At 43.1% G+C, this 60,948-nt stretch overlaps 1 protein-coding gene across 1 annotated transcript; it reads left to right on the forward strand.

Annotated features, from left to right (window-relative positions):
- The first annotated feature begins 14,157 nt into the window (after positions 1-14,157).
- On the forward strand, positions 14,158-58,367 carry PTGIS (prostaglandin I2 synthase). The gene is made up of 10 exons (XM_081917025.1): positions 14,158-14,875; positions 29,150-29,273; positions 33,369-33,547; positions 37,691-37,834; positions 39,596-39,750; positions 41,864-42,045; positions 45,615-45,783; positions 49,986-50,167; positions 54,015-54,166; positions 58,038-58,367. The coding sequence occupies exons 1-10, from the start codon at positions 14,790-14,792 to the stop codon at positions 58,183-58,185; spliced, it is 1,521 nt and encodes a 506-aa protein (XP_081773151.1). The 5' UTR covers positions 14,158-14,789; the 3' UTR covers positions 58,186-58,367.
- Positions 58,368-60,948: the final 2,581 nt, after the last annotated feature.

Here is a 60,948-nt window from a genome sequence, read left to right on the forward strand (position 1 = left end):
ATGCATATTTGGGACTATTGTTTTCTCATCCCCAGGAAGTGTTTATCTGTGCATATCTCCAGCTCTGCATATTCCTCCTCCCTCCTCCTTATGTTAATCCGGTGTAGCTCTGCATATTCCCCCCTCCCTCCTCCATATGTTAATCTGTGTAACCCAACCTCCCTTTAATATATTCATGATGTAATCTGTGTAACCAAACCTCTCTTTAATGTATTCATGACGTGTTTTGCACTGTATTCTGGGACATGGAGGGAGTTTCAAAAACTCATGTCACCCCTTTCTCACTGTTCAATCTCGCCTTGAACCTGTTGCGCAATAAACTTGGATCTTCTGCAGTTTGCTCCTGTCTCCGGCTGAGCTCATTTTCCTCCGCAGGGACCCACGGACTTAGTCCGATGAGCTGGGTGGCAGAGCAGCCTCGCACCCAGATTTTTGCCGTAACATTTTGGGAAATGGTTAAAAAAAAATCTGTACATTGGACAAAATTGCATTTCAAAATATGTGGCAAATATATATATTATATACAGTATATTAGTGGTGATAACAGTGTTTAAATGCCTTCTGCGAATATGCTACTATTTGGAATTCTTAGTAAGTTCTCAACTTACTAAGACCTCGAGGACAATATCCTGATATTTATAAATAAAACAAATATTTTTAAAAATCTTACTATCCCCCACCAAAACACTGACAAGATTAATCAATATTTTCCAAGGAATGTGCATGAAGCAACCCAAATTTGTATTTTTTGTGTGTATGCTGAATTTCCATTTCCATTCTTTTTCTCTGTTTTCTTTTGTTCTTGCGTGTTATTTTAAGTGTATGTTGATGTTTAAATAAATAGCAATACAATGTATATATGAGGAGCTAATTTACTGCAAAATTATGAAGAATTTTTATGAGGACTAAAAAAAAAAAAAAGCAAGCAGACTCAGAACTGTGGAGAACTGAACTTAAGACTAAAAAAAATAAGAAAGTGAGAGAAACTAAAACTGCCAGATTTCTCCATTCCTGCTTTCGAGGCCATTTGCAGGGCGGTGTGTGTGTGTGTGTGTTCCCAAAAGGAGAAGGATTAAGTTGTGCATTTTAATGGCAGAGTGCTTTCTGACTGAGGGCATTCTACAGCGTGATTCCTTCCCTATCCCTTGACAAAGGACTCACAAATTTATTAGAGGGTTTGAGGAATTGTATGGTGAATAGTTGTGTCCCCTTTAATAAACAATTTGAAGAGAGGGTGGGTTTTTTTGTAACTGGCTATAATGTTCATGAACAAAGCAACTACTGGGGCCCATTATCAATGCCTTTAAAAATGCCACTATCACTTAGTGCCAGATGGCCAAGCAGCTGCCATTTTATTTTCCCACAATGCCCCTGGTGCAGTCTCTCTCTGATGCCACCTCATGCTACCTAGAGGAGCACTCTCTACCATAACCTTGAGGTCCAACTTCCCCTGTCTGGGGTACAATAAATAGTTCTCCCCCTCCCATTTTACCTTAACAACAACACTGTAAAGTCAGTTAGGTTGGTAGACAGTGTTTGGTCTAAGTTTGTCTTGTGAGCTTCATGGATGAGTGGAGATTTTAAACCAAATCTCCTGAGCCTTCCTTGGGCAATGAAAGGCAGGGCTGGGGAACCTCAGGCCCCGGGGGGTGAGGAGAATAGGGCTCTCTGACCCTCAAGAGCCTCCCTCAAGAGATCACACACCCATCTTTTCAGGCCACCCACCCAACCAGTTTGGGACAGGCTGAACTGGCCACTTTCGGTGCTGTAATTTTTTTCCATCCAGTACAAAACTATCATTGGATCCAGAAGACTCTGCACTGTATGTCCATTTCAGATGTGAATTTGCACAATTCATGTAAAAGCTCCTGTGTTGTTAATAATAATAATAATAATAATAATAATAATAATAATAATAATAATAATAAATAAATTAATAAATAAATATAAATAAATATTTATATCCCTCCCTCCCCATAGCGGCTAACAACAGTAAAAATAACACAGTTTACACAAAATCACAATCAATTAATTGAAATACATTCTAAAATGTAACCAGAGGTACTTCAGTTCCCCTTTGTGTGTAGATCCTTCAGTGACTCGAGTATGAGACTGCAAGCTGGAAACATTCCATGAATTATCTTTAGCTGATTCAGTTCACTGGTTTCTAGCCTGTGACAGAATCCCCAGTATGGTTTATGTTTTTTGTTTTAAAAAAGGAAATTCCCTCCACACAGCTCAGTTCTGATACTCACAGCAGCAGCCACCTTTACACATCCTTATGCAAAATGTGGCCGGGAGAGGCTCATCCACTTCTGCTTAGCAGGATACTTGTAGAATCAGATTCATGGTCTTTATGGGGAAAGAACCACCACAAGACCAAAACACAGACAACCTTGTGTAGGCAAACATTTACTCTTGGGCTTTTTCCCGTCCAGTCACGGAGTGATACATTAACCCATCCAATGACTATAACTAGCAATTAGTGCCAAACATGATTTCTCAGGGATGGATTTCTCGGATGGTTTCTTTATTTATAACATTTTATGCAAATACATTTGTGCTCAGAGCTGTCCACAGAAAAAACTCTAACTACTATCAACCGCTGGGAAAGTAGAGGGCAGAAAATGAATAACTTCCAAGTGCCCTAATGAGGACTGAGCATGTTTGGGGATAGTAATTGCTGGCCTAAATCCATTGATTTCATTTTTTTAAATATTATTTTTATTGCTTTTCCAAATAATTACAAATCAGTCCAAATTATTTCAATTTAATACAATTTCTTTAAAACATCAGGTTTCCTGCTCCTGTTGCAAACACATGTCCATTACTTCCTGATGTAGCCACTTCATTCTTCTTTAATCTCCTCTTCATCCTTCTCTTGATGTTAGTCCATTCTAACAGCTGACCATTATAGTTTCCTTACATGCAGCGCCTCTGTTGCTTTTCATAAATATAAAATCCATTTCACATGTGCAGTCCTTCATAAATGTTGTTTTCAGACCCCAAAGGGTCTACTCTGATTATGACTTGGTTGAATGCCACCCATAATATTTATCTCAGGAATGTTCCTATGAAGGCTGGGGATCTGTGGCACTCCAGATGTTGTTGCACTCCCAATTGCATGAACCCTTTGCCAGTTGGTGATGATGGGAGATATAATCCAACAACGTTCGGAAGAGCCTAAGCTGTTTGAGAGTGGAATGAACTACCTTGGAAGGTTGAGGTTTTTAAACAGAGGTTGGAAGATCATCTGTCAAGGATTATGTAACTGTGGTTCCTTCACTGCAGGGAGTTGGATTGCCCTCGAGGTCCCTCCCAACTCTACAGTTCCCTGATTTTGTGAACGAATAAGGAGCTACAGGGTCTCTGGGTTACAGTATCATTTCCTCCCAGGAATGGTCAAAAGCAGAGGTCAGCAACCTTTTTCAGCCATGGGACAGTCCACCGTCCCTCAGACCATGTGGTGGGCTGGACTATATTTTGGAAAAATAATAATGCACAAATTCCTATCCCCCACAAATAACCCAGAGATGCATTTTAAATAAAAGGACACATTCTACTCATGTAAAAACATGTGATTCCCGGACCGTCCGTGGGCCAGACTGAGAAGGCGATGGGTCCGCATCCAGCCCCCAGGCCTTAGGTTGCCTACCCCTGGTCAAAAGTCTATAAAGGAATCTGGGTGAGCTACCAGAAATTTTAAAAAACAGGCATGTGCTCAGTAAGCTTGGAAACAAAGGATTTTCCTTAGACAACTTTTCCTCTACTAGATGAACTTTAAAATTGGTCTAGTAAAAAAGAAAAAGAAAAAGAAAAAAGAAGTGTTGACAAATATTTACACTTCTTGGTAATAAGGTCGTGGTGCTCCTTAAATCATGGGATATACACGGGGGTGTGCAGTGTGTGGCCGTTTACGATAGGCAGAACTGAAGAATTCAAACAAAAATGGAAATAACTTTGATAGGGGGTGGGAAGTCTCTATTAACATCTTAAGTATATTTATCTGTAGCGTACCAGAAACTAATCTCCCAAAGCTTCCATTCACTTCTGTACAGTTCTTGACGGCTCGGTGGTTTGCATCCCCATCTTCAGTGCAACCAGCACCTTATGAACAATGGTTGGGACCTTGCTCGTTTTCCATTTTTGGACTAACAAAACATGGGCCACAGTAGTAGCATGCATAAATAGTCTTTTTTGACACCTGAGAATTTCCCTCTGAATGATCCCCAACAAAAAAAGACTCTGGTTTTTTTGGAAAGGTACTTTTAAGCATTTCCCCCCCAATTCATTATATATCATTTCCCAATGCTCTTTTACAGTCCACCACATGTGATAAAATGTACCCTCAGCCTTGTTACAACTCCAGCACTTATCTGATTTAGACTTGCACATTTTATCAAGTCTTTTCAGAGTTAAATACCATCTATAAATCATTTTCAGGTAGATCTCCTTCAAAGAATAACATGCTGTGGTCTAACTCCTTCTTAAATATATGGAGCCATCAGAACAGAGGGCAGGAGGGGTCTTGAAGTTGCCCCGGGACAGCAAATTGAGCCCATCTGGGCACAGTCCTCTCCACTGTGGTGAGATGTATTGAACTTCTATTTAAATTATAGTGATAGTTTTATTCTATTAGGAGAAATCTCAATTTTTTAAAAAAAAATCTAACCATAAATTATAGTGGTTCTTTCTAAATTAGCAGCTAGACATATAAATTAATGTATGCAAATTTATGCAAATCTGTGCCCCCCCTTATTTGTCAGCTCAGCCCTTCCTTTTTGATGTCACCCCAGTGGCCATCTTAAGAAACGTATATTGCTGGCATTTCTGGTTGTTAAATTGGCCTTGAAAACCCACCAATTCTGAGTGGCTTTTAATTTAGACAGTTGGCTTTGGATTGTTCTTGCAAGCTGCTAAGGCTAATTTTATACAAGTGTGGTGCTGGCTTTTGAAAGCTCCTGGTTTAATTTGGGTTATATTTTATTATTATTATTAAGTTCAATCCTTTCCATGAAAGCCACATTGTCCTTTAAAAGAATGATGATAATGATGATGATAATAGTAATAATAATAAAACTAGAATGGTTTTCACGAATGGCTTCAGAGTTTTTAAGATCCGTTCATATCAACACTGTCTTCTTAACAGGTTTATAAAATGTACCCTGAAGAGTGTCGCATTAAGCGCACAAAAACATGGGCATTTTTCTTGAAGTCTGGGGTTCTTACGGGTCAGATTCAAAGGATGTTACAGAGGAATTCTAATAAGGGTCCGGGAAGATATAGAGTGGCAGATTCACCACCACAGCCAAAGCTCTGCTGGCCAGGATAGAAGTCTCCCTTCCTTCCCTTCCTTCCCACTTATGCCAACTCTAAGTTGAGGGGCCCAATGACCCCAAGCCTCTGGCAGCCCACTCTAGTATGCCCCATTTTGAGGTCATTTGGCTGACTACTTACAGCAGAAGGATCACTGGTGGTAGCTCAGGACAAAGCTCAGAGCTTCCATTCCAGCAGAGTCGCAGCACCACCTCTACCACCACAGTGGCAGTGTTCCTCTCGGCTAACAGAGAGATGACTGCTGTTTCATCGAGAGTCATTCTGCAACGTGTTCTTGATGCAGCAATACGGTGTCGCTGCCACTCCACTTTAGTCTCACAACAACACTGTGAGGTAGGTTAGGCTGAGCAATAGAGGATGACCAAAGTTCACCCAGTGAGTTTCATGGCTGAGTGGAGATTTGAACCCTAGTCCCCCAGGTTCTAATCAGAAACTCTAACCACTCAGGCCCCTCAAGCCCCTCTAAGCCTAGGGTTGGGCCAGGCAAAAGCTACGGTCAGGCAAAGGATCAAAGACACTGAGAGACAACAGGACTGCTCAAGGTGCCCCGACTACAAAATTGGCGAAATCGAGAGATATATATCTGCACCGGCAGCATATCTCTTCTTTCTCGTATCTAAAAATGCAAGAAGGGCCTTTACACTCGCCAGAAGCTCAGCTCTGCCCTCGCCGGTCCTGGAAGGAGCCTTTAAAAAAGTCCCATATGCTCAGAGACTTTGCGCTTCTTCATTGGGGGCAGATAGGAAGCCCAGAACACTTGTTCCTTAGATGTCCCTTTTATGAAGAGGCACGTAGTGAGACCACTGATCTCCTACTGATGAGGCTCGGTGACCCCCCGGAAAAGCAAAAATCTGACCTTTTCCTGTTAGGCAAAGATCAGAAGATGACCTGGATGGTTGCCAGATTCTGTGTACAGACCTGTAGGCGCAGACCAACTCAAACTAATTCGTTCAGAAAATCCCCAAACTTGGTTCCATGGGTGACTCTCGGTCAACTCCCTGCGGGAGTTTATTGTTGTACATTGTTTTTAAATTTATTGTTGTACATTGTTTTAATTGTTTGTTTTCCTTCTGTGACTATACCCCCAAGTGTGTTTTATAAGCTGGTCTCCAACTGTAATAAAAAATTATCTATCTATCTATCTATCTATCTATCTATCTATCTATCTATCTATCTATCATCTATCTATCTATCTCTATCTATCTATCTATCTATCTATCTATCTATCTATCTATCATCTATCTATCTATCTATCTATCTATCATCTATCTATCTATCTATCTATCTTCTATCTATCATCTATCTATATCTATCTATCTATCTATCTATCTATCTATCTATCTATCTATCTATCTATCTATCATCTATCATCTATCTATCTATCTATCTATCTATCTATCATCTATCTATCTATCTATCTATCTATCTATCATCTATCTATCTATCTATCTATCTAATCTATCTAACCACTATACCACACTGGCTGCACTACACACTACTCTAACTCCCCCTCCACCAGCCCCCAAGCCATCAATACTGGGAGGTTGGGATTGTGATCCTGGTCATACTTTAGCACCAATGAAATCCATGGGATTCTATTATCCATAGTTAATGTTTCCCACGTTATTCCACTGGAACTAAAGTGTCACTACTTTGGGATGCAGCGCTATGACTTTAAGAATTTATCTTGGGTATCTATGCCTGTCAGTTATAAAAGAGGCTTCTGGCTGGCCACTGTGAGCAGTTTCTGGGCTAGATGGGGTATTGGTCTGATCCCGTGGGCTTTTCTTGTCCTCTTAGGATGTTGCAATTGCTTTTAAATGAAGCTGGAGTTACAGGGCTGGGTCAATAACTGGACATTAAAATCAGAACCACAGTTATTTAATCTACCCTCCCTCCCCTCCACAAATAGGAACCTTATGAGAAAAATCAAGGGAAACTACTATTAAAGTGAAGCAATATATATTTCATCTGCTAAATTGTGCAGTAATTTAAAAACAAAGAAAGGAACCACAGCAGCCAGCATGCACTCTGGGAAGGAGTCCACAACAAAACACTGTTAATTTCAGCATCACTTTTTCCATTCAAAATGACTCAAACATTTTGATCCTCTGAACTGCATTTGCAACTAAGCCAAGAAACAAGTGAATGCGTGCGTAGTGCCTGCAGTTTGAAAAGGTGAAATGTACACAGACAGAGGAGTTTGCCATTTTGTGGTTGTTGTTATTTTCTCTCCAAAGGCAAAATCTCTCTCTAAAAATACTTCAGAATGAAAATTGGTGTCGTTGTCAGACGTTTTGAAAAAGTTCCCCAGTTGTGTTACATGGCAGCCATTTTGAAATGGTAGGAATTCTGGATAGCAATCAACAATTATTCTTGATGTGTTGATTATGCTTGTCCATGTTCCACCTGCCCCTTCTGCTAACTTATACTCTCTGTTTCCAGCACTCCCTCCATTATGGATGTCCACCCCTTTCATCCACTTGGAGAGAGCCAATTGGAAGGTGGATGGATGCAATCAGCTGTGGGATGCTATGGAGTGATAACTGCAGGATAACCAGCCCCATATAACCAACATGCTTAAGTCTAGTTAAGGTATGAAGAGGTTAAGATAATAGAGTAAGCTGTCCTGCCAGGCTTAGCTCACCTTGGGAGGAACTAGGCAGCCAGGCCTATTGTTCTCTCCCAATCTACCAGAGAAGCTCAGTGTGTAAAGAGGTCTGAGCTTGGAGCAACCAAAGGCACTGATAAGCCTTTATTGAGTTCCTATACCAATAATTTAGGAACTTTCACAACCGTAACCAAACCAAGTTTTACTTCCTGTGCAGCCTATTCTGAATGCTGTATGGAAAACTTTGAAACTCACAATGGCATATTTTAAAGGTCCAAGAACCTATATTTCAATGTTTTGCTTTGCTGCATATCTTGAGATTTTTAATCTCTGCTGGGTTTCTTTCGCCAAAGAGTGCTTGCCCCAAACCTGGATCTTGGCATCCAGGAATTCTCCTTTTATACCTATTTTTTTCCTTACCACCAACAGTTATAAGGCAAGTTCACTTGCAGAGCAGAATCACAGCTGGAATGCAGCTGGCAGATGTTGGTGGGTGGAAGCCGGTGGAGTTAGCATTCGGAAACCAGTGGATGCCACAAGGCTGAAGCAGGCTGATATTTGTGGGTGTAGGCTGGTTGAGATTCACCTCCAGAAGCCAGTTTACTGCATTTGCTTTTGGAGATGTTTCTGTGTCTGTCTAACCAAAAGCTACTGCAGGACCTGGAGATGGACTGCCGTGCTGAGGCCCACTTACAAGTGAGCTGAGCCTCACTTAATGGTCCCTAGGCTTCAGTATGAGAAACATTGATCTATGCTATATAGTTTTGTTCTGCTTTTATTTAGCTGTTTGCAAGTTTAATTTCCCCTCAGTATTTTTATATGGATTCAAATTGATTTCTTAAAATTTATATTTTATGTAAACCACTTAGAGATTTTTTTTTATATGAAGTAGCATGTACATTTATGAATGATAAAGCAAGTAATGCAGGAGTGGTGAAAAGCTGAACTGGCTAAAATTCTTTTAAAGAGACAACTGTAAAAAATAATAATTACAGGTATCCTCTGTTGTGCCTGCTTACCTGGAGGTAAGTCTTTATAAAAGTACTTTTGAGGGCAGAATCTGCTTTCAGTGCAGGGCTACTTCATGTTGTTTTGCAATTTCTGAGCAGTGAATGGGATTTTTAAAAAGACATTTTATTGCTGAGCTATCTGCACATGCCAAATTCCCCACATTGCACGTTAAAATTATTATCCTTTTTAGCTGCCAAAATATCGGGGATGCCAGTTGGCTGCATCTATTATTTGCAAATCTGCTATTCAAAGCAAAGCAAAATCCGAGAGCATGAATGTGCAAATGCACTATTTGTGTTACAAATGTCTCAGTGAGGCTGCTGCTTTATTTTTATAACACCCAGTAGCTAACTGTGTGAGGCAGAAATGAGATAGATGCAGTTACCTCATAATGCTATATCTTTAGTCTAGGAAAAGCCATAAGTTTCAAATTGCTGAATTTTGGGAAGACAAAACACAAGTTGCAAAGCAAAAATAAAAAAATAAAAAATAGAAATCAAAATGACAATAGATAATACCATATACAAGAAAATGATCTATTCTATACAATACAGTAACAAGGCAAAAGTTGGGGGATTCCTCCCCCCCCATTGTTGTTATCCTTAAGATACTTTTCCAGTTTGCACACCTAGATGACAGCATCAGAATGTTAAATACTAGTAAATCATTTTGATCTTATTGCTTTTAACTGTTTTAAGTCATCTTTAGCAATGCAAATCCATGAAGAGGGCAGAATATAATTTCTTTAAAAACACACACAAATAAATGAATCTGTACAGGAGAATGATTTCAGACCTTCAAGTTTCAAATAGTCCTTTTCATATCTACCACAGCAGGCCTGTCCATCAGAGGGGAATGGGGCTCTGCCCCAGTCTACCCTCAGCCAGCTCCTATCTGGCTGCCTTCTTACAACCAGTCCAGAGGGTGGTACTAGTTGTCGGCATCTTGCTCCTTCATAGAACTCAACAAGGAAGGGGATGGGGACAAAGCTAGAATGAGTTGGTTCCAACTGTCATTGGCTCTGGCTACCCCTACTGTTGGCCTCCCTGCCTTTTATCCTACTAGTTTCAGCGTGCAACAACAACCATGGCCATAGTCCAGTCCTCTACACTCCAGTTTCCTGCTGAACCAGGACGTCTCTTCTTGCTCACCTAAGTGGGAAAGATCAGAAAAGGCATTGAAGGGAAATAGAAAGAGAAATAAAACGTTGATGTTTTAAAAAGTAATAACTGAGAATAGAGAGGAAATTGATAAGATAGGGAAGCTGTTATAGGAGGAAGAAGTGAATGTAAAAAGAGGAGGAGAAATGAGAAACTGGGAGTTTGGAGGTGAGCATGGAAATGCAAGTGAAATGTAATAAATAGAAAGGAAGGAAAACGGAAGAAGAAATTGTAGGAGAAGAGTAAACAGTGTGAGAAATCAGCAGGTTGCAAGTGGGAATAGGGTGAAAATTAAGCATGAAAAGAAAAGGGGAGAAGAAACGGCAGGAAATGAGTGAAATTACTTTGAGAGAAACGTGGCATAGAGAGGAAATATAAAACCAAAAGCCTCTGCTTACAGTAGAGGTCAGGTGGCTAGCCCGCTTTTTAGCTCATGGGCAAAAAAAAATGGTCTCATCTGTTATGTACTGAAGTTCTCACCCTGGGCCAGCAGGGGGATACTGTAGATAGTTCAAGTCCACATATGCAAATAAGGGATCGAAAGTGACGTTCAGTGATTGGATAGTTACAGAAAGTTGTTACAATTACGTTGTTCTGGAGCTCTATATAAGCAGGCTGGCTGAACCCTTCAGTTCAGTTCTGTTCTGGCCTGTGAATAACCAAGAGCTGTTTGAAGAATCGCTGTGTCGTCTGATATGTTCATCCACAACTTAACATCATCCATCCTTGATCAACACTTGGGTCAACAGGAATGGGGTGGGAGGTGTAGCTAAGGAGAATGTTATTGCCCTCTCACTGCTCAAATGACCAATCTGATGCCATCCACATCACAGACAAGTTTAAAGCTCATTTTTAACCTTTCCATAAACTCCAGCAATGTTCTGCTTTACATTTCCACCTGCCCCTTTTGCCACTGTACAAAAATTGGTGGGTTCTGCCCAATGGTCCAGGGGTTAGCTACCGCTGACTTAAACTATCTGGATCAGGAATTTTTGCCTACATAGGGTGGCTGAGTATTAATACCGCGAGTAAAGAAAAATTGGGACCAGAAGAATATATACAAACTAATGTAATGCATATGTACAAAATGTACAAAAATGTTTTAATGGAATATGGCGCCTACTAAAAATAAACAATATCTCTCTTTTTATACAAATAAAAAAATTACCAAGTTGTATAATATAAATACAGATAAAATCAAGAAACTGAATACATGTGACTCATGAAATAACACAGAGCACACAAAAATGTGAATAAACTAAAAAATTAAAACAACGAACGCTAACAAAACTCTAGTGTTATTTATTACTTGCATCATAATACTGCTAGTGCCCATCCTAATTAGTTCAGGAAAAGTGAAACATTGGAACTCTCTGCTGAAGATCTGGAAAAGAAATTAGGAATTTTTTAGCCATTCTTAAAGATATTATTTAAGATAGTGATATTGAGAAAACACCAGTCATTGCCCACTAATTACGCCAATCTCAATCTCCATCCTCTGCCATTTTATTACTGGCTCTGCCCCTGCACTACTGTTTTGTGACTGGTGAGCTTCAGCCCTGACCCTCTCAAGTGCTACCTAAGGATGGAAAGTTTGAGAACCCTTGCAGTAAACAATACTGGACTAGGTGGATCATTAGACAGTTTCCTGCATTCCTGTACTTTTAGTTGAATTATCCTGTAATATCCATGTACTGCTAAGCCAGTCCTGAACATCTGGACATGCTTATGCTAGGAACAACTTGCAACCAGGGCATTGTCACAGTTTGCATTTGGCAAGAAGGGGGGGGCATTAACTCAAATGGAGACTGGGGTTTTTTTGGTGGTCAGGTATTTGTTTCTACAACACACACTGGTGGCATCGTATCAAAATATAGCAGTGATTGTAAAAATAAATAGAGAGAGGAATATATCAAGATACTGTATATAAAACCAGGAATTGGATAACAATGTAAAATCTGTGAAATGCATCTGAAATCACTTAAGTCAAGTGCAAAAATAAGGAATGGGTGAATGGTGAGCCAGCGCTAAACATCTGTTCTGCAGACTTTAAACAAACAAAAAATCTAAAAAATAATGGGGAGGGAGGATTAACTGAATAATGACTTTTTCTGTAATTCATCCGCTGTACTGCAAACAAGGCTGCAGTCTGATAACCTGCTTGCTTCTGAACAAATCTCACTGAAATTGTCAACATCTACAAGTGAAAGTCCATAGAATTAAGCAACACAATAATTTAATTTTTAAATAAATAAATAAATAGTCCAGTAGCACCTTAGAAACCAACTAAGTTTGTTCTGGGTATAAGCTTTCGTATCTGAAGAAGTGTGCATGCACACGAAAATTGTTACTGAACAATTTTAAATTTTTATTTATTTATTTCGACTGCTTCAGACCAACCCAGCTACCTACCTTAATTTTTTTTTGCTATAAGCTTGACTAATCTTCTTTTAAAGCAATCCAAATTGGTGGCCATCAAACTTGACTACCTCACTCAGGAGCAAACTTTGGTCATCTTTCTGTAATATGTCACCCTGTATGAGGCCAAAATTTGGCGCCCTTGAAATGGATCTTATCAGTTATATGGATCTTCTCAATTTTACACCTCTTGGCTCAGCTCCCTATGTGCGGGTACTGCCCATGCCATCCTAAATCCGCTGCTGGCTCACTCCTAACCCCTAACTAGATAAGCAAGATAAACTAGATAAGCAAGATAAAAAGCACAAGTCCCATTCCCAATACAGTGGTACCTCGGGTTACAGACACTTCAGGCTACAGACGCTTCAGGTTACAGACTCCACTAACCCAGAAATAGTACCTCGGGTTAAGAACTTTGCTTCAAGATGAGAACAGAAATCGTGCTCTGGTGGCGCAGCAGCAGCAGGAGGCCCCATTAGCTAAAATGGTGCTTCCGGTTAAGAACAGTTTCAGGTTCAGAACGGACCTCAAGAACGAATTAAGTACTTAACCCGAGGTACCACTGTACTGTTCCTTAATGGATCCCACCGTCTACATTCAGCAAACTGTCTGTTTCTATTCTCTGCTTCTTGTTTCTCAACCTAATCCCTATGAGAACTTACTCTATGCTCTTACTCTATGACTGCTCAGCCTTACTGGAGAAGAGACTTTGCTGAAGTACCTTATCCAAAGCTTTCTTAAGGGTATGTTCACAGTACTGCTTCAGAAAGCAGTGCAGTTGCCCCCCACCCCACCCCGCATTTCACAGCTCCCCCCCCCATTAAGGCAGTGGCGTAGCGTGGGTTGTGCCCCCTAACCCATGGATTTGCGCCCCCTAACCCTAACCTAAACATTAAGAAGATTCCACCTAAACATTAGGAAGAACTTCCTGACAGTAAGAGCTGTTCGACAGTGGAATTTGCTGCCAAGGAGTGTGGTGGAGTCTCCTTCTTTGGAGGTCTTTAAGCAGAGGCTTGACAACCATATGTCTGGAGTGCTCTAATGGTGTTTCCTGCTTGGCAGGAGGTTGGACTCGATGGCCCTTGTGGTCTCTTCCAACTCTATGATTCTATGATTCTAACCCCCAGATGTTGCGCCCGGTGCGGCCGCCCCCCCTGCACCCCCCACGCTACGCCACTGCATTAAGGGTTCACATCATTAGGGTCAAAATCGTTTCTGTTTCTGTACACACAAGGGAGCATTGGCAGGCTTTGATGTTTTTACCCTATACAAAGGTATTTTCACCCCTTGGCTAGAGATGACTTAGGATGAAACAAGAAGCTGGTTTGAGAAACAACTCAGCGAATTTTATAACGAAGGGGGGAGAGAGAGAGAGAGAGAGAGAGAGAGAGAGAGAGAGAGAGAGAGAGAGAGAGAGAGAGAGAGAGAGATGCATTTTGGATAACGTGGTCGTGTGGACAGGGATTGAAAACCCAGCGCTGGAAATGCAGTGAGCACAGTGCAAACGGGAGTGTGAACCCAGCCAAAGAGGACACTCCCAGAGACCTCTGAAGGCTTACTACGGTTACGCGTTTAATGGGAGGGGCAGGGAATAAGGCACCAAAGCTGCGTCCTGCGGTCCTGGCCCTGTTGTTTGTTTGTTTGTTTTGTTCTTGGGGGCCTGAGAGGGCTCCAGTGCGACCCATTCCCCAAGAGCGATCCAACCACTCCCTGGAAGAAATCGCAGCCTCGCACCCGTCCACTGGGCGAGGCTGGAGGTTGTTCGTGTGGCATCCACGCGCTCTGGGCGCGCAACGCACACTGGAACCGTTGGCTCTTCTCGCCAACGGTGGAGACGAAGTGAAGCCCGGGAACCGACGTTGCCTGTCCCACCTTGGATGGCGGCCGTGCCTTTCTCCCTTTTCTGGAGCTTCTGGAGGGAGGGCCGGGGTCGGCGAAGGCGGCTGCCACCAGCACCTGCCTTGGCGAGATCCAAAGGAAGAGGGAGCGCGGCCTCTTTTGGAGAGGCAGGCAGAGCTACCCTCCCAGGCTGTGGGACGGCTTGAAGGCGCTGCTGCTGCTGCCGCCTTCGAGGAGGGCTTTGCGGTCTGACGGCGAGCCAGGCTGCGGTTGGACGGGTGGGGGCAGGCAGAGAGGAGCCTCGGGGGCGGAGATCGAGGGACTCAAAAGCGCGTGCAGAGGCAGCGTGCGCGCAAGGCTGAGCCCAAGTCTCCATCGCGGCGCCGGCTTCTCCTGAGCTGCCCCGACGTGCCATGGCTTCGCTCCTCACCGCCGGCTTGCTGGGGCTTCTGCTAGTGCTGCTGCTGGTGCTGCTGGCTTCTCGCTTCGGCAGAGCGCGGTGAGTGAGCGGTTGGGGTTCGCGGCGGCTTCCACCTGTTCTGGAGGAGGCGAGGTTTGGGCTGAGGACGCAGGAGAGCGGCTTCGCTGGAGCTCGCCAGATCTGGATGTGGGACATTTCTCCTGGGAGATTTATCTGCGAGGTCGCCTTAGCCCCATGGATGCCCACTAAACTGCTTAAAACGGGCACTGTTACATGTGCCCCTTAATACTCCTTCAACATTTTTAAGAAGACGGTATTTTAGGGTGACAGCGTGGCGGTCTACACTTTGGAACTCCCGGCTTATTGACACCAGGCAGGCGCCTTCATTGTACTCTTTGGCACCTGTTAGAAACATGTTTGTTTCTGCAAGCCTATCCAGGCATGTAGAATGTTGGCACGTGTCTTAGCCTGGTTTTTAGCTTATTTTTATCTTAATTATTTTGGAATGCTTTAAATAGCTTTTTTTTAAAAAAAAAACCTGCTTTCACTTATAATTTCATTGCTTTATTCTTTTTGTGAACTCCTTTGAGAGTTGCGTGTTTTCTGTTTCATTTTTTGTTTTTGTATATAATATATGTTTGCAGTATTGGGTTCCATAATGGAACAATGTGGCATAATAAAATAAAGGGACATAAGGAAATACATAAAATGGGATTGGACCTGAGGCAGGATTGAAGAGGCAAATCAAAAAGTTGGTCTATTATTGAAGGGGGAGCATTTAATGTTGGTCATTCGTTTTGTATCTTATTTTTAAAAATAATTTTAGTGTGGTTTAATGCTTTCATTGAACACCATTAGGATAGCTCAGCCAGTAGTGCATGAAACTCTTAATAATGCCATTATCTGTGGGTGCAGGATGTTACTCCTGTGTTTGCATGTGTTTTAACAGATATATCTATCGTCTGAAGATAATGCTTAATTAATCTGATGAAGCTGCTCTGGTCTATGACAGTTTATGCCATAAACCAATCTGTCAGTCTTTACCATGTGGCAAGAGTCATCATGTGAGGATCAATAAACGTGCATGAAAAAGTAACAAATAATCTTGCGGTACCTTAAAGACTATGATGAGGTGGGCTGTAGCCCACAAAAGCTTGTTCCATAATACTGTACAGTTGTTAGTCACTCAGATGCCACAGTACAGTGGTACCTCGAGTTAGAGACACTTCAGGTTACAGACTCCGCTAACCCAGAAATAGTACCTCAGGTTAAGAACTTTGCTTCAGGATGAGAACAGAAATTGTGCTCCGGCGGTGCGGCAGCAGCGGAAGGCCCCATTAGCTAAAGTGGTACCTCGGGTTAAGAACAGTTTCAGGTTAAGAACGGACCTCCAGAACGAATTAAGTTCTTAACCAGAGGTACCACTGTACTCTGTTGCTTTTGCTGCAACAGACAAACAGGGCTGCCCCTCCAGCATATGTGTGCTAGATTTATTTGCTGGCATAGAACCACCTAGAGAACTCAGTTTTATGGGTAGTATACAAATATAGATTTGTGGATTTACATCGTGGACATGCTGTCCAAATGTCATTTCCAAGTTTTCTAGATAATATGTACATTTGAGCCGCATTGTCTTCCTGGCCTGCATTTAGCATGTTAATGCATGCATGGAAATCGGATAGAGGCTCAAAGTTATGTAGGGTTGTAGTCAACTAAGCTTTATGTGGGATAGACCCATTGAAATTCATGGACCTAAGTTAGCCATGCTCATAAATTCCATAGGTCTATGCTGCGTAGGACTAGCACTGAATAAAAAAATGCCCTGGAGTCCACTGTTATATATAGAGGGCATCCCTATCCCATCCAGTTCCATTTCACACCTTGAAGCCAGGGATGTGTCCAACCACCAGCATACCAGACAGAAAGACCCTCTGCAAACCATTCAAAATATAGTTGATAAATCTGCTGCATGCAAAGCATTATCAGGAGGGACAGAAACAATCTCTCTACTGCATGTTGTATATGATGATGTCCTGTATTGTGGATTTATATTAAGAAAGAACATGTAAAATAAATATTTGTTTACTCGGATAAGTGGAGGTTCTCTAGGGTCTTAGGAAAAAGGTTTTCCCGAGCTGTTTCTTGATGTACATTTCAGCAAGCCTGCCAAGGATTAAGCCTGGAATGTGCTTTCCCACTGATGTGTGGTCCCCCCAGAGTATTCTTACCTATCCACAATTCTAAGAGCATTTTGTTCTGGAATTATGTGTCGAGGGAGCTTCTGGCATTTCCTTTCCTGTTGCTTCCAAGGAAGCTCAGGGCAGGCAGATGCCAGAGAAGATTTAGATAGGGACATCTGTTTTCTTATGTTCCTCTGTAAAGTGCTATTTACATAGGTGGTACTATACAAATAAATAAAAATCATTTATTAAAACAACTCAAAATCTTAGGGCTCCTTTAAGACTCTTCTTTAGTTTTCTTGCAACAGGTTAACAACGTTAAACCCCTGGAAGAGTTTGCTATTACTATTTTCCTCCTCCACCACCGCCTTCTTTAAGAAAATAGCTTTCAGGGTAATGGGTAGCCTAATGCACTTACAGTGCAATCTCTGCATGTATACTCAGAAATAATTCCCACTGAGTTCAATGAGACTTACTTCTGGGAAAGCATGTTTAACACAGAGCACACCCATTGAAATCAATGGCTCTAAGATAGTCATATTTATTTATTTCAGTGGTTCTACTCTAAGCAGGACTAGCATTGGCCACAACCCATAAACCATAATCCTATTCATGTCTACTCTGCGGCAAGTCCAGCCTAGTTCAGTGGAGTTTACTTCCAGGTTAGCAGTGTAAGGCAGGTGTGCCCAAACTTCTTTCAAAGAGGGCCAGATTTGGTGAAGTGAACTTGCGTGAGGCCCGAGTGAAGTTGGGTTTTTTTAGGATTGAAGTAGTTGAGCTTTTTGGGGGATTTTACCCCAGGACATATACTGAGGATGGATTAAATCGAACAGCAGGCCAGATTAGGCTTCCAAAACGGACATGCCTAGTGTAAGGAATGGGACGTGGGTGGCCCTGCGGGTTAAACCACAGAGCCTAGGACTTGCCGATCAGAAGGTCGGTGGCTTGAATCCCTGTGACGGGGTGAGCTCCCGTTGCTCGGTCCCTGCTCCTGCCAATTTAGCAGTTCGAAAGCACGCCAAAGTGCAAGTAGATAAATAGGTACCGCTCCGGCGGGAAGGTAAACAGCGTTTCCATGCGCTGCTCTGGTTCGCCAGAAGTGGCTTAGTCATGCTAGCCACATAACCCGGAAGCTGTACGCCGGCTCCCTTGGCCAATAAAGCGAGAGGAGCGCCACAACCCCAGAGTCGGTCACAACTGGACCTAATGGTCAGGGGTCCCTTTACCTTTACCTTTAGTGTAAGGGTGCAATTCTATATTCAGTAAGTCCTGTTAAAGTTAATGAGACTTAATTCAGAGCGGACGTGGATATTGTTACTTCCCACCCAATTTTCAAGCAGCTACCTGCACTTACTGAGCTCTTGATTTCCTTGGAATCAAGTCAAGTTCTTTATTACGGTCATAGACCAGCATAAGCAAAACATCTAAATAAGTAGCATAACAGTATGAATCTAAGTGAATAATTATTAAATAAATAAGAGCAAGAACCAAACATATACATAGAATACTTAATTAGGCATAGATAATGGGTGAGTAAAAATTTATAAGAAGAATTAAAAGATCGGTTAACACAGCAATATGGGGTGGGCTTCAGAAGTCCAAGTTTACCAAGTTTACCAAGTTTTGTTGCGGCAAAAGCCAGCGACACCAAACATCACAAGGTCAAACAAAAGGGAGATCCACAAGAACATCAAGAAGAAGAAGAAAAAAGATTACACAAGGGAACTTCGCTATGTGCCATTCAACAGCAGAAATCTACGCTTCCTGATTGCTAAAGCGCAAAATTTGGCCACCGCATATGATATTGAGCCCGAGGAATCCTCCAGAAGGTATTTTCTTAGAATTTTGGGGGAGGATTCCAAATAATGCCGTAGGGGTACGAATTTTGACAAAAGCGGCAAGATAAGTCGAGCTCGCTCTTCACTATAAAATCTGCAGGACAGAAGGATGTGTGTAACAGATTCCACCCTATCAGACATACAGGGGCAGAGACGTGCATGCATCGGTACCCGCGTGAATTTGCCGTACAGCACTGCTGAGGGCATTGTCTCAAAGCGGGCTCTGGAGAAAGCCCATCTATAAGCTTCGTTAGTGATGTTAGTTAGATAAGGGGCAGCTGCAAAGTTAGGCCAAGCTTTTAAACATCTATATGTCTCCGGGAGTAGGGCGTCTTCTTGTTGTAATTCGACATCGTAAAGTCTCTGAGTGATAATTGCCTTTGCCTTGTTCTGAGTTCCAAGAAAGAGATTTTCAGGGTTTAGGCCAATTTGTTTGATCTTGTTAGTTATTTGCATAAGCCAAGGAGGATAGGGAACTGCGGCCAGGAAGCAAGGTAACAGTCCCTTAGGATTGTAATGGATTTTCAGCCAGAGGGATATTGCTTGCTCCCAGACTTTTAATTCCACTCTGGGTAGTCCTGCCTCTTGCCTTAAGACTGCATTAGGTGTACACTTTGGGGTGGCAAATAGTGATCTTAAGAATTTTGATTGTACTGTTTCAAGGGTCTTAAGGTTGACAGAGGGGCTAATTTGAGTGCCATACAGGAGTTGGGCTAAAGATTTTGCCTGAAAAACTTTTAGGGCCATCGGTAGAAAGCCAGCTCCTTTCCTTCTGAATAATCTAAGGATGGCATTTGCACTTCTTCCTGCTGATATAGCTGATGTGGTCAGGTGTGTTGACAATTTGGCATTGTAAGAGAAAGTGATGCCTAAGTATTGGAAGGTCTTAGTCTGTTCAATGGCGTTTCCCTTTACGCTCCAATTATCTTTCCTGAAGGAGCGGTTAAAATGTACAATTTTGGTTTTGGCAAAGTTAATTGTTAACAGTTCAGTGTTACATTGGTCACTAAACTTTCCTAAGGCACGTTTCAGACCCACTTTGGTTTGAGAGAGAAGAACAGCGTCATCCGCATACATTAAAACTGGTACTTTTCTGCCGTTAGAGAACACGGGGGGGTGGGTTTCGATTTCACGGCAGCATGTGACCAGGGAGTTAACATAGATGTTAAATAAAAATGGGGCTAATAGGCATCCTTGTCTAACTCCTCTTTGGACTGGGATTTCTCTAGAGAGTCTGCCGTCCTGTGCAAGTCTTATCTGGAGGGTGTTGTTCTCATGAAGCTTAATCATCAGAAGTAATAACCTTCTGTTAATACCCATATTGGCCAATTTGGCCCAGAGCCTACCCCTGGATACAGAATCAAATGCTGCCTTTAGGTCCACAAAGGCTGCATACAGTGACTTTTTCCAATGTTTCACATACTTATAGACAAAATAATCTAACACTAAGCAGTGATCAATAGTGGAACGTCCAGATGTAAACCCTGCTTGTTCAATTTCTAGTAAATCATTATGATCTAACCATTCACATAATTTTAGGCATAGATGTTTTGTATAAAGTTTGCAGATCACATTCAGAAGACTAATTGGTCTATAATTAGATGGGTCAGAGGGGTTACCCTTTTTAAATATAGGCACAATTATAGCCAGTCCCCAATCTTTAGGGATTTCAGTTGTCTTATCTATATATGAAAATAGATTTGCAAGAACCGGGGCCCACCAGTTTATTTGCGCTTTCAGAAGTTCAGCAACAATGAAATCACTTCCTGGGGCTTTGCCAGATTTCATTTGTAGAATTAACGAAGTGATTTCAGTTTCAGATATTGGGGGCCATGATGTATCATTGTCTAAGGGGATGTTAAGCAGCGCAGAAGGTCGATGTTCCCTAAACAGCACTTTATAGTGCTCTTCCCATGAGTTTGCAGGGATTATTGTGCCCTCGTTAGGAGCTTTGGTTTGGCTGGAAATAATTTTCCAGAAGTTGGTATTGTCTTTTTCTATTGACGCTTTTATGAGGGCCTGCCAGGTGAGAGAGTCTGCGGTTCTTTTTTTGGTTTTTAGTAACTCTTTGTAGTTCTTTTTTTTAAGTTGTAACTCTAATTTAGTGATAGGGTTAGGATTTTCCTTGGAATGAATAGCTTTATTTTATACAACCTGAGCATAGGAAGAAGGGTTCCCAGCCTTAACGCTCTCATAGATCTTGCTTCCCCTTTGGGTTTTCAGTACAGCCCACAGTCCACCACTGAGCAGCAGCTCACTCACTCACAATTCTGGCTGTTGTTCTCCTATGTAGCAGTTAGGTGAGGAGTGTGGGGAGAAGGCCTACCCCAGGGGCCGGCAACCTTTTTCAGCCATGGGCCGGACCACCGTCCCTCAGACCATGTGGTGGGCCGGACTATATTTTGAAAAAATAATAATGAATGAATTCCTATGCCCCACAAATAACCCAGAGATGCATTTTAAATAAAAGGACACATTCTACTCATGTAAAAACACGCTGCTTCCCGGACCATCCACTGGCCGGTTTGAGAAGGCAATTGGGCCGCATCTGGCCCATGGGCCTTAGGTTGCCTACCCCTGGCCTACCCATTTGTTCTGTGGCACAGAGAAACTTCTTTGGTGGTGCTCAATCGAGGTACAGTCATATCTCATGTTACATTTGCTTCCTGTTATGTTTTTTCAGGTTGCGTCCTGCAGCGACCTGGAAGTACCAGAAAGGGTTACTTCTGGGTTTTGCCGCTCACGCATACGCAGACACACAAAGTGACATCACGCGCATGCGCAGAAGTGGTGAATCACAACCCTCGCGTGCGCAGATGCGCTGCTGCGGTTTGCGTACCTTTCATGTTGCGAACAGGCCTCTGGAACGGATCCCGTTCACAACCAGAGGTATCACTGTACTTAACTGGGCAGCAAAGGCTGATTTGGCAAGCTTCTTCTTATGCATTCTATCCTCACACGTACAGGACTTGTTGAGAAGTCTGAGCTTTTAAAAGTATACATAACCGACTTAATGGGTATTATAAGGAAGAATCAGCTGGCGGCAGAAGACTATAAGTTTTGAAAACACTGAAAGGAGAGGATCTGACCACACTCTTGCCATGTGAATTTCACTTCAAGACTGAGCCAAGCTGTTCCTGCCCCGTTCCGTGCTGTGTGTGTGAGATTATCTGCTCAAAAGACGTTTGTGTTGGCAGTCAGCTTCTGTCATTGTCCCAGTGATCTGCTTAAGGAAGCCCCTAAGGCAAGAAGGGGAAATGCGGCCAGCCATCTGCTAGCTCCACAAAACCAGCAAAAGAATTCACCAACGCAAACTGGGCAGCTCATCTCCCTTTTGCACAGGGCACCAGAGAAGCAGAAAGCAGAGGCTGATGGGAGCATTAAGACATTTCCAGTTTGCACATTGAAGATCAAGGAAGGAGATGGGACATTGAGAAAATCCTGTAAGAAAGAATGGGCCAAACAGCACAGGGGTTTAAGATACAATTTCACAACATTTATTTTCTTTTTGTTTTATTGGAACAAAAACAAATTGTTGGGGGTGGTTGTGCTTATGTGGGGGGTGAAAGGGTGTATCTGTGCTTTAGTACTGAGGGCGGGAGGGTTAACTCTTTCTCTCCTGCCATTTTCCAAATCTAAACCACACCAACTCCATAGCTGTTATTTGGTCTCACTGAGGGAAAACAGAGCAGAAATAAGAAAATAAATGGGGGGGGGGGAATGCCTCCCCCCTTTTTTAAAAAAGAGTAATAGTCATGGAATGTAAAATCCTGTAAGCACATACAAAGTGCCTCTATGCACCAGTCCAACTCTTCAGAACTGTTTGTTAAACTTGGAATAAATTGAAATGTCCCAAACTAGTAGGACAAATAAAGAAGGAAGCAAAGGGGGAGAAAGAGTTTTGCTTGCTAGATGCCCTGTAAAGCACTGTATTTTAGTATTTAGCCTTAGTGATCGTAGTATTATGATTTTAAATAAATTGTTGTTGATGATGGTGATTTCTTGTTGTGAGTAGTTGTACATTGGTTTGAATATATTGTACAATTCAGTGTTGTTAATAAAGAGATACCATAGGCACATTGGCACAAAAGCAAGCCATTAAAAGGGGTGGAGAACCTCCACATGTTGTTGGACTCAAACTCTCATTATCTGGACTCATTCCAGTCTGGATCTGACATAGAATTGGCCCTGGTCACCCTGACGGATGACTTTGAGGGAGAGGGAAGAGGATCTCTCAGCAGTTTTCTATATCATTGATGATGGTGTTCTTCTGGAGCATCATTAAAAATTCAATAAACATACCTAAACTTTATTATTTACTGTTGCTGTTATAGAAAACATTTTTTTTAAATGCACTACTGGGGATGGACCTTGAGGGGGGGGAAGTATTTAACCCATTTAGTTTTGTGGCATCTACCTTTTGGAATTCCTTCCTCTTGAATTTAGACAGGTACCATCTCTTTTTGTCTTTTTCGCCCCTGCTGAAGACCTTCCTCTTTAAACAAGCCTTTTAAGTTGAGATCTTTCCCTGTCTGCTTCTGCGTTAGGACTGTTTTTAATATATTAGAACTCTTTTAAATTTCTTTTTTAATAATAATAATAATAATAATAATAATAATAATAATAATAATAATAATGATGTGTTTGTTTTGCCACCCAGTCTCCATGGGGAGGAAGGTTGGGATATAAATTTAATTATTTGATTATTTAGTTAATTCATAATATGCTATTTCCATCTGCTAATAGCGTTCAGTATCTGGCCATCATATTTTCCCACTGACGGGACAGAATGTATTTCTTTGTAAATTGTCTTGTACAGTAGAAACTGGGGGTGGGTGAGGGAGACAGTTTATTTCAGGATTCCTGCGTCCTTTGCTTTATTTTGTCTGGTAGCCAAAACCAGCAAACGCAGTGATTATGTAAAGTTGTGGCATGCCAATGTACAGGCGTTAATTCAAGCCATCCTATTTAATCAAAATAGGGAACTGAGAAACGGGCAGCTTGGTTCCCAGCACATTTCTTGGGAACTAAGTCAGTGGGTTTATTGTCAGGAAAATACGCAGTCTAAAATGATATATGAGTTGAGGGTCTAAACTATGGCTAAAAGGTTTGGGGTTTTGTCCTTTTTTGAGGACCTGACAGGGGTTTAGAAAATTGTGAATGTTTGGAGAGAGCAGACAATCTTCATATTCTGTCAGTAATAAGTGCTACAGGGCATGCGGTAATAATAATAATAATAATAATAATAATAATAATAATAATAATAATAATACATTTATTTATTCCCCACCCATCTGGCTGGGTTTCCCAGCATTAAACATAAAAAACTTTCCTAAACAGGGCTGACTTCAGATGTCTTTTAAAAATAGGATAGTTGATTATTTCCTTGACATCTGATGGGAGGGTGTTCCACAGGGCAGGCACCACTACTGAGAAGGCCCTCTGCCTGGTTCCCTGTAACTTCACTTCCCACAGTGAGGGAACCGCCAGAAGGCCCTTGGAGCTGGACCTCAGTGTCCGGGCTGAACGATGGGGGTTTGAGGGGTTTGAGACTCCTCCGGGTAGTGATAATGCGGGATATCAAATCCAAACTCTTCTTCTTCTTCTTCCTTGTGGCCTCTGGCTGTGGTCTTTTCCCATTTCAAGGATATAAAACTCAGCAATAAAAATCTAAACAGAGACAGATATGTTTGTGGGCATTGCTTTGGCCACGAGGATCTTGAGGCTTTGAATGTATTCTTTGATTTATCATATCATACCCTTCAACATTTCTCCTATGAAAATTGGGACGTCCCATTCCATAACGATAATTTTACTATTTATACCACACACATCTTACTGGGTTGCTCAAGCCACTCTGGGCAGCTTCCAACATATATAAAAACACAATAAAACATTAACCATTAAAACAAATAATCCTTCCCTATACTGGATTGCCTTCATATGGCTTGGGGGTCGGATGACGCCATACCTTCCAACATTGTTCCAAAGAAAATAGGGACATCCTAAGGAAAAGTGGGACATTCCAGGATCAAATCAGAATTTGGGACGGCTTCTCTAAATCAGGGACGTCCCTGGAAAATAGGAACACTTGGAGAGTCTGTCATATTTTATCTCTCACCCTTCCTTCTAAAGAAGCCTGGAGTGGTGATTTGCATTCTTGGAAAGAGTAGCTCAACATGTCATGATCTGAACTAGCCATACTCTAAACAAGCTAGACCTCTCTGATTTAGGAAAACCAGCCGTGTCCAGTTCCTCATTTGGGATACGGAAATGCCTGATGAGCCCACTGTTTCGTTAGATCCACTTCTTCTTTTTGGACCTCTGAAAGAAACAGTTTGTGTTTACTTCCTACCCTCCAACATGTTGAGTCCCAAAACCAGGAGGCACATCTTCCCATCTATGCTCCTGCACAAGTTGCGTGACCTGTGTGAGATCATGAAGCCCAAATGAAGCACATTATCCTGGGTCATGCTCTCACTGTGCCCAAAAGAGTGCATTTTGGGGCACTGTGCAAGATTGCAGCCCTGAAAAAAGGGTGAAGTTTCAGCGCAAAGTATTGAGAGGTCACGGCACCCAAAATGGTGGTTGTGATCTTGTGGGGAGAAAAATGGAATGTCCTGGTTTTCCCAAGACAATTGCAGGGTATGTTAACTCTGAGTACGTCTGAGGATTCCAGGGTATGGTCTGAAACATTTTTGTTCCCAGATGCTTAGGAAGCTGAGGTAATTTTAATCTGTTTTAGCATTTTAACTTTTGTATGTTTTAATGCGGGTGGCGCTGTGGGTAAAACCTCAATGCCTAGGACTTGCTGATCGTATGGTCGGCAGTTCGAATCCCCGCGGCAGGGTGAGCTCCCGTCGTTCGGTCCCAGCTCCTGCCCACCTAGCAGTTCGAAAGCACCCCTAAGTGCAAGTAGATAAATAGGGACTGCTTTATAGCAGGAAGGTAAACGGTGTTTCTGTGTGCTGCGCTGGTGCTGGCTCACCAGAGCAGCTTCGTCACGCTGGCCATGTGACCCGGAAGTGTATTCGGACGGCACCAGCTCACAGCCTCTAGAGCGAGATGAGCACGCAACCCTAAAGTCGGACACGACTTGCCTGTACGGGCAAGGGTACCTTTACCTTATGTTTTAAAGTAGAGTTGTGAATTTTTCTTGTCGATTTATCTTCTTGTAAACCACTTTGAAGTTTTTTAAACAATCAAGCTGCCTATAAATTTAATGAAATGATTAAATAAAATGTTTGCTGCTTTGGATTCCATGGTAGGGTTATAAATAGGAATTAATTCAGGAGTTTGGAGAACAACTCATTCCAGAATGTTCTGCCCCACTTTTCTTTTCCTCCAGTGTTTTTCTGGAAAAATCTAGCATGCTTACCTGCCTGCACATAGCTTCTACTGACTTTTAAAAGAGCGTACAAAATGCAGGAAAGGCCTGAGGTGCTTTCAAATCAAACTGAAATAATAAACGCCTTTTTGTAATGCTGTATTTTTAACATTTTGGTTTTGAAACTGCAGGAAGGCTTTGGAGCCAAGATGTCACCCTGCCCGTCCATTTTTAGAATAGATTAACCCACAGTTTACGTAAGCTAAGCTATTGGTTAGCAGCAGAATCCTGTGTGGCCTGCTGGTTTTTGGCTAACAGAAAAGCAGATTTCCATTCCTCTTAAGCCTTTTATTAATTCAACTAATCACTGTGATTTAAGACATAGGTAAACAATTGAGATTGGGTTGCAGTATCAGCACGGGCCTCTTGCAGAGGAAAATGATCACTCCCCCATTTGAACACAGACAGCATGTGCATTACTTGATTTCTTTACACGTGATTACCGTATGTCTGAAAGCTGAGCACAAAAAGCATTGTGTGTGAGAGCAAATGCAACTTCAGCCTGGGGTGTTAATATCTGTGACACTGCCGATGACCTTCAATTAAAGTGGCCATTGAGGAATTACCAATAAAGAGAGCAAATGAAGACATGGCTTTTTGCCTTGGCTACTTTATGTGTATAGATGCAAATTTAGAATATATATATATATATATATATATATAATGGTTGAAATCTTTATTTTTTAGGACCCACCCTATTCTTGTGACTGTTAGCTTGTTTTATTTTATTTTATTTTAAACTATCAATTCTTTATGGATTAAAAAAATTGCATGTGTGTACAAACATTATGTACTATCTCTTAAGAGGTTAAAAAAAGAGAAAATTATATAAAATAGAAAATTTATAAAGAAAAAGAAGAAGAAATAAAGAAGTAACAGATAAGAAACAAAGAAATCAAATAAAAAACCAAAAAAGACAAAGTTATTTACATAGTAAAAGTACTCATCGGCACAATCCTTCCCATCCTTCTCATTATACTGTTTGATATAACATTCTTTTTTACACAGGTTTACATTGTTTAATATAATTTCTTTCTGCTTTGTATACATTCCTTTGATCTTTTTCTTTACAGATATCACACAATTTCTTCTAATATGGAGTTATTTGTACAATAAAGTTTTACATAATTCTTAAATATTATCCATGTTTTGTTTTTGTTTCAATATTCCTCTAACTGCTTCCATCAGTTTTGCTAATTGTAGATATTCTAACATGAGTATCTGCCAATCTGTAATCTCTGGGAGCGTTTCATTCTTCCAGTTCCTTGCTATAAGGGTTGTAGCTGCTGTTATACAATACATAAACAATGTTCTTATATCTTTGGGGGTTTTTTGAAGGTGATTTTAAATAGTTTCTTAAACTCGTTATAAATATCATTCCAGTATTTGCCAATGGCTACACAGGTCCACCACATATGATAGTATGACCACTCCTCTTTTTTGCATCTCCAACAGGTTGATGTTTTCCCTTTATACAGCAAGCTTTTTGGGAGTAAGATGCCTTCTATATACAATTTTCATGGCGTTTCCCCTGAGATTATAGCATGCTGCGAATTTAATGTCTGTTGTCCATAATCTCTCCCATTGCTCCATAAGTATATTATGCCCAAAGTCCTGCACCCATTTAACCATAACTGCTTTAACTTGTTCCTCTTTTGTTTCCCATTCCAGATGATGCTCATACACTCGTGAAATATTTTCCTTTTTGTTAAATATTAATTCTCTTTCAAATCTAGACGTTTCCTTTGCAGTTCCTTGTTTTGAATCTATAGTTAATCTTTGAAGTAGCTGGAAATATTGTAGCCAATCTGTTAGCAAGTTTTTAATTTCCTCATATTTCTTCAATGTTGGTTTATCCTTATCTACTTCCAAGACTGATCTGTATGTCGGCCATTCTCCTTTCATGTTTCTTTTTTAAACTGCCATGGCTTCTGTGGCTGAGGTCCACAGGGGTATCTTTGGCTCCAATATTCCTTTGTATTCAATCCATATTTTGTACTGTATAATGATTTCCTTATCACATGGCTCAAAAATCCCCTGTGGGCTTTCACTTTGTCATATACTAAATACCCGTGCCAGCCATACCTAGTATTGTGGCCTTCTAGATCTAACACGTCAGTTTCTTTTAACGTAATCCAGTCTTTTATCCATTGCATTCCTGCAGCCGCGTGATATAATTATTTTGACTAGAAATATAATCCATCAGTTTGTTCCCGCAGTGCTAAATGCTGATAGGCATATTCAAAGCCTCCATTTCCCCTTCTTTCTGGTCTTTTTCTTTAAATAAATCATAGAATCACTGAATTGTGGTGTTGGAAGAGACCACAAGGATCACCTACTCTAATACCCGCAATGCAGGAATCTTGAACCCACAAACCTGAGATTAAGATTATGCTGTACCGACTGAGCTATTCCAGCAGACTGGTTGGACTGGAAAACCCTTCAAAGAGAGAAATCTTTCAAATAAAGGACTCTCTTTTTATTCAGAATAATTGTCACACACAGGAGGAATACGGATACAGAATGCTTCACCTACGGGTTTAAAAATCATCCAACATGTCAAGATGAATAGATGTCATTAATATTGCACTTGTTGTACAGTCCTACCTCATGTTGAATATGCTTCATGTTGAGCACGTTTGAGTTGTGCTCCGCAGCAACCCAGAAGTAACGGAGCGTGTTACTTCTGGGTTTCGCCACTCGCGCATGCGCAGACACTCAAACTGACATCACGCGAATGCGCAGAAGCGGCAAAAAGCGACATGCATGTGCGCAGACATGCCATCGCTAGTTACGTTTGCTTCTGGATGCGAACGGGGCTCCGGAACAGATCCTGTTCGCATCCCGAGGTACCACTGTATAAGGGAGTTTGGAATGCTAATGATAAGAGTTTGGAATGATTAAATGCCAATATAGTTAATAGTTTCCATATTGGCCTTATTTCCAGGCGACCGGGGGAACCTCCACTTGACAAAGGTTTCATTCCTTGGCTTGGGCACGCGCTGGAATTTGGCAGAGATGCCGCCAAGTTCATGACTGACATGAAGAAGAAGCATGGGGATATTTACACAGTGAGTACCAAGTCCTCTCCGTGAGCCACCTTAGCATTTAATTTTACATTATTGTTTTTCGAAGGCGATGAATGGGTGTCACCATGACTCAGGCCCTGGTCTCCTGCTCCTCACATCACCAGTGCTGTTGGTCAGAGGATGTGCCTGTAGCAGGGCAGGAGATTAGCAGCATTTAGCAGAGAGATGCTAGGACAAATGTCACCAATATGGGGTCTGTGGACACAATAACACCCTTGGGGGGCCTAAAAGGCTCTGAGCCTCTACCCACCCCTCTTCCCCTCTTCATCATGAGTGGTGAAGATATTTACCTTTTTCTCCCTTGAGTACATAAAGCTGAAGGAGGAAGTTGGTAGGGTGACACACATTCCCTCTTTCTCTTTTGATTGTATTTGCTTTCCAGGGTTTAGATTAATTCTACTGGGTCAAACTTTTACCCAAATTACTTAGGATATGTGTATGCACTTTCTCTTTCTGTGTCTCCACGTGTGTGCACTGTGTGTGTGTGATTTAGGGAGTAAGGAAGAAAGTGACCCTAGAGCAGGTGTCCATGGGACTCACTCACAAATCTAAATGTGCCCATAGGCCTAAAAAGATGGGTGAGCCCTGTGCTAAGGGCTGGGGATAAGCAGCGAAGTGTTGCCTAACAGAGCTGTGTGTGCCTGGTGGCCAGTCCAGCACCCCTGAAGCTGCTGCTTTGTATGACACTGTCCCACCACCAGTGTTGAAGTAAGATTTAAATGCCTGCCCAGTTGAGTTTGAGAAGAGCACTATCTCTATCTTGTCCTTTCAGTGTCTTGAGCCATTCCTGAACTGTTGACAACTTGAGACCCTAGTTTTGTAGGAGAAGCCCAGAATTCCCTTGAGTCCTGTGAAGCAGGTGGTCCCAGAAAGCTGGTCTAAATTTAGAAAAAGTTCCTAGATCTTCTGCTCTCCCTCACTCTCAATAACCAGTCTCCCATTTCTCTCTATGCTTTTATTCTGCTCTTAGCACTTTACTAACAGACCAATCCAACTCTGACACTGGGTTGTGGGGCATTTGGATTGAGTGGAGGTGTCTGTCCACCCAGCTCTCCCAGCTGAACCAGACCTCTCATTTGCCCAGCTCCACTTGGTTCTGAATAGGTGGGCAAATGAGAGGTCTACTGGCACTATCTCCACCCAGTGGAAAGCCCTGAAGGAGGGCACCGGAGCTGAAGCCTGGATGCACGGTCTGATGCAGTGGTGCGGCAGTTGGCGGTGCTGCAGTGCTGTGCATGGCAGTCAGCTCAGTGGAATCCCTCCTTCGTCGCCAGTGAAATATACTTTCATGCTCTTTATTCAGCTCATAGTAGCAATGAATGAAACTTTCCCCAAAACATTTAGCTATATATACATTATTTAAACAATGGGCCCCGTGTAATTGGCTAATTCCGGGCTGCTCCTGTAGGCTCATCAGGTTGCAGATTCACCTCCTCCAGAAGCCTGATTGGCCACTCCTGCAGGCCAATCAGGTCGCTGATTCACTTCCACCTGGAGCTGGATTGGGTGGCTCCCACGGACCAATCAGACTGCTGCATTCTGGATCCTATTGTTCTAGGATTCAGCTCAGTACATAACAGGTGGGTAGGGCTGAGCTGGCCCAGGATCTGCTGGATCCCAAGCTGATCTCACTGCTATCACCAGCCAGCATAAGGCCCATTCACGACCCAAATGCATTGTATGTAGTGCTGTTTTTCTAGAAAAAGAGGTGCTGGAACTCACCATGAACACCTCCCTTGTTCTCTTATAATGGTGCCCTCCTGAGAGGTGCCGGAACTGAGTTCTGGCGAGTTCCAGTTGAAGAAAAAGCCCTGATTGTATCCCAAGATCCAATTTCACACTCCAAAAAGCAAGAGAGAATGCAGCTGCTGTGCCTTCAGTTCTCCTGTGCCTCTTCCACTTCTTTCGTGCCTGTGCCTGCAAACAAAATTCTTCTTTTGCCTCACGGGAGATGAAGGTGGGTGATGGGATAATTGAGGCAATGGGGTGGGACAAGGCAAAGCAGCTGCATCCTGTCTTGCAGCTTTTCAAAAGCCAGGCACCATCTCTAGATGATGACCAAGCAACCTTAAATGTGAGAAGCTTTGTGTACAAAATAGTCTACACAGGGATAGCTTTTATGTGATCTTCCCTTTACAGGTCACAGAGCAGCGTCAGTTTTACATAATGATACAGTTCCTTCATGTTTAGACAACTCATCTGTGCAGCCTCCTGTTGCTCAATACATAATTCTTCAGAGAGAGAAATAAACTCGTAGGGAGATCTTGCACTATTAGGGAACACCAGCCATTCTTGCTGACCCACAGCCTTCTTCTCTTCAACCATTGCTTCAAGGGAAACGCATGGCGACAGCCCTATGCACAGGAATCAGTGAACAAAGTTATGACACAGTTTTACCATTTGGGAAACCCTTGAATTTTATTCATTGTATCGCAGAGGTAGCTAACCCCTTTCCAGCTTGGGGGTTGGACTCTGGGCTAGCCAACTCTCCGAAGGCCACTTGTGAGTGGTGGTTGCGGGTGCTTTTGCCACTGAAAATATACCCTGACCGGAATGCATGGCGTCAGCGCACATACAGCTCATATAAACCCACACGAAAGCACACACACTCACCAGAATTGAAACAGGCACCAAAGGCAGATCAGAAGTCTTCCTCTGTGACATTATCTAACACAGACATGCAGACCACTCACATGTCACACAGACAGGAACGTGCCACACTGTTGTGTGATGTGCTGCTGGTCTTTTTTTTTTTAAATCATTTTTATTAAATTTTCCACTTTAACAATCCAAGCAAATCACATTAAATATTCCAAATTATACATATCAAATAATCCAAATATTCTGCCAAATTATAATTTTTTTAATAGGACTTTCCATGCTTCAAGTTCGGCGGGTTCTGATCATCTCATATCTCTACTGCTTTTCAGTCATTTCCGATGGTTCCTCTAATTCTTCCTGTTGTTAACCTTCCTTCTTTCACGGCCTCTGAGTTGTTCCCACAACCGAGTTGAAACTAGCAATGATGTGTTTCTGTGTGGATTTTATGTCTATGATTCCCCTCTATAAGTTTGCAGCATCTCCTCACATGCTGGTGTTTCTGCCGAATCAATCCAAAGGTCTTTTTTGCTTCTGGCAGCCGCCATCTTCACTCAGTTATGATGAAATCAAGTCTAAGCGTCTGCTCATTAATTTTCCCAGACCGGTTGCATCAAACATTAGTCTTTCCAAGGGAGTTTTACCAAATCAAACTGGAAATACAAATATTAAAGGCTCACCTCCCCCTATGGCTATTTGTAATTCTGCAGTTCGGTCTTGACTTCCATCATGATGGATTTCCAAATTTAAAAGTGTGACACAGCTCCTACACAGATTCTAGGAAACCATCCAAAGTTTTTTTTAACATCTCTCCAGTGGCTAATGAGATCCTGCTTCTGTCTAATATCAACAAATTGGAGAATCTTTTATCCTCTTCCAAGCAAATCAAAGATCAAAAGCCTTAATTATATAATATTGTGATGTGCTGCTGGTCTTGATGGAGAGGTTAGGTTTAAATCTTTCTACCAAGCTCAGTGCTGCATTTGGGGAGATCTCTGCATCTCAGCATGGGATTGAGGTTCTAAACCTCTCCATCAAACCCACTGCTGACCTGGGAGGGGAGAATCGTCACCTCTCCTCTTCCCAGAGTAGTCTCTGAAGAGCAGTGACAGGTATTTTTCCCACCCATCACAACACGATGCAGGGAGAAGAGGAACCACTGCTCCTAGTGCAGTGCTGTGATGAGGAAGAACATGGGGCTGATAGGAACCATATTGGCTCATTTAAGAACCTTCCCAAGAGGGAATAATGGAAAGTTCGCGGTGCAGCTGTTTCGTTTCTGGTGCTATAAATATATGGCACCTAATTGCATTTGCTTTTATTTCTTGAGGGTTTACAATGCTACTGGTTAAACATGGATTTGGAAAGCAATTGTATGACACATTTATTTCTAGGGCCACATTTATATTTTCACTTCCTTTAATGAATAACACACGAGTTTCGCATTTTCGTGATTTGCTTGGCTTGTTTGTATTTCAGGTTCAAGCTGCAGGGAAATTTGTCACCGTTTTACTGGACCCCCATTCCTACGAAGCAGTGCTTTGGGAGTCACGTTCCAAGCTGGACTTTGGCCAGTATGCCCGCATTTTAATGGACCGAATGTTTGAAGTCAAGCTGCCGGATTATGACCCTAATACAGAAAAGGTCATGATGAGAATGTAGGTGCCTTTCTTACATGAACGGTGCTTGCAAAAGCCAAGCCGCTGTACCATGGACCATCTATTTATTTGTTGCATGTGTGTTCCACCATTCCTCCAAGGAGCTCAAGGTGGTGACCCCCTCCCCATTTTATCCTCACAACAACCCTGTGAGGTTAGGCTGAGCAGCAACGCTTGGCCTAATGTCATCCAGTGAGCTGGCTTGGCCCAAAGGGACTTGGCATCTAACATCATAGAAGGGACCACAAGGGTCCTCTATAGATAAAGTAGTAAAGGGACCCCTGACCATGAGGTCCAGTCGCGGATGACTCTGGGGTTGCGGCGCTCATCTCGCTTTATTGGCTGACGGAGCCGGCGTACAGCTTCCCAGTCATGTGGCCAGCATGTCTAAGCCGTTTCTGGCGAACCAGAGCAGAGCATGGAAACGCCGTTTACCTTCCCGCTGGAGCGGTACCTATTTATCTACTTGCACTTTGACGTGCTTCCAAACTGCTAGGTTGGCAGGAGCAGGGACCGAGCAACGGGAGCTCACTCCGTCACTGGGATTCGAACCGCCGACCTTCTGATCGGCAAGTCCTAGGCTCTGTGGTTTCACCCACAGCACCACCCGCATCCCTTCCTCTATAGATAGATGGATTGAATTTATATACCGCCCTATACTCGGGGGTCTCAGGGCAGTTCGACTCCTGTAAGGCAGGGATCGTTTTGCCCAGAGTGGAGCTCAAATCCATGACCCTGATATTAAGAATCTCACGCTCTAGCAATCCAGAGGGCTGCTTTTTCCTCTTCCTTCTTTAAAGGTCCTTACAAGAAGAGATGGATAAGCAGCTTGCCTTTGTAAATATTGTTGTTTTCAGAGTCTTCCTGTAAAATTTTGAATGGTGTCTGGGTTTTAATCTTTTGTACCCGGGGGTGGGGGAGGATCTCTAGCATAGCCACAAACTGCATTAAACTCTTTAAATTGAGGGGGAGGGCGGGGGGTGAAGGCAATAGCAGAACATAAACAACCAGACCTCAGAGTTTACACTGGCAAACGAAAAGGAAAAAACAACAACACTGAGTATAAATGCTCATTTGATGCAGCTGGAGTCACATGACTGGAAGCATTAGATAACTGTGTTTACAGCTCAGTACTATTGGGTGGGGCAGGGAATGATGCTGCAAGTTGCACTTGCTTGACAACAACCTTACAATGCCGGCGCTTATATGAATGCCTTGTAAAGGCATATGCAACTTTGGGCCTGGATAGTTGGGAGAACAGCTGATGTCATCTGGTTATGACTTTCCAATGGCTGGCATCTGCAAGTGAGTCTCTCTTGGTTGCCCTGCCTTTAGCTGATGCTTATTATGCAGCAATATGGGGGATAGCCTTCTCAGTGCTGGCACCCCAGTTCTGGAATTCCCTCCCCACGAGATACAACTGGCACCAACTCTCTTGAGTTTTTGGCACTAGCTGAGGAGCTGGTTAATTATTTGTAAATTTTACAGTGGCTTGAGTAAGGTCACTTGGTGAGCTCATAGCAAAGGTGAGATTGGAACCTGGTCTGCATTTCCATCTCTTTGTCTCAACTCAGGGGCGGGAAACCTCTGGCTTGCAGGATAATCTGTGGGAAGCATGCTGTCGAAGCAGACTTCTGCAGCCAGCAGGATGAGTGGACAATACAATCCTGCTCAGGTTGGCTGTACCTGCCTGTTCCCCTGCTGGAAACAGGTGTGCACAGCCTAAGTGCAGTGTGGGGCTGTTTGAAAGCTCTTTTGCAAATAGTCCTGTGTTCCTCTTTAAACTTCTGGTTTTGGAGATTCAGAGAGTCATCTGGGGGTATTGTAAAGGGGTTTTCAAATAGCTCCATGCTGCACTTTGCAGGTGCTACAGCAGGTGCTACAAAGCACCGCATTACTTGATGTCACTATGATGTCAGGTGATTGACAGGTGTGTGGCCCCAGCCACATATACAATTTGGCCCTACAGGGGTGGGGAAATAAGGATATGGCCTTCTGGTTAGAAATGGTTTCCTATTCCTTCCCCAGCCGATGATTCTTTTATTGTAAAGATGACACTATACTGTTGCTTCTAGTTTCTTCTGATATTAATAATTGGTAGTACTCTTATTACACCTCAGTTGAATGGATCACAAAGATGTGCTTTACCACCTCCTTAGGTAAAAGCATAACCAGCAGATCAAATTAATGTTGGCTAATGTAAACAAGGAGTGGCTCTGCTGGATGCAAGTTCCTCGTGAAAGCTTTACTTGTGGAAGTTTCCCAGTGAGCGGGCCAAGAAAAACAGTCATTTAGTCCTCTGAGGTGTTCAGTAACAGAATGGTTCTCAAAGAAGCAGTCGATGTAGTTTTGGGTAATGAAGGCTGCATGGTGTATGGGGCAGAATGAGGAGAGTTCCTGTCTCAATTCAGTAGTGAACCTTGCTGCGGAATTTAAGGGCCAGACATCTTCTCCCTGCCTAACCTACATTGCAGGGTTATTGTGAGCATAAAATGGGAAAAAATGCTTCCTGAGCTCTTTGGAGGAAAGATGAGATGCAAATGTGACAGATATGTAAATGTAAGATAGTGGCTGCTCAGAAGGGCACCAAACCATACAGTAATGTTGGCCACACTGTCAGCTTTGGGTCTTGTTATGTGGGGGCCTTTATCTGTCTCTTCTCAAGGCCTTATTCCCTCAGCATGTTATATTCTGCTAGTTCCTTTACACTTGTTCTAACAAAAACAAGCCCAAGAGCTACAATTTCCAGAGCTCCCTGCAAAGAGGGATGGTTAAACCACTCTGAAAACTGTTGCTCTGTGAGAGGAGCAGGTGTCTCCTAACTTATTCTCAGCACCCATAAGAGACTGAAGTTCCCAGGATCCTTTGGATTGTTGAAAGTGGTTTGATCCTGCTTTCAATTTATAGTCCAGGTGGGGCCTGCCTGTATATGCAGTGCATCTGAAGCGTGAACATCAGAAATAAATTCTAGGCTTCATGTTCAGTACAAAAAAGGGCACGTGGCAAATTGGCTGCCATTAATGAACTAAGAATGCACCCCCAAGTACACCTGTCCTCTCCAGCAGTTGTTGCAGGGAAAGATTGGTAATGGTACATAGACGTATTTTAGGGAAGCTTGCTGGCTCACTTAGGACCTCTGAGTTCATCCAAACCACTATCTATGCTTGCTTCTCTGAAATATACTCAGAGTCGAGAGTGGATTTCATGATCTTTATTCAGCTTATAGTGGTGAGGAGGAATGGAAGTTCCCCCAGAATGTCTGCTTTATATACATAATTTACACAATGGGCCCCACCTGATTGGCTAATTCCGGGATTCTCCTGTAGGCCAATCAGGTTGCAGATTCACTTCCACCTGGAGCTGGATTGGGTGGCTCCTGTGGACCAATCAGACTGCTGCATTTTGGATCCTATTCAACTCAGTACATAACATTTCCCATTAGCCCTTTTCTCTGGAATTGCCACCCTTTGGTCGTATGCTTTTTACAGAGAATCCAGATGATGCCGTTGTTAAATTGCTGCAGTCCAGTATTTTCTGTGTTGTCCTCCCATATTTTTAAGATCTCAGTTGTGGGCATTTTTAGCTGCTGTAGTCGAATGGGACTGCAGCTCAGGCAAAGCTGTGGACTGTGGATAATCATGCCTTTAATTTAAAGACTCCTGTTTGCAAGTCCTGCTCTTTGTATTGCTTCCTGCTGAGAAATGTGATGAGAGCCCCTTAATTGGCACTGTGACAGCTTCTCCTCCAGATGGGGTGGTGGGGAGCTTTAAGTTACTGTATTTAGGAAAAATGACTACAGCAGAGGGAGACTCTTAGCACTGATTCTTTCACCATTAGCAGTAGTTTTGTGAGTTTAGTCCTTCAAGAACTCACAGGATGTATGCAGCAGATAAGAAAGCCAATGTCACATGTGTTGCAGTTTTCAATGGGATTGCATTGTTCATGACTGAAACATTCTAAATCTTGCCTCTTACTGTTATTTTAATTGCTGATTTAAATTCTACACTTTGTAACAGGGCCTGTAACAAAACAAAACAAAAAGGAAACATGTCTTATGAATGGTTAAACTACACCTTTAATAAGCTCTTGCTTTTATTCTTCTAAAGTAAAGAGGTTTGTTTTGTCCCACTTTTCCTTCCCCAGGACTCTGCAGAACAAGAATCTCCCCACCCTAACAAAGGCGATGTTCTTCAACTTACGGACCATTCTGCTTTCTGACCCAAGTAGAGGCAGCCAGCAGTGGAAAGAGGACGGTCTGTTTCACCTCTCCTACAGTACAATGGTCAGGTGAGCACAGCATACCTAAGCCCTTTCCTCTGATACAGGAAGGTGGCGGTGAGGTCTGCTCAGGGCCAGCATATATTTATTCAGACGGTTTATATACCGCTTAGTTGCCATCATCGCTAAGCGATGCACAAGAAACTCAATATAATCAGTTAACATTACAAAGTCAGAATTCAATTAAGCTGCCTGCTGGAATAAACAAAGTATTCTGTGGGTGCTGGAAGTTCAACAGGTGAGGAGAGGGCTGTCTATCTCAACTGGAAAGGCATCTCATAAAACTGAGCTCACAATACCAACCCAATGGCTCCTTGTGAATACCAGCCATGCACCTGAACCATGGGCGACCACCAGTAGTGACTTGGCAGGGATATAAGGGATCAGGTGGTTCCTACATCAGATACCCAGGGGCATCTCTGGGTACCAGCTGGGGCTCCTAACTCAGCAGGGGACCCATTGCCAACCCTCTGCTTTTCTTCCTCCTTGCTCTTGCTACCTGTTTGCCATTCCTCACAAGGAAAATGAACAGCAACAGGAAGGGAGAGAAGGAACAGTAGCATCCATCGGACCTTGCCCTCTCCCTCCGAGTGAGTCTGCAAACTGGACCAGCCCATAGGGTGAGGGGCAAGCAAATAGGCCAGGGAGACAGCAGTGAGGAAGTGCTGAGCCCACAGAGAGCATCTTGTCCAAAGGCCCTCGAAACATGGGTCTGCCCAAGAAAGGAAGCTTGGTCTTAATTCTTAAGTGAAATCTGCAACGGTAGGAATGAAATTGGCACAGTTGATCTCCTTGTCTTTAGGAATGAAATTGGCACAGTTGATCTCCTTGTCTATCCTTCCACCATCCTGCAGGATGTGGAGAAGAATATATATTGAATGCCTAAATGGAAGTTGGCCTTGTAGAACACCACTTTTGATGAGAAAAAAAACACAATTTAAATATCAAATAGACCTTTAGGCCCACTGGGGATCTGGCATGTATATTGGTATGTATCTAGCCAGGATCACACAATGGAACATTTTCAGTTCAGAATCCAGCCTGTTGGGGAGAGTTTAAAGCACAGATGGCCTTCCAGCCATTTTTTGAATGATGTCACAACATTGGCCATGGTGGCTGAGATTAATGGGAGTAAGAGGCTAATAGCATCTGGAGGGCCACAGCTCTAAAGACTCCCGACCCTCACTTTTTCACAAAAGTTCTCAAGAGTTGTAACCCAAGGTGACTTTGCACTTGTGGAAAGGACTTCTGCTTCCACATTGTGGGACACTGTTTTCAAAACAGATGGAAGCTGGTTTGAGGGAAGATGCGCCAGAGAACAGCATTTCTCCAGAAGCAAGAGGATTGTGGCTGATGTTGTGTGTACTCACTGGAGCCTGAGGAAACAGCAATGTGTACACAGTCATTGTACACATAGTACACACCATATAGATGGTGATATTGTCAATAGATGAGGAGACTGATTATGAGAAAAAAGGGATGGAAGAGATAAAACTCAGTTTTGGATATACTGAGCATGAGATAAGCAAGAAGAATAGCAGAGAAGCAGATAGATATTTAATATAGATATGAATTTTCAAAAGGCACGCATAATGAGTTGAAGATGAAAGGGTTTGAATAGAAAGGTAGGGATGATACCGTTTCCATATAAATGGTACTGAAAGTCATTGTAATTAATACATTTGTTCAAGATGACTGTGATATTTATATTGTAAGAAAAGAAAAGTATTTTAAAAGAGGATTTTTATTGTTTCTATCCCCACTTGCCAGAGCTGGGTTCCTGACACTGTATGGCAATGAAGGCAAAGATTATGAGGATAGCAGGAATCAAGCTAAAGACCTGGCCTTCTCTCTGGAAATATACACTGAGTTTTATAAACTGGACCGTCTTTTGATGAAAGCTGCTCGCTCCATCTTGAGTGCAGGTTGGTGTGGCTGGTCAAGAACAATCATTCCCCAAACTCTGGTGCTTGGTAAATTGGAAGTGGTGTGTGGCTTGGCCTCCCAAAACAACGCACTCCATCACCAAACCTGGAAATTCATCTCTCAGTCTTGTAGGCAGAGCTAACTGCTTGAGGCACCAGACTTGGGGAGAGCTCATGGGACTCTGGAGAATTGTAGGAGGCTGCCCCACCCCAGCATTTGCTGTTTGAGGTGGCTGCCTCAATCTGCCTAATGGTAGGGTCGGCTCTGCCCTATCCCCCAACACACCTTTATTCATGTAAATTTATTTTTTGCATTTTAAAATTAAGTTATGCGTATTTGCGTAAATGCATATGCCTATGTGTGCGCATGCACACACGCACACGAGCACACAGATCTCTAACGGATCTTGGATAGCCATAGGATTTCAGAACCGGAAGGTAATTTGAAAGCAATCTACTCCAACCTCCCTGCTTTGTGCAGGAATTTTGCAATAACAGAATCCTCAGCAGATGGGCCTGATGGGCCTCTTAGTTCACCTAGTGAATGCAAGTCCAGCACCTCCCAGGGAAGCCTTCTATACTGTCGAGAAGCTCTTGCTGTTAGGACCTTCTCCTCATGTTAAACTCAAATCTGCCTCTTTCTTCCACCCATTTGTTTTGTCTTGCCCTCTGGACAAAAAGAACACAAGTCTGCACCACCGTCTAGATCTGGTGGCCCATCATCGTTGAGCTCTTTTGCTAAACCAGCAGAGCTTCCATCACACTCCTTTTCCACCACTGCCAGAGCCATCTCTACCTTGGGAGCATTTGGGGCTAGCCCCTGTTCCTCAAATTTCATTCTCATGTCTTCAGAGTTTTGGCGGCGGCAGCTGCTGCTCAACTAACCAGATGTTCCCAGTTGCAAAAAATGAGCCCCTAACACTGCTGCATAAATGTGATCTGACAGTAACAGAAATGTAGCTTCCGAGAAGGACTAGACTACTTAATGTACAGAAGCTATTATGAGCAGTAGATGGTGCTATTGTGCAACCTTTCAGGTCCTTTTGCCTTGCAGGGAGTTGTGGTTTGCTTGTCTTTTAAGGAATAGATAGATCTCGATACCCCAGGGAACAGCAAACTTTTTCAGCAGGGGGCCGGTCCACTGTCCCTCAGACCTTGTGGGGGGCCGGACTATATTTTTTGGCGGGAAATGAATAAATTCCTATGCCCCACAAATAACCCAGATATACATTTTAAAGAAAAGTACACATTCCACTCATATAAAAACACGCTGATTCCTGGACTGTCCGCGGGCCGGATTTAGAAGGCAATTGGGCCTGATCCAGCCCCCGGGCCTTAGTTTGCCTACCCATGGATTACCCATTAGAATGATACTTGCAGAATAGTGGAAAAACTATGAGGACTACTAAGACAGTGGAAACCTCCATGGCAGCAGAGTTCCACCACTGGCATAGCCCAGCAGAGGGACCACCACCTAATCCTAACTCCTCTCTCCCAATAGTGCTTATCATGGGGTTAGGATTCTGCTCTCAGTGCTGTACACATATCAAAAGATAAAACAGTCCTTGTCTACAGACTTACAGTCTAGTAGACATGATTCAAAAGGAAAGGGGAATGGGGAGGGAAGAGGAATGCAAGTATCTGAACAGTTCCTCCTCCTCTAGCTGGTTGATGGGGCCCAACTAGTCCTTAACATGCCATTATACACCTCCTGGGAGGCAAAGGTTTCAGCCTCTGCTCACTGACAAAGACCAGAGTGTGCTTCTCTTTATCTCTGCAATCCCAGGGTACAATCCCAGTTCTCCTGGATTCAAATTCTTGCTCAGCTATGAATGGTGGCATTGGAGAATCTTTCAGTATACCTACTGATTTATGTGTCCCACCTTTCATTCCTAACAAGGACCCTCAAGATGGCTAACAAAATTGGAATTAATGCATATAATGCAATAATCTAAGGCAATCTGAGATAATACCATTATCTCACAGGGTTGTTGTCCAGAAAAAATGAGACGGCCCCATATGTGCTGTTCTGACCTCTTGTGGGGGGAGGTATATTAGTGCAATCACAATAATACAACATCCATATTGATGCCACTGGCTTTTCTATGTGCAGCGGAAAAGAAGGAAATCAACAGCATTAGGAAGCACCTCTGGAAGTTACTATCTGTGAAGAGACTGGATTGCAGAGCTAACCGAAGTGTTTGGCTGGACAGCTACAAACAGCACTTGGTGGACCTTGGAGTAGATGAAAATATGCAGACAAGAGCAATGCTGTTGCAGCTCTGGAGTACTCAGGTAGGAAATGCCACCATCCCACTTCCTCAATCGAAACTTTCCTTTTGGAGTTTAAATGGTAGGCTTGACTCTCCACTTCCAAACCTCTTTTTTTTTTATCATGAATGCGTGAAGTTAGGAACATGTACATTTTAATCTAAAGGCCTATCATTAATGTAAATCTAGCACGTGGATGTGATTGCTGCATTTGTATATAGGTTCTCTGATATTTACTATGAAGACCTGCATGCCTGCATTTGCCAAAGAGCTACCAGTGTTTTGACAGTGACAATCTGCTTCACAAGAGGGACTCTGTATCCTAGTGGAAACACAAGGTTTGCATGCAGAAGGTTTTAATAAGCCAGAAATGGTAGTTGAAGGAAGTCAACAGGGAGGGGGGAAATTGGAAAATGTATGTTTAACAATGATATTGGATATTTGTTTTGAGAAAAGAAAATTAATAAAAAATATTTTTAAAAAATAATAATAATAATACCGACCAACTTGATAGCTCAGCTGGTTAGAGCGTCTTGCTGATAACACCAAGGTTGCAGGTTTGAGCCCCATATGGAAAAGCTGCATATTCCTGCATTGCAGGGGTTTGGACTAAATGATCCTCAGGGTCCCTTCCACCTCTGTGATTCTATTACCTATATGGGCTAAAGCCTGACTTGGTATAAAACAGTTTACTACTAGGGGAGTATCAGTAGTGGCAGAAGAACATTGTATTCAGGAGCCCCTAATCCACAGGCACCTTTTTGAGCACACTCTGAAAACCACTGCATGCAGCTTGCTTTTCTGCTTCTTCCACCTGTACGCACACACATTCCACACGCATTAGTGCATCTGCCCCAAATGACATTGGGGCAGTTTCCCTACAGCTTCCCTAGCAGATGACAGGAATTTTCTGGAATGCAGTCTCCAAGGAAGCGGGAGAGACTTTATTCCACCACCACCCCGAGAAGCACGAATAAAGGCATTTGCTTGCAACATGAATGATTAAAACCTTGTGCACTTTGTCCCCTCCTTTAAATGCCTGCACTTTAATTAAAAGAGCAGTCGCCCTCCTTGAAAAGTTGTGCGGAATAAACTTGCATCCTCTTCTCCAAAAACAGCATGAATTATGCATGCCCTGCGCTCCTCTCTGTTAGGTTTAATGTACTGTAGATGCACTTGCTATCAGCAATGGTGCTATATTGCATTTCACTTAATCATCACAATTTTAAAAAGAAAAGCAGAGGAAAAGTACACAAAGCTTGTTCCATCGGATTTTTTTTTACCCTTGATTTTCCACAGAGTGTATTTTCCAGATTCTGAAATAGATTTGCCATCCTGGGTGCAAAGGGGCAGGTGGGAAACTTCCCTATGCAAAGACAACCTGTTTCTATAATTAGGAAACTCTGAAACCCTCTTCAAAAGTTCACCCGCTACATGACTAGGATAGTGCATGGAGGAGAATGGAGATGAGCTCAACAGCTCCATCCTTTAAGTCACCTCTTGAACTCTCAGATCCGTAACTTTCCATGGCTTGGGAACTGAACTGCTTTGGCAAGCAACCTTCTCTACTTGTGTCAGCTCTCCATGCATTGTGAAAGCCTGGAAGACCAGGGTTCTAAGATTGTACAGTGCATGTGTACAGCAGGCTCCCTGCTACAGAAATTCAGCCCCAGACATGTGGAGGGCTATGATGAGAACATGATGGAGGGAGCATGTTCAAGCTAGATGCTAAAAACTCAAGCAGAGCTGAAACTGTCCCTTGCATGATTCCAGTTACATGGAGGAAATGTACTTCCAAAGAGGGCTTGAGTTCTCAGCTGTCCATGTAGCACTGATGGTCAAACTCTCGCTCCAGGTTCAACACATTTAGAAAAGGGGCTATGGGGGTGAGGGGGTGTCTGCCCTGAGTGCCATCCAGGGGGGTGACATTGCAGCCGCCCTCACCCCCCAGGACGCTCGCTGCTTGCTGTACACCCCCAGGATGTGCAATGCTTGCTGTGCATGCCCTGGGACGCACACCGCTTGCTGCACACACACCCTGATGCATGTCATGCCCCCTGGGACGTGCACCAGCCATGCCCCCAGATGTACACCGCCCCCAGTGTTGGAGCAGGTAGCTTCGCCACTGCCTGGAATTGAAGCTGGCACCTTTCGCGTTCAACTTTTCTGGCACTTTTTCTCCATATGGCCATTGGCTGCAGCAAGGTTAATGATGTGGGTGTATACAAGCCAACCTCATAAGCTAGGTCTAAACAAAGCACAAGACTAGAGCAAAAGCTGTGAGGTTTAGGAAAAATGGGGGGGGGGGAGAGAAATATCTCACTTTTTCCTTTCTTTACTCCCTTTTGCTTTGTTCAGCCTTTAGAGAGCAGTATAACCATTCTTTTCTAGCTCATTCCTGTAGTTCAGATTGCTAGAAGGCTTGTTTTTGAACAAGAAGTGAGATGTAGGAATTGTATAGAGAGAAAGGGCTGTACTGTGGCTCAGTAAAAGGACACACACCATGCACGCAAAAGGTCTCGCATTTCATCTCTGGTAAGGGATGTGAGAAGGCAGTGATTTCTGTACTCATCACAATCTGTTCTGCTTCCATTCTGCAGCACTTTGGTTTCCACCAAATACTACATTATTCACCATGCTGTCTGCCATGGCTGAATTTATGTCGTCATTTCTGTTACCATTATGACCACGTATTCAACCATGCTTGGTTCGGGTGCATGAGCTCTGGCGCACCGAAACCCCGAGGAAAACTTACATAATTTGCATATTTATGAAACCTTCCTAACTTATATTCATTGCAATGTAAGGGAGGTAGATTGAGATGCAAAGTTACACACACACACACACACACACACACACACCATCCAAACTCTCTCCAACATAGTCAATCAGGGGTTGAGATTGCACTGCAACTGGTGCCCATCAGTTTCAACAGGTCTGCTCTAAGTATGACATGGGTACAAGCCTTCATGTTCTGCCTCCGGCTTTGATTCAATTACATGGTACCTCCCTGTTTAGGGAAGCTTTTAATGTTTAATGTATTACAGTATTTTAATATTTTTTTGGAAGTCGCCCAGAGTTATTATTATTATTATTACCTCAGGTTACGTACGCTTCAGCGGCACAGCAGCAGGAGGCCCCATTAGCTAAAGTGGTGCTTCAGGTTAAGAACAGTTTCAGGTTAAGAACAGACCTCCAGAATGAATTAAGTTCTTAATCCGAGGTACCACTGTATATGCCTAAATTCACAGGGCTTGTCCAGGCTCCTCCTGTTATTGTCTTCCTGATAAAAGTATTGTCAGATGCTTTGAGTTTCTGAAGTTGCTGATTAGGTCTGGGAATACTACCATTAATAATGCACAAGCGCTTGAAAGGTATTTATCAGCCTTTCAGGGCAATCCTTCAAGAACCATCCTCTTGTTAATTTACTTTCATGTTATGGCTGCAATTGGTGTTCTTTACAAATGAAAATGATATTTACACTGACTTGTGTTTTGTTTCCGTATGTTGTTGTAGTAGATGCTTTATTGATTCATGAGTTGGTGTGTTGTTGTTGTTGTTGTTGACAATCTTCTTGTTGTGTTTATTTTTAGAGTAATGCAGGGCCTGCAGTTTTCTGGCTTCTCCTGTTTCTTTTAAAATACCCTTCAGCCATGGCAGCAGTTCAAGGTGAAATGGAAGGAATCTTTCGAAGTAGAAGACAGAAAATTGGGCAAATGCATGGAATCAGCCAAGAGATTTTAGACTGCACACCCATTTTTGGTTAGTAATCTCACATTTGGAGCCAGCCTCAGGCAATTCTATACCTTCCATGAAATTTTAAAACAAAAAAAATGAACATGTTATTTATTATTACATTATCCTGCCTTGGCTCCAGAGAGCAAGGTAGTATATATGGTTCTCCCCATCCCTATTTTTTTGCCTCAACAATCCTGTGAGGTAGCTTAGGCTGAGAAATGGTGTCTGGGTCTAGGCCACCCTGTGAGTTGCATGGATAAGTGTGGATTTGAACTCTGGTCTCCCAGGTCCTAGCCCAACACCCTAACCACTAGACCACACTAGCTCACAGCAGTACCACTGGCTCCTGGAGTCCCTGCACCCATCCCATGTGCCTCTTTGACATCCAATTTCCCTTCACATATGGACCCAGGACCACCAGATTCTCTACTGCCCCTACATTTCTGTGGTCTGAGTTTCACTGTTTCCAGATACCCCTATCATGGTTATAGCTGTCTCCATGTGCTGCCCAGTTACTCAGTCTTTCTGAATCTGTACAGAGCCGGCCCTATCATTAGGAAGAGTAAGGCAATCATCATTGGGGCAGGGCCTACATACTTAAAGCAGGATCCCTGCTTCAGACCTTTAGCCTCAACATGTGGTCATGAGGGGGTATAATGGTGGGGGCAAGGAAAGCATCTGCCCCTCAGACAACCGTAATCACCTGAGGAGAGAACAACTGAAGTGGCCTAATATCTGCAGGAAACGGTACATAACTCTCATATGATGGCGCCTGCTCAAGTATTCCATTACATGTGTCCTGTTTCAGTCATGCTGGGAACCTACAGGGAGCTGAGCAAGACTTGGAAGGACTGGTTTTGAATGGGAGACTATCAGAAGCTGGTGTTACCATTAAAATTTACAGGACCTTGGACAGGTCCTAGGCACCCATGAATTACTTCAACAATGCTCACATAACCAACTGAGGTCCTAAGTCATGGTGGTGGCCTCTTCAGTGCTTGGGCAGAACCCTGCTTTGAGAACCCTGGCATTTTCCTGGTACAATTTCTATCTTCTCATCCAAGAGATTAGAGGACTTTGGGTCCATGACGAGTCGGTGGAGCTCCTCATTGGAGAAGCCTGAGACTACTTCAGGGATAGAGTCAAAGATCAAACCTCCCTGTGCAGGGTGATCCATGGAGTGTTATTAATTACTGGGCCTCACATACACTTGGGAAGTGCAGGGTCCTTGAGGAAGACTCATATTTGTAGAAGCCTCGACCAATATCTGAAGAGCAATAAGTTGGCTGGCACTTAATACCTCTATCACTCACTCTCACTCTCTCATTGCCCCCTAAATTTCTCTGGAATGCACATCTAAACTGCTGCTGAGCCCCCCCTGCAAGATTTATGTGAATGTGTGGTTATTCTTAATGTGTAGTCATAAAGAGAAGAGAAAAACTTCCTCATTAGCATCTGCCAAATGTAGGACTCCAAGGTGCTCTTATATAATCAAGCGTCCGATTCAACACCAAATTTATTTGTGTCTCTCAAGAGAAGTAAGGTTGTGCCTAATGTTCATGGGTGGATATTTCTGGCATACAAAGGTCACATTCTACACCACCCCCTCCCAAATCTGCACCTTTTCAGATTCGTTCACTGTACCTCTGTGGAGCTGCTTCGGTACCATTTTTAAATCCTCATTGTTGTTGGCTGCCTGATCCAGCCAGTAAAGGAGCACAAAGCCAGCGTGATATCACAGTGCCACATAACCAATCAGGGCTGGCTACGTGATGATGTAATCAATCCAATTAGAGTGGCATCCGTGCCTCCTGCCCTCCCTTTGAATGGGCAACAGTCTTTGTCATATTTTGCAGGGCTTCCCAAGCTATCACAAAATCCCTCCACCTACATTTCATCTCATTGAGCAATGGAGGAATGCCCAATTTTCCTCGTTGGCTTTTGGAGGAACACTCAGATAATTAAGGAATGAATTTACACAGCATTTCTAACGGATGGTGGACTTTAAAATCCCTAGTTTAGTCATCTCTTCCCTTCCAAATGTGGAGAAACAGTGGTGCAGCGTTGCCAACATTGTGATCAGAACTGAGAAATCTAAAAGACAAGAAGGTAGCCCTAAACCACCATGTCCTTTCATTAGATTACTCCTTAGGCACAAGGAGTATTTTAAGTCACTACATCACTACATCTTGTTCCAAGCACTGCAACTCCTACATTTGCACCATAGTGCCTTTGTCACCGACCATGTTTCCATAAGAGGAGTGTTCATTAACTCTGTTCAAAACTGCTATTAAAACAGGGTTGATTTGTCCCAGCAGTGACACATTTTCACACCATTCTTCCTGCTAAAGATCAGCATATGCTGTGTAAGGACCTTTTTCAGCTGCTAGGGAAGATGGGCAATAAACCTGTTCGAACCAAGAATGCTCAAGGAGGATAAGACTCTAAGTACTAAGCACAACTGCTTGGAAGTTCTTGTCCCATGGCAAAAAAAGAAGAAGAAGCAGCTCCAAAAAATCAGCAGATCCTCACTATACACTTAAAGCATATTCCATGCACAAACTACATGAAGTTTTCTGTGTACAGGATTTGATATTCATTCATTCATTCATTCATTTAGAAAGGGTCATTCCATTCTTTCCCAGCTAGAAATTGTAGCGGTCTAGTTCAGGAACTTTTTTGTCTTACTATAAATTAGTTTTTCTAAACAGCCTCTAAATTCTGGTTCCACAGGGAGCTCAAAGAGATACGGATTATTTTCCTCACTTTCATTTTATCTTCACAACATCCATGTGAGATAGGTCACCCAGCAAATTTCATGGCTGAGTAGGGAATTAAAATCTGAGCCACGTGGCTCCAGTCTTTACTTTCTGACAGTGACCCCATACTGGCCTTCCACACTGTTAAAGAATGCAAATCTGTGTTCTTAAATAATTGGAGGGAGTTCTTAAGTCTTTGAGATGTAGGTACGAGGTATGAATGGTCAGAGTGCTGTGCGATAAGTATAGTTCAACATATGTGCATTACTAGTAGTAATTATTATTTTTAAAAATATATACATATACCATTTTCAGCCATCAAGATGGATTTAAGGGTAGAACACTAGAAATCTAATGCCGTGAAACAGAATATCTTTCAATCAAGCAATAAAAATTAGGCTATTTATGTTATTTGGTATAACGTACTAAAATGTGCAAATGTACTGTTATGCTATAAACTGTAAGGAATGGGATGGTGGTTTTATAAAGAAATGGAGGGGAATAGCACAAACCTGCAGTTTGAACTTAATGTATTTGCAGCAGGAAACCTTGGTGTAACCGTGACGTGCCTCTGGCAAATGTAAGGAATTGCAAATAAAGGGAATCTAACGGACTGGCAAATGTAATAGAAGGAATCTAAGGAATAAGGCAAATGTAACAGAAGGAATCTAAGGGACGCGGGTGGCACTGTGGGTTAAACCACAGAGCCTAGGACTTGCCAATCAGAAGGTTGGTGGTTCGAATCCCGGCAACGGGGTGAGCTCCCATTGCTAGGTCCGTGCTCCTGCCAACCTAGCAGTTCGAAAGCATGTCAAAGTGCAAGTAGATAAATAGGTACCACTCCGGCGGGAAGGTAAATGGCGTTTCCGTGCACTGCTCTGGTTCGCCAGAAGCAGCTTAGTTATGCTGGCCACATGACCCGGAAGCTGTACGCCGGCTCCCTCGGCCCATAAAGCGAGATGAGCGCCGCAACCCCAGAGTCATCCACAACTGGACCTAACAGTTACCTTTACCTAAGGAACAGAGGAGGTTGCTTTATACTAAGTCAAGGTCCTTCCTCCATCTAGCTCAGTAATATACTGACTGACAGTGGCTATCCCAGATTTTAGACAGAGGTTCTTTCTCCCAGCCCCACCAGGAAATGCCCAGGATTGAACCCAATACTTTCTGCATGCAAAGCATGTTCTGTACCATTGAGCTACAGCTGCAAGCCTCTTCCTTTTTCACTGGACTAGACTCCTTATCGCTTTTCCTTTGCTGCCAGTTCAGTTTCTCAGGAAAGAGTAGGCAATCTTGCATTTCCTAAAGGATATCTCATGGTGGAATTTTCTTCAGTGAATTTGCAGCGTTAGAAAAGTGAGCCATCTCCTTGGCACACAGAGATAAAGGCAGCTGCTCCTACCTTTGCTCCTTTGCATGTTTATTGGATGCAGTAATTTCCCCCCTTTGCTTCTCCCGTTTGTACAGACAGCGCATTGAATGAAATGCTACGTTTGACAGCAGCTCCTTTCATCACCAGAGAGGTCCTTCAAGACATGCACCTGAGACTGGCAGACGGCAGAGAGTACAGCCTGAGAAAAGGAGATAGGCTTTGCCTCTTTCCATTTATAAGCCCTCAAATGGACCCTGAAATTTATGAGGAGCCAGAGGTAAAGCTGCACCATTCTGAATCATGTTCCTCCTGACAGTTTCCTCCACAGATTCCTTTCACTGCATGGCTTATTTAAACCCACTGGGTCGAGTATTGTGACAATGCCATATGCAGCATCCTTAAGACCACAAGAAGATCCTGCTGGCTCTGGCCAATGGCCCATGTAATCCATCATCCTCTTCTTACACTGGTTCACCAGTTGCCTATGGGAAGCCAGGACCCGAGCACAGCAGCACCCTCACCACTGGTGATTCCCAGTAACTGGCACACTGCCTCCAATGAGGATGAAGGTAGAACAGAAACTTCATGGCTAGTCACCACTGAACGCCTTAACATCCATGATTCCGCCTAATCCTCTTTCAAAGCCATCCAATATGGTGGTCTTCATTCTACCTTGTGGGAGTGAATGGCACAGTTTAGCTGCCTGCTGTGTGACTAAGGGAATCTATCAGCTTTCTTGGATGAACCCCAAGATCTGGTATTATGACAGAGGGAGGAAATATTTTCTCTATCCACTTTCCCCATGCCTTGCACAGTTTTGACCACCTGCATCATGTCTCCTCTTAATTGCCTTTTCTCTAAACTAAAAAGTCCCCAATGCTGCAACCTTGCAATCACTCCTCAGCGGGTGATTGCTCCATCTCCTTGTTTACTCTCATTTCTCTTGCAGCCTGACATGGGCATAAAACCCATGCCAACATGTCGAAACAGCACAATATTGACAGAGTCACATTCCCATGCCTAAAAACAACCTAGCTTTCTGGGGAGGATTGTGCATGTTTCAGGATTCTGAACGCCATGCTAGCGTACAAACTGGTACTGCTACCAGTTTCTCGAGGATTTCCATTTTCTTCTAAAAGAAAGAAGTTTTAGCCCTTAAAGCTAGAGAGATAGGTTTGAAAGCGCTTGTTGACATCTCAAAGGGGAGGGAGGTACAATTTCCAGTGATCAGGAAAGGCAGTTTGGATGCTCAGCAGACTTTTTGCCCCACCAAAGACTAGCTGAACCAGAAGTATTGCTGCACCTTGCACCCAATGACCTCAAGCCATTAGGTGGGTATGCAACCTAAGGCCTGGGGGCCAGATCTGACCCAATCGCCTTCTAAATCCGGCCCGTGGACGGTCTGGGAATCAGCGTGTTTTTACATGAGTAGAATGTGTCCTTTTATTTGAAATGCATCTCTGGGTTATTTGTGGGGCGTAGGAATTCATTCATTATTATTTTTTCAATATATAGTCCAGCCCCACACAAGGTCTGAGAAACAGTGGACTGGCCCCCGGCTGAAAAGGCTTGCTGACCCCTGCAGCTTAAGCCATGTTAGCTTATGGAATTCACTTCAACAGGACGTGGAGATTGCCACCAATTTAGGTTATTTTAAAAGGCAACTGGGGGGGGGGAGGGAGGCAAATTGATGGAAGATCATGCTACCAGTGGATACCTCTGAATATTAGTTGCTGGAGAACAACAAGAGAACAACCCTCATGTCCTTCTTGAGGGTTTCCCGGGGCATCTAGCTGGCCATTATAAGGAAAATGGATGCTAGACTAGAAGGGTCTTGGATATGATCTGGCAGGGCTCTTCTTATGTCCTTAAGCACATTCTATATGAAATGTGTTGCTTGACAGGAGTGCCAAGGCAGACATAGAAAAGCAGACTGTCCTTTTGCAATTCATCATTTGGACATACTGATCTCACTTATCTCCCGGCCTGCCATGTGAAATAGTGGAGAGCAACAGAGAGGGGGCAAAAGTTCTCATGGTTTGTGGATGTCGTATACACTGTATTAGCTTGGCTGGCAATGGCAAAATCCTCCATCCGTAAGTGCCCGAGCTGTTACTGTCAACACTGATCTGGCTCACCTGTTCCACCCTTGGTACAGCTCCCGGAATTATTCTTGCGATAGAAATCTTAATGGATCTACACAGCCATTGCAAGTTGGATATTTGATATGCCAACAAACTATGATTTCTTGTATCCAAATCACAAAGAGCTGCTGGTTCACATAAACATATGGACACCCCATGGTTTTCCTACACCTGATTGTTTTGTCTTTGGTGACTGGCTGCTGAATGGGTGAACTGATTTGATTGGGGGAAAAGATGGTTTTGGGTGATGACAAAATTTCCACCTGTGATGTTAGATCCGAAGTGGCTCATTCGCACACGTAGCATCTGTTGGTTTTACAGTCACGTGTGAACCTGCTCATGTAATACGTGTCCCTCAAAAATTGGCTCTCAGGACCAATTCCAGGAGTAAAAATAATAACTCTCTGGATATAAAAATAGAATGATGTAATCCAGGAGTTCCCAAACTGTGATCCCTGGACCACCAGTAGTCTATGATATTTATTTAGGTGGTCCATGCCATATCTGAATTATATATTCATACCAATTTTAATTGTATTTTTATTGCTTATTTTACAATTCCGCTGGCTGCAACAGGTAGAAAAATCATTAATGGTATGTGAAGACCATCAGTAATTTTCAAATGGTCGGTGGGGTGGGGGGCAAAGTTCAGGGACCACTGATGTAAAGAATGCTAAGTGCAGACCAGAATTGATGAGTGGAATTCCTTTTTGACTGTTGCTGTGACAACCTAAGGCACTTCTTTAATATATCAATGAGTTTCTCCTTCTCTGTCTTCCTACCTCCCTCACACCAGCACCACGTTAATTTTCTCTTTGTTAACAAAGAATCAAACTGGGATTGCTTCCTCTTATGAACAGCCTCCCAGGGACCATTATGGTAGAAACGATGCTGATATTATTGTAACTCAAGTCTCATTAAATTATTGTTTGTAAGGTTGCACGAGGCTCACCTGCCTCTCAATTAGCAAGTAAATTCCTGTGTTCTATTTCAGGATCCAAAAACAAAACAAAAAACCCAACAGCATGTTTTAAAGTATTTCTCAAAATGCTCATCAATGCCTTACATGACAGATTTAATTTGGAGCAAGCAGAGACGCTCTGAGTAAGCTTAGAAAAAAGTAAGGTTGTTAACCTTAATTGCAATTAAATGTTCCACTTTTGCCACATTAAGCTTCCAGGCATCTATGATTTGAGAGCAAACATCTTTCAGCTCCCCAGGCACTTCCATCCCCTGCTAAAGGATCCAGATGTGAATTCTGTAGAGGAGAAGGAAATGGGCCTAAATGCCTAAAGCAATGCCAAAGTGGCACTGTAGCCATGAGACGGGAGACTGGTGCTGTGGGCTGACTGGAAGGGTGTAGAGGAGGTTCTGGCTTTGAAATGTTCTATTTTCCCCATTCCACTCCCAAGGACAGCCAAGGAGACTTAGACCGAGCATCAATACATTCAACAGCCAATTCTAAATGCTCTTCCTCCTTTGTCATAGAATGGGCCTCAGGCAGACAACTGGCTAGAAGAAAGCAATGCATCAAAGATGCATTTACTTCCATCTGCCCCAAGGAAATCCCCATTAATTTTAACAGAGTTTGTGGAGGAGAGCTTACTGTGGATTTCCCCCTGTGTTGCCACTCTATGTTTCCTCTTGTATCTTGTGACTGAAAAGGGTGCAACAGGAGTAGCCAATGTGATATTCTCCAGATGTTGCTGGACATCAGCCCCAGCCAGCAAGGGAGTATGGGAATTGTAGTCCAGTGGCATCTGAAGAACACCACATGGGCTATCTCTAGTCTACATGTAAACAATGTGCCTTATCACAGGAACTTTTATTCTTTTATTATTGTAGCCACCCCTACAGTATATATATATATATTAAAAATCCAAACAGATTCCTGCCCATGACTCTAAATCCTTGCACGCTGCATTTTTAATGTTTCCTAAAAGAAACATTTGCTCACTTTGAACCTCTTCTTTCTTTCAGAAATTCAGATATGACCGATTCCTCAATTCAGACGGCACAGAAAAAACAGATTTCTATAAAGGAGGGAAAAGCCTCAAGTATTACTCCATGCCATGGGGAGCGGGAATAAATGTCTGTATCGGAAAGTTCCTTGCAGTCAATAGCATCAAACAGTGAGTGAATTTGTCATGTTGATATAATGACCGCCTCTCGCAATAATTTCGACCGTAAGAAGCTAGCGCTGGCTTGTAACAGAAAATGACAGCATGGCGTTTACTCAGAAGTAAGTCCCAAAGTGGTTGATAGGGATTACTCCCTAGTAAGTCACATTGCAGCCCAGCACTGGCCATGATGGCTGGGGACCAGTGAGAGTTAGAGTCCATCAACATCCAACCGCAGGTTCCATATCCCTGGTCTGTCTGAAACGCTGGAAAGTTAGTCGGTGTAGACTTGCCTGGTCCTCAACCTGGTGTCCCCAGGCTGGACTACAAGTTCCATCATTGCTGGCTGGGGCTGATGGGGACTGGAGCCAACAACAGTTGGAGGGCTCCAGGTTGGTGGAGGCTGGTGTAGACAATATTGAGATGGACCAATATGGCAGTTTCCTATCACATACAGGATTCCCAGTCACATGGAAGGGGCCCTGTGCATGTAGGCATATTGCAGGGAGATACGCAACCAACACATGTGTGTGGGGGGGGGGGACAGAGCCTGCTCCTAGCCATATGCATAGTTCAGAGGAACAACTTACATTGTTATTAATTCGATTTATGAGCTGCTTGACACATAAGGACTCTCCAAGTGACTTACCGATTTTCAAAAGCATAAAGCATGGCATGAAATCAGGAAAAAACTAACAACGTATTGCAATAAAAGCGGTACAATAGCTTATAAAATAAACCCAATAAAATAGCAGCGAAAACGTTCCATCAATATAGAGAAAAGCCATCGGAGTTCTGTCAGGCACAGAAGACAAACTTCCCACTCCTTTGCTGTCCTGCATTTCCAATCAGATACTTAAAGCATGCTTTAAAAAATTTCTCCTGAGTTAGCAGGTTGACACCAGCAACTATCTAGCCCAGGGGTTGTCAGCCTGGTCCCTACCGCCCGCTAGTGGGCGTTTCAGGATTCTAAGTGGGAGGTAGGGGGTTCTAAGGCACAAGCTGAATCCTCCTTCCATTGAGTACTGGAAATTTTACCATAAAAAAGATGCATTAGGTATAAAAAGGTTGACTACCCCTGATCTAGGCAAATGGCTGTGTGTACAGTGTGTATACAGTGCTACTCAGTAACCTGTGGGGCTGGCTCCAGCTTGAATATACTTGGTACAGCTCCTCCTCTTGCCCAGGTGGACCCCTCTGGCAGGTTTGTCTAGTGATGTTGCTCCTCAAATAGGTGCCAGGGACCTGCTGTTTCCAAGATAGCACTGCTCAAGTGGCATTGTGGGAAATTTAAATGGAAGCTGCCTGGTCATCCAGCACTGCACATCTGCAGGGGATGCAGAGGAAGTTAGAGGTTCCAGGGAGTTCAAGGCAGTGATCAAATGTGATGTGCCACCGTTCAGCTCATGGTCACAATGCTGCACAGTTAAAAGGTAAAGGGACCCCTGACCGTTAGGTCCAGTCGTGGACGACTCGGGTTGCGGCACTCATTTCACTTTACTGGCTGACGGAGCCGGAGTAAAGCTTCCGGGTCATGTGGCAAGCATGACTAAGCCGCTTCTGGCAAACCAGAGCAGCACACGGAAACGCTGTTTACATTCCCGCCAGAGCGGTACCTATTTATCTACTTGCACTTTGACGTGCTTTTGAACTGCTAGGTTGGCAGGAGCAGGAACCGAGCAACAGGAGCTCACACCATCGTGTGGGTTTGAACCGCCGACCTTCTGATCGGCAAGCCCTAGGCTCAGTGGTTTAGACCACAGTGTGCACAAATTGATAGAAAGCAATGTAAGACCTACATTGGCTCCCAGTACATTTCCGAGCACAATTCAAAGTGTTGGTGCTGACCTTTAAAGCCCTAAACAGCCTTGGTCCTCTATACCTGAAGGAGCATCTCCACACCCATCATTCAGCCCGGACACTGAGGTCCAGCTCAAAGGCCTTCTGGCAGTTCCCTCACTGCAAAAAGTGAAGTTACAGGGAACCAGGCAGAGGGCCTTCTCGGTAGTGGCGCCCGCCTTGTGGAATACCCTCCCATCAGATGTCAAGGAAATAAACAACTATCTGACTTTTAGAAGACATCTGAAGGCAGCCATGTTTAGGGAAGTTTTTAATGACTGATGTTTAAATGTATTTTTACTATTTTGTTGGAAGCCACCCAGAGTGCCTGAGGAAATCCAGCCAGTTGGGTGGGGTATAAATAATAATAATAATAATAATAATAATAACAATAATAATAATAATAATAATAATAATAATTGAATATTATTTTGAATAATAATATGTTGTTGTTGTTGTTGTTAATTGTGTGAGCCTTCTATTTGCTACAATCTCAGTGCCTCCAGACTGTCAGTATTTTGCAGTAGAGATTCAAGCACATCCCACTAGATGCAGGTTTACACAGTTAAAGTAGATTAAACCACCCAGTTGCCCTAGTGCCACAAATCCACTTTAAAAAAAGAATCAGTGTGGAAAGTGACAGGGAATTGCACCGAAAAGTATGGGATGGGCATGTTATTAGTGGGAAGATGTATGAACACCCTGAAGGCAAATCTGGATGAATGCAGGTTCAGCGCTCATTATCAGCGCTCATTATCTCAAATAAGAATGAATGAATATGAATGAATGGATATGATTTAACTTCCTCTTAAGCTTTGGTGCAAGCAAATCAGGATGAATGCTCAACTAATATGTCATTTGGAGGAGCCCTAGGTGTGACCAGATGCCACCCCCATCTGTCTTGAATAATTTAAAATGAACAGGTCACAAGATTTTCAAGTTTATCTAAACTATCCATTTATTTTTCCACAGAAAGAAATGTTAGGTAGCATTGCTAAGCCATTGAAGGCAGCAGCTTTGATTCCATTAAAAGAAAATCATACAAGCTTATCACACTGTTTTATGCACACTTAGCTATGGTTTTCCCAGTAGTGATGTATGGAAGTGAGAGCTGGATCATAAAGAAGGCTGATCGCCGAAAAATTGATGCTTTTGAATTATGGTGCTGGAGGAGACTCTTGAGAGTCCCGTGGACTGTAAGAAGATCAAACCTATCCATTCGTAAGGAAATCAGCCCTGAGTGCTCACTGGAAGGACAGATTGTGAAGCTGAGGCTCCAATACTTTGGCCACCTCATGAGAAGAGAAGACTCCCTGGAAAGGACCCTGATGTTGGGAAAGATGGAGGGCACAAGGAAAATGGGACGACAGAGGATGAGATGGTTGGACAGTGTTCTCAAAGCTACCAGCATGAGTTTGACCAAACTGCGGGAGGCAGTGGAAGACAGGAGTGCCTGGCGTGCTCTGGTCCATGGGGTCACGAAGAGTCAGACATGACTAAACGTCGAAACAACAACAATCTGGGAGTGAGGCCCATTGAACATGGGAAGCTGTTTCTGAGTAGACATGCCTACAAGATTATTTTGTATGGCTGCAACCTATGCACACTTATTCAGGAGTAAGCTCCTCTAAACTATACTGTTAAACTGTAGTTTCCATTACAGTTAAGAGCTACTGGATAAAACAGAACTTTCTTCGTGCTGTATGGGGCCATACAGCAATCTGTGCATCTTACAAAATTGGAATTGTTGGAATGCTCTGTATAAAGTATTGCTCTCATGGTTTATATTCATACTACCTATTTTACATTTTAAAAGTACAGAGCCAAGATCTTGGAGGCCACTACTTCCATCTTTCTTTCCCTCCCTACCCAACAGGCTTCTTGGCATGGTGGGCGGCAGCAGGCAGATAGATTGATCTTGCCAGAGGTCTAACTGATAGCTCACCAAATGCTTTTGTAAGAATGCATGAAATCAGGCCCAGGGCCACATGTCGTCACATCCCTGTCTTTGGCCCTACTGACCATGCTATTTTTCTCATTTCAGGTGTGTTTTCCTCCTCTTAAGCTATTTTGATTTGGAGCTGAAAGATCCCAATGCAGCAATCCCAGCCTTCGACAAGGAAAGATACGGCTTTGGAATGTTGCAGCCAGAGAAAGATGTCATCATTCGATATAAACTGAAAGCTCAGTAAAATTGTATATTTCTTCCCCTTATCGTCAAGCTCCTCTGGATATTTCTTCAAGTTCTGCAAGAAAACAGCTGCTCACTGGTTTCAGTTGAAATTTATTTTGACATGACATGGGTTGCTAAGGTATATTTATATGTTATAGCTACAAAGAGGGCATAATAAATTGTTATCTGTGGCATCTGCAAGCTGTTCATTTGCAAAAGCTCACCGGATGGCTATTGGGGCCCCTTCAGACAGGTGTTTTCTGCAACATGTCATTGACTCAATAACAGTGGTGAGCTTATACCAGACCAATCCATACATCATTCTCCTTTCTTATTTTGTGATGCTGCCCCAATGCCCTCTGGGGGCGCACTCTTACACTATACTGCAACAAAAGTGGAACATTTAAAAAACCCAACAACCTTGACAGCATTTAATGTATAAAAAGTTACAGGATTTCATCAGGAAACTACAGGGCTCGTACCTATTACAAGCAAAGCAATGTGTTTCCCCAAAACATTTCCATGCGCAAACTATTGAAAGTGGGAGCATGTGTAGCTGCCCCGATATCATCACCACGGATGCATGATAACAAAAGAATGTCTGGAGGGGTTTCACCACACCATTGCAGGCCAATATGTTGTATATAAAAAAAAACTGGTGGGAAATTGCAGATGCCATGTGGAACCATTTGAAGTGACTCCCATGTGACAGGCACAAGAAGACAATCGGCCCCACTTTCATCCACAAATAGTGGGTCATAGAATTGCAGAGTTGGAAGGGACCCAACTGGTCCATCGCCCTGGAATGTAGTGGATCGAATCTGCAACCTTGGCATTATCAGCAGGATGCTCTAACCAACTGAGCTAGTGGCTGAAAAGATGTTTGACACAAATTTGTCAGGTTGACCTGTACATCTTAGGTTAGTGATTTATGCTTTAAGGCTTTTCCAGGACTCAGGTGTCTGGAGATTGCAGAAGGGTTATCCAGACAGCAGACCAAGAAACTGCCAAAGCTAGCCTGAACGAAACAGGCAGAGTATGGGTCACTCAGCAATTGTTTTCCAAATCCCTAGACATTTTTTGGGGGGGGATCTCTTCCCCTCACTTCCTGGTCTGGTTTTCCCCACCTTCGGTTTTATCATCAAGGCTGCATCTACACAGCTATTAAAAAAACGCTTTAAAAAAGCCATTTTAAATCTCACAATGGAAGATTTCACAGAGTTCCGATTTCAGCTTCACACCACCGTCTGGTGTCACAATGTTATAAGACATTTATAAAGTTCTATTTTTAGTAATGTAGCTGAGTCCTAAAAGCTTGCAAGCCTCTGTATAATTACTTTAGAGTAAGTCTCATTGAGCTGGGTGGGACTTACTGGTACTTCCAGGAAAACATGGAAAGAAACCCAATCATGCTCTGGATCACACAACTTTACCAGGGAGTAAGTTCTATTGAACTCAATGGAACTTTATTCTGAGTTGACATGCATTGGATTGTCCTGTTAATTACTATAGTTAATGGAGGAGATTCAAAATATTATATAGTGATAAATCACCAAACAAACAAACAAAACAAACCTCTAGCCACCTTTTAAAAAAATCACTGGTACACTTTTTGCCTTCCGTTGCTAATGTTTTAATAAATCCAGCCATCAGCAAGTACAGTGGTACCTCGGGTTAAGTACTTAATTCATTCTGGAGGTCCGTTCTTAACCTGAAACTGTTCTTAACCTGAAGCACTACTTTAGCTAATGGGGCCTCCTGCTGCTGCCGTGCCACCGGAGCACGATTTCTGTTCTCATCATGAAGCAAAGTTCTTAACCCGAGGTACTATTTCTGGGTGAGCGGAGTCTGTAACCTGACGCGTATGTAACCTGAAGCGTATGTAGCCCGAGGTACCACTGTATATGTAGAAGTGTAGAGTTGGAAAGAGACCCCAACTGCAGTGCAGAAATCACCGCTAAAGAATCTGTGGCAGATGGCCACCTAGCCACTGGGGTGAGTGGGTGGGCGTTGAGTCCAGCAGAAACAACAAAAACCATTACAGGGGAAAAACCTTCTCATTGTGTTTGTTTTCAAGTTAGGGTTTGTATAATGCTCATTCTACACAAAGTAGACCTGTTGGAAATTAATGGGCATGACTAACAGGTTCATTCATTTCAATGGATCTTCTCTGAGCTTTGAATACAACCCTTAAAATTTCACTTTGCACAGGGCTTCCACAGGCAGGGCTGACTATGTGAATCCCCCCTAAGCATCCTTAGGGCAGCCATTGTCTCTCAGGCCTCCCTATCTACAATACAGAGATAATAAATTAATAGTGACCTACTTTATAGGGTCTTGTGCAAGCATGACTGAAATATAAATGTGAAGTACTTTGAATACTCTTAAAAGGCTGCATTTTAAGAGTGCCAGCATAGAGTAGGAGGCCCCATTAGCTAAAGTAGTGCTTCAGGTTAAGAACAGTTTCAGGTTAAGAACGGACCTCCAGAATGAATTAACTAACTGGGGGAGACCTGGGTTCCAATCAGACATGACCCGGTCACTATGGCCAAACCCTCAAAGTGTCCCTATTTTCCAGGAACAGTACAGGATTTTCAGAAGCTGTCCCAGTTTCTGATTTTGATCCTGGAATGTCCCAATCTTCCCTAGGCAAAGGTAAAGGGACCCCTGACCGTTAGGCCCACTTGTGGCCGACTCTGGGGTTGCAGTGCTCATCTCGCTTTATTGGCCAAGGGAGCCGGCGTACAGCTTCTGAGTCATGTGGCCAGCATGACTAAGCCGC

The sequence above is a fragment of the Podarcis melisellensis genome (genome assembly GCF_964234715.1).
Source record: "Podarcis melisellensis genome assembly, chromosome: 6".
Classification (NCBI taxonomy): domain Eukaryota; kingdom Metazoa; phylum Chordata; class Lepidosauria; order Squamata; family Lacertidae; genus Podarcis; species Podarcis melisellensis.

Coding starts and splice junctions, on each gene's coding strand:
- PTGIS (XM_081917025.1), top strand. CDS start 14,790: ATGGCTTCGCTCCTCACCGCCGGCTTGCTGGGGCTTCTGCTAGTGCTG. Junction 37,835..39,595: donor TCCTACAGTACAATGGTCAG/GTGAGCACAGCA, acceptor CCCACTTGCCAG/AGCTGGGTTCCTGACACTGT. Junction 39,751..41,863: donor TCGCTCCATCTTGAGTGCAG/GTTGGTGTGGCT, acceptor TTCTATGTGCAG/CGGAAAAGAAGGAAATCAAC.